The sequence below is a fragment of the Bombina bombina genome, chromosome 5, assembly GCF_027579735.1.
Source record: "Bombina bombina isolate aBomBom1 chromosome 5, aBomBom1.pri, whole genome shotgun sequence".
Taxonomy (NCBI): Eukaryota; Metazoa; Chordata; class Amphibia; order Anura; family Bombinatoridae; genus Bombina; species Bombina bombina.
Genome location: NC_069503.1, coordinates 307,625,313 through 307,697,401, shown reverse-complemented (window position 1 = coordinate 307,697,401; position 72,089 = coordinate 307,625,313). Strand labels below are relative to the sequence as shown.

At 36.4% G+C, this 72,089-nt stretch overlaps 1 protein-coding gene across 1 annotated transcript; it reads left to right on the top strand.

Annotated features, from left to right (window-relative positions):
- The first annotated feature begins 21,523 nt into the window (after positions 1 to 21,523).
- On the top strand, positions 21,524 to 56,115 carry TAC1 (tachykinin precursor 1). Its single transcript, XM_053712981.1, has 7 exons — positions 21,524 to 21,583; positions 21,786 to 22,027; positions 30,482 to 30,578; positions 31,645 to 31,668; positions 32,064 to 32,087; positions 35,277 to 35,330; positions 55,539 to 56,115. Exons 2-7 carry the CDS (start codon positions 21,917 to 21,919, stop codon positions 55,586 to 55,588), a joined length of 360 nt encoding a protein of 119 aa, XP_053568956.1. The 5' UTR covers positions 21,524 to 21,583; positions 21,786 to 21,916; the 3' UTR covers positions 55,589 to 56,115.
- The last annotated feature ends 15,974 nt before the right edge of the window (positions 56,116 to 72,089 follow it).

Sequence of the window (72,089 nt, the reverse complement as noted above, 5' to 3'; positions counted from 1 at the left end):
TTTGGCCTCTGTGACACTTCTCTTTCCTGGATTCACTCCTATCTTTCTCACAGGTCTTTTTCTGTGTCATTTGCCGGCGACTCCTCCTCTCCTATGCCTCTGTCTGTTGGAGTACCTCAAGGATCTGTTCTGGGTCCTCTACTCTTCTCCATTTATACTTCTCCACTTGGTAAACTTATCAACAGTTATGGCTTCAAATATCACCTCTATGCTGATGTCACCCAGATCTACCTCTCCACCCCTGCTCTCTCTCCCTCTGTCCTTTCTCATGTCAGCAACTGCTTATCTGGTATTTCTTCCTGTATGGCCTCTCACCACCTAAAGATTAACATGTCCAAGACTGAGCTCCTTCTTATCCCCCGCTCAAGCTCTACGCCGACTTCTGACTTCTCTATCCCTGTTGATGGCATCACCATTTCCCCATCGCCCCAAGTCTTCTGCCTCTGAGTCACACTTGACTCAAATCTATCCTTCGTCCCCCATATCCAATCACTTTCTACATCCTGCCGCAACCATCTACGCAATATTTCCAAAATTCGCCTTTTTCTGAGTGCTGACACCACAAAGCAAATAATCCCCTCCCTTATTATCTCCCGACTTGACTACTGCAATAACCTACTCGCTGGCCTTCCTCTTTCCCACCTCTCCCCCTTCAATCCATCCTAAATGCCTCTGCCAGGCTGATCCACCTTTCCCGTCGATCTGTATCTGCTGCACCTCTCTGCGAGTCCCTTCATTGGCTCCCTATTCACAGCAGAATTAAATTCAAAATTCTCACCCTTACATACAAAGCTCTCACCAACGCCACTCCCCTCTACCTATCCTCTCTAATACACAAGTATACTCTAGCCCGTCCACAAAGATCAAACAATGACCTGCTCCTTGCATCCCCAACTATCACCTCCTCTCATGCTAGACTGCAGGACTTCTGTCGTGCAGCACCTACCCTCTGGAACACTCTCCCCCGTGCTGTCCGGCTTTGCCCTAATCTGTCTTCCTTTAAATGTTCCCTAAAGACTTTTCTGTTCAGGGAAGCCTACCACACAACTCAATAATAAAATAATTTTACTTACCTAACATTTCCCTCATCTAACTCTGTATTAACATCTTTTCCAATCTTGCAGTCCTAACCTCCTGTTTCTCAACCTCCTACCCTTCTAGATTGTATGTTCCCACGGGAATAGGGCCCTCAATCCCTCCTGTATGTGTTTGTAAATTGTGTCCTGTCTCTTACAAGTCTTGTATTGTTTTATTTAAATGAATTGTATCCATGGACAGCGCTGCGGAATATGTTGGCTATTCATAAATAAAGTATAATAATAATAATTATAATAATAAATAGTCACCATTCACCCAATATGGTGAATTTTATAGCGGAATATACCCGCTGGCTTGTCATCACTGATACAAGATGTTACAATTAAGATACTTTTAACTGAGTCATCTAACTTACTTACGCAAAGGAAAACATAACACCAAAGGTCGATTTTCAAATTTAATCCAGTTGAGTAACTTCATATCATTGACAAATGACTCTTATTGCACAATTACCTATTAGACACAACTTGCTATCTTTCCCCTATTTAATAAATAACTGTTGCTCCTCATTTATCATTAGTTTTGTAAGATATCACCCTACAAGGCAATTTAAATCATCAGGGAGTAACATTTAATTTAATAAATATAGAAAATGAGGTATCATTATATTTTACGTATGCCCAGATATGCATTGCTTTTGGAAATAATCTGGTTTGTATTATTTTGTGTGATTTGTATTGGTTGTCTCCAAGGGGTCAATTTATCAAAGCGTCAATCTTAGTGCATTCTCCAGTGTCAATATGCTCGCCAGACATCGCTGACGTGGATCTGAATATGATCCCCTTATTTATCAAAAAAGCAGTCAAAAACATGCGCGTCAAGTACGGTGCGAAGAGTATCAGACTGGTGTTAACTAACAGTCATCGATGTCACGGTTATTCTGGTTTTTCCTAACTTTATTTATACCATTTCATTACTGTCTAAAGCTAATCTTTTATTTTTCAGCTGTTAATGTCCAAGAAATAGCTACATTTATACCTCAACAAACAATATCTCATAAAAAGTTATTTTTATATTTATTTGTTATACAAAACAATCTGTTATATGATACTTTCACATAAATTAATGTGTATTTCTATTTCTATGTCATGATATGCTTTTATCTCATTTTTTTTTTTTAATTATTATTAATGATAGAATTTGTACATATATCTTTGCACATACTTGTCTATATATATATATATATATATATATATATATATATATATATATGTGTGTGTGTGTGTGTGTTATGTCAGAAATCTTTTTCAAACATATTTACATGTCCCTAAATTCCTTTTTTCTAAACAATGTTGTCTTTCAAATCTCTGTGTTTATTTATACTACTATATGTATATATTGTAAATGTATTATTATTCTGAGCAGGAATAATTGCAAATATAACATGTAATCAGAATATCATATATATTTATTTGCAATCAATGGATATTTTTAAGAGCTGGGACAGTCTTCTCTCTGTACCTGTGTAACCCCTCCTGATTGCAATCTAGTTTTAAAAACCACCCCTTCACAGGTGTTATAAAATGGGCTGGCATATTAGATGACATTTCTTACTGAAAAAGACATTCAAGAGAAGGAAGACATACACTGAAAATAGCATGTTAGTAAAGAGGTGATTTTCATTTCTGCTGTATCTGAATCATGACAGTTTAATGTTAGGTGGGCTATCCCTTTGAGCTATCGGCTTAAGATTATATTGAATCAAACATCAATTCGAATTTTAAAATCATTGTCTAAAATATTACACTGTGTGTTCTAATGTCAGCATCAATGTTTATCCTTAATACTAATTTCACATATATATACTTTCAAAGTATAATACACAATGTAACAAATGGCACTTACAAGTTCTGATGAGTGATCAATGACACAAGTATCGAGCATTTTGATTTGTTAGTTATAGTTTAAAATGTATATTTGAATCTGATTGGCTAATGTCATAAATCATGTGTTTATGCAAATTCCAATCAAAGTGGTTGAAAAATTCACTAGTGTGTGGGTTGTTTAGGAGTTTGCAGCATAATTGGTGTGAAAAGTGTTGAGTCACAATTGGTGCGAAGTGGAGAGTGGGACTACTATTACATGGCTTAAACATGGTGCACATAGATTTTTAACCCCTTAAGGACCAGCGACGTACCCTGTATGTCGCTGGCCTTTTTTTGGGACTTGATTGGTTTATAGCGCGGTCTTGCAACCAGCGTTGAGACTGCTGTATTCCACAAAGCCTGCTGGAGGGATGGCATTAATAGTGTGTTCTTGCTAGACTTGTGCTATTATGTCCTAAAAAAAACCTTAACGACCTGTGACATACAGGGTACATTGTGGTCATTAAGGGGTTAACAAAAAATAAAAAAGGAAGTTAGCTATATTATGTTGTGTATTTCATTTTTATCTCTATATCTATTAGTGCGACAAGTTTGGGGCAAAACTTTTCAACAAATTTGTAGAAATATTGTCCCCTTGCATTGCAATGAGAGACAAATTTTTAGCATAATCCATAAGTAGTAATGTATTTCTCATTTTTATCCCTATATCTACTAGTACACCAAATGTGGAGCAATAATATTGTTCGATTTTTAAAGGGTATACAATTTTAATAGAGTTTCTAATTTACTTTTATTATGTAATATACTTCATTCTCTTGCAGCAACATAAGCTTTCTGTGTTTTCAGACTCCCATTGAGTTGTATGGCATCCGTGACCTCAAGGGTGGCGGATTGAGAACTAGGTACGCTGCGTTGGAATAGACGCGAGCGTCCCTGTTAAATGTTTGATAAATTGGGAAAAGTGTCAAATAGAGTGGAATGTGAATTTGAAACATCTATTATGACTCAAGCATTGAACTGCGTCGGATTGAGATCACTGGATCGTATTTTACGTCACAAATTTCAACATTTGACTTCTCGACGCTTTGACGCTTTCAAGCAATTACAGCATATTTTCAGTTGATAAATAGACCCCCAACTATGTTAAACAGGGGAATATATGCAATTAATATGTTCTACTTCATCTCACTGTATGCTCGTTATGCTCACGTGTGATTTAGTTTTAAAAACATTTATTTGTATGCAACAATCCATGGTCATGCTGATTTACGGAGATTGTCACTTTCCAAAATACCTCAATAAAAACTTTTGATTTAAAAAAAATATATATATATATATATATATATATATATATATATATATATATATATATTCTCCTTTCTTATGTTCCCACATTTTCTATAGATACTGTAGGTAAATTGGCCTCCATTCTAGCATGGACTCTTGTCTTGTCCACAATCAGTGGGTCATAAAAAAAACCAGAAATGCATAGAGTAGCATAATACTACACTTCCTTCCTTTTATAGAATAAAGCTTATGGGAGGCAATGGGTTAAAGGGATATGTAATCCAAAATTTCTCTTTCATTATTCAGATAGAGCATGCAACTTTAAACAACTTTCTAATTTACTTCTATTAATTTTTCTTCATTCTCTAGGTATCTATTGTTGAAAAGCAGGGACGTAAGCTCTGGAGCCGGCCCATTTCTGGAGCACTATAGAGCAGCAATTTTGGCAAGAATGTTATTCATTTACAAGAGCACTAGAGGGCAGCACTAGTTCCTGCCATGTAGTGCTTCAGATGACTACCTATGTATCTCTTTAACACAGAATATCATTGGAAATAAGCAAATTTGATAATATAAATGGAAACTTTTTTTTAAATTGTATTCTCTGTCTGAATCACAAAATAAGATTTTTGGGTTTCATATCCCTTTAATAAAAGCTAAATTATTATTTATTATTGTAAAACATAACTTCCATCTAGCAGATTAACACATTTGAGCATTTACCAGCTGTATCCCTCAGGGCCAGTAAGTGTGAAACTAGAAAAAAGCACCAAAGATGCTCAGTACATCAATAAAACCATCTGTTTGTGTCTTTATATTGAACAAAAATTTCATCTCATTCACATCAAATCTCTGTTTTTCATAAATAAAGGTGCACAGAGAAGGTTGTACCGTGTAAGATAGAGTTGATAAAAGCATAACGTATTACTTTATATTGCATCTGATGTGACAGTAATACCATTAATGGCTAACTGAAAAGAAAAGAAAAAGTACAAACTTTGAGGATATTCCCACACCATTTTAAGGCAAAAAAACCCCTATGCCCCAGGAAGGGATCACATTGTCCTAAATGATTGTACTTTTTCCCTTTTTTATTGCTCATTAAAGATATTACAATTACTTTGCTTTTTTGCTTTATTACAAGACATGTTGTACTTTCATCAATAAAGAAAACACTGTGAAACTTGCCTAGCACAAGTTCTGGCCCATTGTAATCAAATTCATAATGACATAATATGATAAACTTTCCTTAGGCCTAGATTTAGAGTTCGGCGGTAGCCGTCAAAACCAGCGTTAGAGGCTCCTAACGCTGGTTTTGGCCGCCCGCTGGTATTTGGAGTCAGTGATTAAAGGGTCTAACGCTCACTTTACAGCCGCGACTTTTCCATACCGCAGATCCCCCTACGCCATTTGCGTAGCCTATCTTTTCAATGGGATCTTTCTAACGCTGGTATTTAGAGTCGTTTCTGCAGTGAGCGTTAGAGCTCTAACGACAAGATTCCAGCCGACTGAAAAAAGCAGGAGTTAAGAGCTTTCTGGCTAACGCCGGTTCATAAAGCTCTTAACTACTGTACCCTAAACTACACTAACACCCATAAACTACCTATGTACCCCTAAACCGAGGTCCCCCCACATCGCCGCCACTCGATTAAAATTTTTAACCCCTAATCTGCCGACCGCCACCTACGTTATACTTATGTACCCCTAATCTGCTGCCCCTAACCCCGCCGACCCCTATATTATATTTATTAACCCCTAACTTGCCCCACACAACGTCGCCGCAAGCTACTTAAAATAATTAACCCCTAATCTTCCGACCGCAAATCGCCGCCACCTACGTTATCCCTATGTACCCCTAATCTTCTGCCCCTAACATCGCCGACCCCTATGTTATATTTATTAACCCCTAATCTGCCCCCCACAACGTCGCCGACACCTACCTACACTTATTAACCCCTAATCTGCCGAGCGGACCTGAGCGCTACTATAATAAAGTTATTAACCCCTAATCCGCCTCACTAACCCTATCATAAATAGTATTAACCCCTAATCTGCCCTCCCTAACATCGCCGACACCTACCTTCAATTATTAACCCCTAATCTGCCGACCGGAGCTCACCGCTATTCTAATAAATGTATTAACCCCTAAAGCTAAGTCTAACCCTAACACTAACACCCCCCTAAGTTAAATATAATTTTTATCTAACGAAATAAATTAACTCTTATTAAATAAATGATTCCTATTTAAAGCTAAATACTTACCTGTAAAATAAATCCTAATATAGCTACAATATAAATTACATTTATATTATAGCTATTTTAGGATTAATATTTATTTTACAGGTAACTTTGTATTTATTTTAACCAGGTACAATAGCTATTAAATAGTTAAGAACTATTTAATAGTTACCTAGTTAAAATAATTACAAATTTACCTGTAAAATAAATCCTAACCTAAGATATAATTAAACCTAACACTACCCTATCAATAAAATAATTAAATAAACTACCTACAATTACCTACAATTAACCTAACACTACACTATCAATAAATTAATTAAACACAATTGCTACAAATAAATACAATTAAATAAACTATCTAAAGTACAAAAAATAAAAAAGAACTAAGTTACAGAAAATAAAAAAATATTTACAAACATAAGAAAAATATTACAACAATTTTAAACTAATTACACCTACTCTAAGCCCCCTAATAAAATAACAAAGACCCCCAAAATAAAAAATTCCCTACCCTATTCTAAAATACAAAAATTACAAGCTCTTTTACCTTACCAGCCCTGAACAGGGCCCTTTGCGGGGCATGCCCCAAGAATTTCAGCTCTTTTGCCTGTAAAAAAAAACATACAATACCCCCCCCCAACATTACAACCCACCACCCACATACCCCTAATCTAACCCAAACCCCCCTTAAATAAACCTAACACTAAGCCCCTGATGATCTTCCTACCTTGTCTTCACCATGCCAGGTTCACCGATCCGTCCTGGCTCCAAGATCTTCATCCAACCCAAGCGGGGGTTGGCGATCCATAATCCGGTGCTCCAAAGTCTTCCTCCTATCCGGCAAGAAGAGGACATCCGGACCGGCAAACATCTTCTCCAAGCGGCATCTTCTATGTTCTTCCATCCGATGACGACCGGCTCCATCTTGAAGACCTCCAGCGCGGATCCATCCTCTTCTTCCGACGACTAGACGACGAATGACGGTTCCTTTAAGGGACGTCATCCAAGATGGCGTCCCTCGAATTCCGATTGGCTGATAGGATTCTATCAGCCAATCGGAATTAAGGTAGGAATTTTCTGATTGGCTGATGGAATCAGCCAATCAGAATCAAGTTCAATCCGATTGGCTGATCCAATCAGCCAATCAGATTGAGCTCGCATTGTATTGGCTGATCGGAACAGCCAATAGAATGCGAGCTCAATCTGATTGGCTGATTGGATCAGCCAATCGGATTGAACTTGATTCTGATTGGCTGATTCCATCAGCCAATCAGAAAATTCCTACCTTAATTCCGATTGGCTGATAGAATCCTATCAGCCAATCGGAATTCGAGGGACGCCATCTTGGATGACGTCCCTTAAAGGAACCGTCATTCGTCGTCTAGTCGTCGGAAGAAGAGGATGGATCCGCGCTGGAGGTCTTCAAGATGGAGCCGGTCGTCATCGGATGGAAGAACATAGAAGATGCCGCTTGGAGAAGATGTTTGCCGGTCCGGATGTCCTCTTCTTGCCGGATAGGAGGAAGACTTTGGAGCACCGGATTATGGATCGCCAACCCCCGCTTGGGTTGGATGAAGATCTTGGAGCCAGGACGGATCGGTGAACCTGGCATGGTGAAGACAAGGTAGGAAGATCATCAGGGGCTTAGTGTTAGGTTTATTTAAGGGGGGTTTGGGTTAGATTAGGGGTATGTGGGTGGTGATTTGTAATGTTGGGGGGGGGGGTATTGTATGTTTTCTTTTACAGGCAAAAGAGCTGAACTTCTTGGGGCATGCCCCGCAAAGGGCCCTGTTCAGGGCTGGTAAGGTAAAAGAGCTTGTAACTTTTTAAATTTAGAATAGGGTAGGGAATTTTTTATTTTGGGGGTCTTTGTTATTTTATTAGGGGGCTTAGAGTAGGTGTAATTAGTTTAAAATTGTTGTAATATTTTTCTTATGTTTGTAAATATTTTTTTATTTTCTGTAACTTAGTTCTTTTATTTTTTGTACTTTAGATAGTTTATTTAATTGTATTTATTTGTAGCAATTGTGTTTAATTAATTTATTGATAGTGTAGTGTTAGGTTAATTGTAGGTAATTGTAGGTAGTTTATTTAATTATTTTATTGATAGGGTAGTGTTAGGTTTAATTATATCTTAGGTTAGGATTTATTTTACAGGTAAATTTGTAATTATTTTAACTAGGTAACTATTAAATAGTTCTTAACTATTTAATAGCTATTGTACCTGGTTAAAATAAATACAAAGTTACCTGTAAAATAAATATTAATCCTAAAATAGCTATAATATAAATGTAATTTATATTGTAGCTATATTAGGATTTATTTTACAGGTAAGTATTTAGCTTTAAATAGGAATCATTTATTTAATAAGAGTTAATTTATTTCGTTAGATAAAAATTATATTTAACTTAGGGGGGTGTTAGTGTTAGGGTTAGACTTAGCTTTAGGGGTTAATACATTTATTAGAATAGCGGTGAGCTCCGGTCGGCAGATTAGGGGTTAATAATTGAAGGTAGGTGTCGGCGATGTTAGGGAGGGCAGATTAGGGGTTAATACTATTTATGATAGGGTTAGTGAGGCGGATTAGGGGTTAATAACTTTATTATAGTAGCGCTCAGGTCCGCTCGGCAGATTAGGGGTTAATAAGTGTAGGTAGGTGTCGGCGACGTTGTGGGGGGCAGATTAGGGGTTAATAAATATAACATAGGGGTCGGCGATGTTAGGGCAGCAGATTAGGGGTACATAGGGATAACGTAGGTGGCGGCGGTTTACGGAGCGGCAGATTAGGGGTTAAAAGTGTAATGCAGGGGTCAGCGATAGCGGGGGCGGCAGATTAGGGGTTAATAAGTGTAAGGTTAGGGGTGTTTAGACTCGGGGTACATGTTAGAGTGTTAGGTGCAGACGTAGGAAGTGTTTCCCCATAGGAAACAATGGGGCTGCGTTAGGAGCTGAACGCTGCTTTTTTGCAGGTGTTAGGTTTTTTTTCAGCTCAAACAGCCCCATTGTTTCCTATGGGAGAATCGTGCACGAGCACGTTTTTGAGGCCGGCCGCGTCCGTAAGCAACTCTGGTATCGAGAGTTGTATTTGCGGTAAAAATGCTCTACGCTCCTTTTTTGGAGCCTAACGCAGCATTTGTTTGAACTCTCGATACCAGAGTTAAATTTATGGTGCGGCCAGAAAAAAACCCGCGGAGCGTTAACAGCCCTTTTACCGCCGAACTCTAAATCTAGCCGTTAGTGTTTTATATCCAGTGCTGAGCTATTCATTAGGCACAGTGTTCATTGCCCATGTTACATTAAGCAGCTCACAAAAAATGTTTTATTTCTTTTAAATCAGAAATAAAAACATCTTTTCAAGAGAATGGCTTATTTTTTTCTCCCATCCGAAATACGAAATCTAAATAGAATATAATTTATTGATTAATTTACCTCTTTAAGTCCTGACATTATTCTCCAGTTGGGGTGTTTGTTCTCCCACAGTCTGTGGTGTGTCTCAGCCTCCCTCCCTGCTTGCATTTGCCAGTAACACTACCTGTCATATCAGCCTCCTTCGGTGCTTGCATTTGTCAGTGACATTGGGGCCGAATTATCAAGCTCCAAATGGAGCTTGATAAATCGAAAGCCTTCAGGCTCGCCAGAAACAATAGTTATGAAGCAGCGGTCTAAAGACCACTGCTTCATAACTTGTCTGCTGCCTCTGAGGCTGCAGTCTTCAATCTGCCCGATCCTATATGATCGGGCTGATTGACACCCTCTGCTAGCAGCCGATTGGCCGTGAATCTGCAGGGGGCGGCATTGTAAAAGCAGTTCACTGTATCATGTCCGCTCACACTTTGCTAAATTGGCCCCATTGCCTGTTATATCAGCCTCCCTCTGTGCTTGCAATTGTCAGTGACACTGCCTGTCATATCAGACTCCCTCCATGCTTGCATCTGTCAATTACACTGAACTTCATCTCAGCTTCTCTCCCTGTTTATATTTGTTAGTGACACTGTCTGTCATCCCTGCCTCCCTCCCTGCTTGTATTTGGCAGTAACACTGCCTTTCATGCCCACCTCACTACCTGCTTTTCATCTGTTAGGGACACTGGCTGTCATCCTTGCCTCCCTCCCTGCTTACATTTGGCAGTGACACTGCTCATCGTCCCAGCCTCCCTCCCTGCTTACATTTGTCAGTGACACTGCCTGTCATCCCTGCCTCCCTACCTGCTTACATTTGTCAGGGACAGTGCCTGTCATCCCTGCCTCCCTACCTGCTTACATTTGTCAGTGACACTGCCTGTCATCTCTGCCTCCCCTCCCTGCTTACATTTGTCAGTGACACTGCCTGTCATACCTGCTTCCCTCTCTGCTTACATTTGTAAGTGACACTGCCTGTCATCCCTGCCTCCCTCCCTGCTTACATTTGTCAGTTACACTGTCTGTCATCCTTGCCTCCCTCCCTGCTTATGTTTGTCAATGACACTGCCTGTCATCCTTGCCTCCCTCCCTGCTTACGTTTGTCAGTGACACTGCTTGTCGTCTATGCTTCCCTCCCTGCTTACATTTATCAGTGACACTGCCTGTCATCCCTGCTTCCCTCCCTGCTTACATTTGTCAGTGACACTGCTTGTCATCCCTGCTTCCCTCTCTGCATACATTTGTCAGTTACACTGCCTGTCATCCCTGCCTCCCACCCTGCTTACATTTGTCAGTGACACTGCCTGTCATCCTTGCCTCCCTCCCTGCTTACATTTATCAGTGACACTGCCTGTCATCCTTGCCTCCCTCCCTGCTTACATTTATCAGTGACACTGCCTGTCATCCCTGCCTCCCACTCTGCTTACATTTGTCAGTGACACTGCCTGTCATCCTTGCCTCCCTCCCTACTTACGTTTGTCAGTGACACTGCTTGTCGTCTCTGCTTCCCTCCCTGCTTACATTTATCAGTGACACTGTCTGTCATCCCTGCTTCCCTCCCTGCTTACATTTGTCAGTGACATTGCTTGTCATCCCTGCTTCCCTCTCTGCATACATTTGTCAGTTACACTGCCTGTCATCCTTGCCTCCCTCTCTGCTTACATTTGTCAGTGACACTGCCTGTCATCCTTGCCTCCCTCCCTACTTACGTTTGTCAGTGACACTGCTTGTCGTCTCTGCTTCCCTCCCTGCTTACATTTATCAGTGACACTGTCTGTCATCCCTGCTTCCCTCCCTGCTTACATTTGTCAGTGACATTGCTTGTCATCCCTGCCTCCCACCCTGCTTACATTTGTCAGTGACACTGCCTGTCATCCTTGCCTCCCTCCCTGCTTACATTTATCAGTGACACTGCCTGTCATCCTTGCCTCCCTCCCTGCTTACATTTATCAGAGACACTGCCTGTCATCCCTGCCTCCCACTCTGCTTACATTTGTCAGTGACACTGCCTGTTATCCCTGCTTCCCTCCCTGCTTATATTTGGCTTTTTACACTGCTTGTCATCCCTGCCTCCCTTCCTGCTTACATTTGTCAGTTACACTGCCTGTCATCCCTGCCTCCCACCCTGCTTACATTTGTCAGTGACACTGCCTGTCATCTGTGCCTCCCTCCCTGCTTACATTTATCAGTGACACTGCCTGTCATCCTTGCCTCACTCCCTGCTTACATTTATCAGTGACACTGCCTGTCATCCCTGCCTCCCACCCTGCTTACATTTGTCAGTGACACTGCCTGTCATCTGTGCCTCCCTCCCTGCTTACATTTATCAGTGACACTGCCTGTCATCCTTGCCTCACTCCCTGCTTACATTTATCAGTGACACTGCCTGTCATCCCTGCCTCCCACCCTGCTTACATTTGTCAGTGACACTGCCTGTCATCTGTGCCTCCCTCCCTGCTTACATTTATCAGTGACACTGCCTGTCATCCTTGCCTCCCTCCCTGCTTACATTTATCAGTGACACTGCCTGTCATCCCTGCCTCCCACTCTGCTTATATTTGTCAGTGACACTGCCTGTTATCCCTGCTTCCCTCCCTGTTTATATTTGGCTTTTTACACTGCTTGTCGTCCCTGCCTCCCTTCCTGCTTACATTTGTCAGTGACACTGCCTGTCATCCCTGCCTCCCACCCTGCTTACATTTGTCAGTGACACTGCCTGTCATCTGTGCCTCCCTCCCTGCTTACATTTATCAGTGACACTGCCTGTCATCCTTGCCTCACTCCCTGCTTACATTTATCAGTGACACTGCCTGTCATCCCTGCCTCCCACCCTGCTTACATTTGTCAGTGACACTGCCTGTCATCTGTGCCTCCCTCCCTGCTTACATTTATCAGTGACACTGCCTGTCATCCTTGCCTCACTCCCTGCTTACATTTATCAGTGACACTGCCTGTCATCCCTGCCTCCCACCCTGCTTACATTTGTCAGTGACACTGCCTGTCATCTGTGCCTCCCTCCCTGCTTACATTTATCAGTGACACTGCCTGTCATCCTTGCCTCCCTCCCTGCTTACATTTATCAGTGACACTGCCTGTCATCCCTGCCTCCCACTCTGCTTATATTTGTCAGTGACACTGCCTGTTATCCCTGCTTCCCTCCCTGTTTATATTTGGCTTTTTACACTGCTTGTCGTCCCTGCCTCCCTTCCTGCTTACATTTGTCAGTGACACTGCCTGTCATCCCTGCCTCCCTCCCTGCTTACATTTGTCATTGACACTGCTTGTCATTTTATAACAGTGGTGTCAGAGCGCATATCACCAAAGGCTAGGCCTCAGATCATAGAATGAGGTTCATGGTTGGGGTGCACAAATAAGAGGCAAGCCATTACTCAGTTAGGTCCGATGCCCCCTGGCATCACTTTTAACGATGCCAATGCTTGGTAATAGGTGCCAACTGAATGATGGCGAATAGTGAGCCCACTTAGCATGAGTGCAGTTTACTTCTTCCAACTTTATAGCATAAAAACAAATATAAGTTAGTCAATATTATGCTCATTCTTATACCAGCACAGAATAATTTGTTAATTAATATAGGGGTCCACAAAAGTCATACTGCAGCCCTGGTTAGACACTAACTCTAATGCAATCTCTTACTTCTGGCTTTCTATTCTAAATCTAATATACCTTGTTTTTTTTTTTAAATACTTCATATTCTGTAAAGTAATCAAAAGCTACATCATTCAGATATCAACAGCCCCCTGAACATTTCGGGAAAACTTTGTACAAAATGCAAATTTGATTCAATTTGGAAATTGAAAAGATGATAAAGAAAGATATAAACACAAAAAAATAATTGTCTATTAATTATACATGAAAACATTTAGGATAATTTAGTTAATAGAAGAGATTAAGTTCTACTACATTTGATTTTAAATGGAGATTTTGTTTTGTGTGGGGTACAATCAAAAACATTTTTTTTAAATTTTCTATTAATAGACTTATATTGTATTATTACCCCTTTAAGAAAGATAATAGAGACCGCAGTACTAGTCTTAAAATGTTTGACATGGTAAAAGTATGATAACATCAATATTTGCATAACATATATGTTGCTCTACATTATATAACTGAATTGTATACCTTTGTTTTTTTAATATTTGAAAATTAAAAAGGGACATTCAAGTTACCCTTAAAAAAATAAAAAATTAAACTTTACTGCACATAATAAAATATTTTATGAATTACATTTGTTGTAATAGTGCCCCTTTAACTGGGATAGCTTCACAAGTTACTTATGTACAGCTGTCAGGAGTGATGGACCAGCAGAATAAGGCTGAATGGCCTTGTCAGTTTGAGAGAGAGGCTGCGCAGCTTCAAGAGTAGTTGCATTTTTTTCGTGTATTGATTCGTTTTTTGGTGATCAACAGCCATTATCGGTAGTTAACGGTGCCATTATGGGGAAATGGAGCTTGAATATGATGGGAGTTATCAAGCTCGGCTGTGTTTGCCACAGTAAGAATGTGATTGTTTTGATAAAAAAAAATATAAATAAAATAAATGCTGATGCTTTTTTTCAATATCAAACAATAGGCAAGTGCATTCGGCAGTTTTTTTAGCTGCAGATTGTGGAAGAAGGCAGCCGCTCATGCCATTCAGCTTTTTCAGATCCAGATTTCTTCTTGTGAAAGTGCAACACACCAGGCCGGGTTTACAGCCCAGGTGCCTGTAGGCAACCCCCAGTGTGCCGGCGACCTTAACTAAGCTGGCTGCTGGCAGTGAAATAACATCATTCAGCGTGTTTGGTGGCCATTTTTTAAGGCCACAGCAAACATTGCAAACAAAGATGGCTGCTGTGCAAGCACATTGCTGTTATTTCACTGCCGGCGGCCATTTTAGGTCTCCGGCTGACTGATATTTATAATAGATAAGGACAGACGCCCCTCTATGGAGCAAAATCCAGATATGCGTGTGTTGCACTTTCACAAGAAGAAATCCAGGCTCTATATAGAGCTGAATGCTATGAGTGCCTTCCTTCTCCCACATTCACCACCTAACAAACTTCCTATCAAACAGGAGTTTTGAAAGGGTTGGAAAGGAGGCCATAGTTTTATGCCAGCAATAGTGCGATAATAAAATGTTCTAAAATATAAGAGCTTTTTCCCTTTGATGCTCCTTCAAAGAGAGAGGCTACTTGAAAATGTGTATTGTTTAAAAAGATAGATAATCATTTTATTACCCATTCCTTAGTTTTGCATAACCAATACTGTTATATTAATATACTTCTTACCTCTGTTGTTTCCTTGTATCTAAGCCTCTGCAGACTACCCTTTATCTCAGTGCTTTTTACAAACTTGCATTTTAGCCAATTAGTGCTGGTTCTGCATAACTCCAGGGGGATGAGCACAATGTTATCTATATTTCAACACTGAACTAGCACTGTCTGGCTGTGAAAAGGCAATAAAATACTCTGAGATAAGAGGTGGCCTGCAGGGGCTTAGAAATAAGCAGCAATTTAGAAGTGTAGAAGTTATTAAGGTTCAGACCAATGTAGGCAATAAGGAATAAACACAATGTATTATTTTAAATCACTAATAGCAGATGTTTTAAATTGACGTTACATAATTCATTATGCAAATTTCTCTTTCTAATTTTTATTTGTGTATTGCCTCAGACATAAGGAAGAGAGGAGGAAAACCTGTATTTTAGCATAGAATGGTAATCTACTAAAAGTTATTACTATATACAGGTGGCCCTCGTTTTACAACGGTTCAATTTACACCATTTCAGAATAACAAACTTTTTTTCCAGTCATGTTACTGCTATTGAAAAGCATTGAGAAGCAGTGCATTTATTAAAATAGCCAGTAGGGGGAGCTGTCCACTTGTGTTGCAGCAAAGCCAAGCAAGCTGAAATTAATCAGTTTAACCAGACCTGAGCTATCGAGCAGATTTCAAAGGAACAAGATCTTCCTGTCTATAAATCAGTCCAGATTGGAATGCATAGAAAGAACTGTTTGCAGAAAAATGCAAGTGAAGTCTGTGGTGTGTGATTATTGTATTAGGTTTATAATGCTGTTTAGCAAATGTTTTGTTCATTTAACTTAGTTTAATTATATATTCTGTATTGTGTGATTATTTTATTAGGTTTATAATGCTGTTTAGCATTTAAAGTCTTCATTTCAAAGCTTTAAAAATAATGTATTAGGTGTTACTTATGACAATTTTGAGAGGGGCCTGGAACCTATCTCCCTCACTTCCCATTGACTTACATTATAAACTAGGTTTCAATTTACAACGGTTTAAATTTACAACCATTCCTTCTGGAACCTAACCCCGGCGTAAACTGAGGGCTACCTGTACTGAAATATTCTCGGGGGGTTCAATCTGGGAAAGTTGTCTATATATCTGTGTCACAAACACTACATGCGTGCATGAGTATTGAATGAGAGTTCATGTGGCTTACCTTAGTATACTCGGGAAACCACATGAAAAGTTATTAGAAAAGTGTGATACGTTTTTTTAAATTGCCTTTTTCTACAAAAGAAAGTATACGGCAAAAACTATTCTTGTCAAATGTGAAATTCAACTTACTATTTCAAATTTGAATTGTTTTTTTTTTTTACATTTTCCAAGCTGTTGAAATTTTTATGACAATAGGGGCACACAAATCAAATATGAAACTGTCAGTTCCAGATATCTAGGGCAGTATATTTTTGATTAAAGGGACAACTGGGTACAACTACAATAGGATTGTTACAACTTATCATGCTATAGATTCCCTTCCTGTATCTGCAGCTCTGATTGAAGCTGTTGTCTTATTTTAACTCATTACAGAATCTAGCTGGTAAAGCTTTCCACCATCTTGTAGCAATAGTATTGTTGCATCCTGTAATAAAAGCTGTGCACTTTCACAGATCTGCGATGTAACCAACTTTTTGACAGCTGTCGCTTCAGTTTAGCTCACATAATAGAGCGCAGAAGCATTACATTTTTGCACTTTCAAAAGTTACATAATAAATATAAGCTTCAAGATGGCGGCACTCAGTGTGGAGATGCAGAGCTTCACTAACTAATATTTGAAAGGGGTTAACATAATAGAATTACTTTGAAGACACCTGCAACTGTAGTGTAGTTGTAATCAGCAGTTTAATGCCCCTTTAACGGCTTCTTCACTGTTTCTAGGGCTTCTGTAAAATAACAAGGTTAAAAATGGCTCACTCTTGTGCCAAAAGTGAAGCCCACATGATGCAAACTAGCCAATCAGCAGTTTTTTACACAGACATTAAACTCTAAATAAATGCTAAATAAAATGATGCATTCAAAGAAAATATTAGTCTAAGATTAACATGTAGATGCATTTTTATTGCTTCATTAGCTATTTAAATATTGACAAAATAAGTGCAAAGTTTTAGTTTCTGTATAACAATGGGAGCTGCCATTTTGTAACATAGGTTACCTTCTCTGCTGTGACCAATTAGGGACAGTTATAAATAGGTCACTAGAGTGTGCAGCCAATCGCTGAGTGGAATATAACAGTGTTCGGCACTTCCATTTATATCAGGAACAGAAAATCTCACAATTTCAGAATGGAATTACAGAAAAAGGGGAAAAAAAATAATGAACGTATATTGCAGAGTATAATGTGTATATGTATATATATGTATATATATATATATATATATATATATATATATATATATATATATATGTATATATACACACACACACGCACAATTTATAATTTTATATTACCATCTCAAAGTGTTTAATGAACCTTTAACTTGTATCTCCCTTTAAAGGGAGAGTAAAGTCAAAATTAAACTTATATGGATTAGATAGAGCACATAATTTTATACAACTTTCCAGTTTACTTCGGTTATCAATTTTGTTTAATTCTCTTGGCATCCATTGTTAAAGAGTAATCCTAAGGTTGCTCAGGAGCGTGCACATGGCACGCCATCTGGCAGAAGTGTTTGCAATGTTGTTTATAGCAATGTTATACATAGTTACAAACACTGTTGTCATAGACTGCTTTAGCTATGTGCAGGGCCTGACATCAGGATGTGAATAGGGTGACTCCTGTCAGGGGCCCAGTGGGCTAGGGGGGCCCAATGAGGCAAGCACAACTATTATTTAAACATTTTTTTTTTTTTTACATTTTGGCAGCCACCGGAGGGCGCTACAGCAGAGTGCTATTGAGCATGGGGAAATATCATTACAAAGAGTAAAGCATTAGCATTTGAGAGGATTTCTGAGTGTGCACTAAACCACTATGCACAGTGTGAGACAGACTTGGCACTTCAGTTTGAACAGTGTGTGCCTGACAGCAGATCACTTTCATTTGCAGAGGAGGTAGGACTTAGTAAATGATTTTTTATTTATTTGTGCAATTTCAGATTGTTAATTCAGTGTGGTAGTTGTATGGTGGGAAATCAAATTATAAAGGTAAAAGAATAAGATTTAGATTTCCAATATAGGGATCCTTATTAGTTTAATTCCACCTTAATTTGCACAGTGCCAGATAATACACATTTGTCTATATAAGTTGTATGGTGGGGCCAGGGGTCCATAAAAACATATTTTTTAGCAATATGCAGCAGTTTATTTATGATTATTTGACAATGCTGTAGAAATTATTTACAGATAGCCCTCAGTTTACGCCGGGGTTAGGTTACAGAAGGAATGGTTGTAAATCAAAACCGTTGTAAATTGAAACACAGTTTATAATGTAAGTGAATGGGAAGTGAGGGAGATAGGTTCCAGGCCCCTCTCAAAATTGTCATAAGCAACACCTAATACATTATTTTTAAAGCTTTGAAATTAAGACTTTAAATGCTAAACAGCATTATAAACCTAATAAAATAATCACACAACACAGAATATATAATTAAACTAAGTTAAATGAACAAAAACATTTGTTAAACAGCATTATAAACCTAATAAAATAATCACACAACACAGACTTCACTTGCATTTTTCTGCAAACAGTTCTTTCTATGCATTCCAATCTGGACTGATCTATAGACAGGAAGATCTTGTTCCTTTGAAATCTGCTCGATAGCTCAGGTCTGGTTAAACTGATTAATTTCAGCTTGCTTGGCTTTGCTGCAACACAAGTGGACAGCTCCACCTATTGGCTATTTTAATAAATGAACCGCTTCTCATTGCTTTTCAATAGCAGTCACATGACTGAAAAAAAAGGTTGTTATTCTGAAACGGTGTAAATTGAACCGTTGTTAAACGAGGGCCACCTGTATTTAAAACCATGCAGAAATGTTTGCTCCTCAATACACAAATGGTAGGTGCCCTTTTGGCAGATATGATTTTGTTAATTTATATAAATATATTTTAATTACATTCCAGTTTACTGCCCCTTTATGCAAAGACTTTCCAGATGCCAGGAGGCATTTTATCTACGATTTTTATGTCTGCATAAAATGTTGTACTCTCAGGCTAAGATTGCTCAATGTTTTAAATGAGTCAGGTTAACTTAAACACTGATCAGTTTACAATACAGCTGACTTAATTTTGAAATACATACAAACAAGCCTAAATCCTGCATTTAACCAGATCTAATGGTATGAGACTGAGTACCACAGCTTATTGTTCCACCAAGACCATATAGAGTACAGTATTTTCAACATCCATAAGTACAGCTGACCAATTTGAAGTGATTCTCTTGGTTGGGAAAATGGGGGGGAACCCCAAACATATGTCAACCTTTCAAAAGTACTTTTCTTCATCTACCCCTTCTGACAGATCAATAATGTACAATTTTGAATTCACATAAGTATTTTTGTTTGCTCATTTACAAATATGATTCTTTAAAAAGTGATCTCTTAATTTCTGCTATTTTTTTTATCATGCATGTCACACACTGTTGATTTAGGGGATGGCGATCTGAAGACATTTTACCGCCTGTGAGTGTTTCTGTGGGTGTCTGTGTTAATGTCTTTGTGCTTTTGCTGGTGCCTCTATGAGTGTGTATGTATTTCTTTTCTGTGGGTCTCTCTGTTAGGTTTTATGTGTCTGTCTTTGTGCATTTTCTGTGGATGTCTCTGTGAGGGTGTGTTTGTCTTTGTGTGTTTTCTGTGGGTGTCTCTGTGTATGTGTGTGTCTTTGTATGTTTTCTGTGGGTGTCTCTGTGTGTGTGTGTGTGTGTGTCTGTGTGTTTTCTGTGGTTGGGTGTGTCTTTGTGTGTTTTCTGTGGGTGTCTGTGTGTGTGTATGTCTTTGTGTGTTTCCTGAGGCTGTCTCTCTGGGTGTTTCCTTGGGTGTATATGCAAGTTTGTGTTTGAGTTTGTGTGTGTCCATTGTCTGTTCCTTTTTAGGACATTTTGACCTTACTACTGAGTTCTGTGTTTGTGTGTTACTACCTTCACAACATTTCCAAGTTTGACTACACTTAAGAATAAAGTGCATATATGTTTTAGTCACTTGGTCGACAATTGCACATGTCAAAGTAAGGGGCCCCAAAATTTATAGTGGCGGCCCTGGCTATGTGCACACTCCTAAGCTCCTATCAGCCTACCTAGGTTTACTCTAAACAAAGGATATCAAGAGAACAAAACAAATTTGATAATAGAAGTAAAATGGAAAGTTGCTAAAATGTGCATGCTCTATCTGAATCACTAAAGTTTAATTTTTACTTTACTGTCCCTTTAATTTAATAATTTTATTCAATTTGCAAGAAATTGTGGTAATAGTATGTTTTCATACCTCCATTTATAAACTTGCTTTTTTAATAAATAGCATTTTTCAGTGCAATCATGAACATAATTTAATGTGATTTAACACTCCAAGTTAACCCCTTAGAAAGCACTGACAATGATATAAGCAGCAAGTGAATAATTGAACAAAAAAAGTGCAAACCTGGGGTTTGTTGCAGATTTTGTACTTACTTTAGAAAGAAAAAAACCCCACTTGTTAAGTCTATGGGTAAAATGTATATTATATTTTTTAAATCCCCGACTATATTTGTAAAAGCAAAATATTGTATTCGTTTTTCTTTAACTCATTGTAATAATGGGGGTGATTCATTAAAATCCATTAAATTGTTATTAACTCATCTGTTGTGGGTGTATTTTCCATTGATGTTGGACGGATATTTTGTTTGAATGATATGAACATTCCCTAATGGACCCTCAATGAACCTACATTATTGCAACGTAGCATCACTCCTCTATACATTCAAATAGGCTGCAATTAGAAAGAATACATCTTAAATTGGGATTCTAAGGTATCATCCACAGCATATATCTACTGATTCATATTGTTTAAATGTTTTAGTAATAAGTTTGCATCACAAAATGTGTAATGGAATTAAATGACTTCCTCTGCCTATACTTTTTTTTGGTAAATGTCTCTACGCCATATATCTAATCACTGACATCAGCAGATCACCTCCAAGGGACATGCCATTAGATTGATTTATCAGATGAAAAGGGGGGGGGGGCGGGAAGGGTCAAAGGAAGTCACAGGGAAGCCTCCAAATAATGTCATTGAATATTGATAAGAAATTCTGCTGGGGATATACGTCACAAAGTTCCGTGCTTCATATGGTAAATAGAATGAATGCAGTAATTAGATTTAGGAACACGAAGCTCCCTTAGACCTGCCCATCTGCACTTATATATAGAGAGGAGCTCTCCAGAGTGTATTCAGAGAGATACAGTATTGGCTTTCACACTTGCTGGGTGTTTGAGGCAATAAGAGCAGTTTCCATCTGTAGTACAGTAAGTGCACACAGCATGTGCTTCACAGCTCAGACGCTGCTGGTTTACTATAGAAGTTTATATGCTGATAAAACAGAGCTGCTTACTTCATTTATGTTGCAGCAAGTGCAGATACTAAGTTGATTCTTGTATTTTAGATCATTATTTCTGTGCACTTGATAAAATATGTTAATTGCCTTTTTTTTTTTTTTTTCTATTGCAGAGTTTGAAACTGTAAAACCCGGGTTGCTTTATGCACATAGCTTCCCTGAGAGTTCAGTGTTTCCTGCTTCCCACCTGTCACTGTAGCAGGTCTGTCTGTTTATCGTAGTTCGTTATACAATACCAGGTACCATGAAAATCCTTGTAGCTTTTGCTGTGATTCTCCTGGTTTCAGCACAAATCTTTGCAGCGGAAGTGGGTTTCAATGATGATATTGACTGGCCATATAGTGACCAAATGCAGGTGAGTTTGTGTCTGCTTGTTTGTTGTTGTTTTTTCTGATCCAAAATATAGATAATATGTTTACTTCTTTTTTGTTTTTGTTATTTACATTTTATCTTAAAATGGTAATAAATCAGCCATCAGTCTTGAATTTTTTATTTGATGCATTTCCATTGGGGTTGTTAGTCTGAATAAAGTGTACATTGTTATTTTGTTTATATTAAATTGATTCCACTACAAAAGAATAATAGAAAATCATTTGTAAACTGCATGCTATTTGTTATCAAGTACACAGGTGCAGCTGTCTAAATCAGAACAAAGCAGACTGACACTGCTCCACTTCATCTGCCATTTGCCATATTTTCTGTAATTGGTTATTAAGTTTCACATTGCTAGATGTCATAGCAGTTATAGTGCTAAATTATACTTCTGTACATTATAGGGTTTACTAGCAAGCAACATATTCACATTTGTTAGTAACTGAGAAATACAAGACATGTGTTAATTTATAAACATAACTTTTTAATGTATGTGTGTGTGTGTATATATATATATATATATATATATATATATATACTATATGCATAATGATAAGGCTGCTGCAGATGTTCCTGTTTTTAAATTTATGTAGAAAACAAAATTCATATATTATATTCTTATGCTTTACATTTGGAACATTTAGCTGCTTAACTAATCAAATACAATGCTCTTAAAAATTTGTGTACACACACACACACACACATCTCTCTCTTTATATATACTGTATATATATATATATATATATATTACTAGTGATTAAAAAATGGTGAAAAAGAAAGAAATATTTCCGTGTTAACATCAGTGTGTGAGTTTATGTACTGTTTTTTTCTACTTAGTTTATATATATATATATATATATATATATATATATATACCGTTTTCCCGCAGTGTGTGTGTGTGTATATATATATAGGCACACATCAGACAAGAGCACAGACACGCACTGTTTCTACACTGCTTCTTAGCACATTTTGCATATTTATTACATTATTATAGTGATACTCTCAAAGCATAAATAATATTAATAATAATAGTACATAACATACATTAAAACTGATAATAATACATATAATATATAAATATAAAATATATAGAAATTGAATTAATAAAATCATGTTACAAAGTTTTAGTACATTCTATATAAATAACAATGAAACATTGCCTTTGTGTTTTATATACAAATAACCAGTATTTAAACCATAAACACAAGAGCAGTATTATTATATTATTACTGCTGAGGAATTAAGTATCACTGTTTCCAATATGCCACGCTTTAGCAGTTGACTGTTGACAATGACCAGAGATTATTGTAAGAACCATGAGTGTGCATTTAGAAAGGAACTAGTGTTTTTTTCATAATTACCAAATTATTTCAGCAGACATCAATATTTCAGATATTTGATTGAAATGCATATATCCAACAAGTCACAGGAAAATCTACATTCTCCTTAACTTCAGTCTTCTCCACATTGCATTGTGGATATAAAACAAGCAAAAGTAGCTATTAAACTTACCTACAAGTCTCTCAAGTGAGGCTTGGATTCAAACGAGCTTAGGTTATTCATGATTATTCTAAAGCATTCTTTTTCATGCACCTGTCACAAGATTATTTATTTACTAATATCTGATTGGCGTACTATGCTTTTAAAAAGATTTACAGTTATTTAAGCAGACTTCATGCATATTTAATGACAACATTTCAGTGACAAAAATATCAATGCAAAGCATTATTCTTATGTAACAGCATATTTTTTTTTATCCCATGTTATAAGTGTTACACTTTGATTAATATACCACAAAAGGATTGTAGGGTCCCATTTTTTATCAAATGTACAAAAACTACAAAAAAATGCTTTGCAGAATGGAAATTGTTCCTTAAAATTAACATGGTAGTAATATCTTTTGTAAGGACAAACTATGCAAAATCATGTTGAAATTAATGGTTTCGGTCATAAATACAAAATGAATCATTTGAAGTTTTCCTATACCATGTGTACAATTGCTTGGTTTATACTAAATAGTTAAATAGTGTAAGGATTTATTACAAATAAACAGTAAAATATGCATACGATTAAAGTAATTTTTTTAAAGGATGTGTTATAATGTGGGCACTACCACTTAATAGACTATATCTATGTTAGCTACATTCTTGCAAATTTAAGAGAACATTCTCTAGTGTAATATGTACTATACTGATAGCTATGCTGCTTACTAATATCCCTATGTAACTGAAATAGACCTCCAAGAGAAAATTGTCCTAATGTGACATCTTAGTTTAGTATTCTTAATTGATTTTGGAGGGACTTTTTTTAGTTTGAATAAAGTATATAAAAAAAAATAATTGCTTATTAAGTAAAGTCCTTAGTGTTCAATATTTTAGTTTGGTACCTTTTCTAAATGTTAAGTCATTTTATAGTTTTTAATCTCGGTTATTTCAATATTCTATTGACTAATATGTTTTTAAAAGCATTTAATTATTTTTATTAGTATTTCCGCTATAATTAAATGTAATTACAATACATTTAGTCCTATTCTAAGTTTGCCAGTTGGTAATCTTGTAAAATTTGGCTGATGATTACGTTGCTTTGCTAAGAATTTCTTTAAGCAAAGTTAATGATTTCATTGCAAGATTAATTAACTCTGCCTTATTTGATAGCTCTGAGATACTTCAAGAAAAAACTGCTGTTGCATACAGTATTTGCTTCATTATTTGTAACTAGTGCATGAAATAATCAGTTCATTATAAATCAACTACATGTAAATACAATGCTCATTTTATTATGCATTTATGCACACAATACTTGAGCCATATTTGATATGATTCATCTACTTTAATTTGTCTATAAATGATCCTGCTGTTCACTGAATACACAGTATTTGCCTTTTTGCAGTTGGTTTAACTATAAGCTTTCCATTAAATAAGGTTTTTCACTCAGTATAGCTAAATTCCTATTCTGTACATAACATGAGACTAAACAGTAAACTTTATATAATCCCATTTTCATAATTGCTTATATCACCATTCCATTTTTATATGCGATTTTTATGTTTTTACCCAATAGCATATTCATTCATGCATGCTAAATAATTAATATACACTATATCTATTTATCTATCTATTATCTATCTATCTATAGCCTCAGTACTCTTTATATATATATATATATATATATATATATATATATATATATATATATGTGTGTGTGTGTGTGCATGTATATGTATATATATATATATATATATATATGTGTGTGTGTGCATGTATATGTATATATATATATATACATATACATGTGTGTGCAAGTATATGTATAACAGTTTTTATTGAGCAACAAGCATATGAACGTTTTCGGGCATCCGCCCGTCCTCAGATACCAGAAAACATTCATATGCTTGTTGCACAGTAAAAACTGTTATTTACAACACCGGAGAGTGCTTGCCTTTGTGAAACTTTTTATATACTAAGTTGGTAGGCATCCCGGGGGGCTTATCTGCTGTGTGTGCTGGGTTCTCCTGGACTGTTATATATATATATTTACATGAATGTTATGAATAACATTTATTTAGTATAATGTAAAATTCAGTTATTTCAGTGCTCTTCATTTTTGGAGAAATTTAGCATATTTTACATTTAGTCTTATTAAAGGCAGAAGAGATCATGGGAAATATTGCTTTGTCACTTTACACAACCAGTTTTTTCAAATTATTTTCATTTTAAATTGGCATTTTTTTTATTCCACGTAGAATAATTCATCTACTAGAAAAATGACATGCTACCTCATGGCCACAAAGTCACCTTTGGATGAAATCTGTAATTATGTTAAAGAGTCAGATATGTCACCATTGACATAACTATTTATCTGTGCTTTAAATATTCCAATCCAACTATTGATAAATTGCATTCACAAGATTCAGGTAATTGGTTTGCAACAGTAAATCAATTCAGACCTATGACCTGTTACATAGACTTAAAGTGAAGGTCAATTTTATCTAAATGCAATACACCCATAGAAACCTTAACATCAACGTATTACAGTCGCTAACTTTATATTTCAAAAAAATTAGTCATTTTCAAATAAAACAAATAAATATAATACCTCCGTTATCGATATTTGCCCCTCCCCTACCACACTTCCTTATTTTTCTTTAGTGACGTAGCTATCGTTCCTACAAGTTCCCTACGCTCGTGCACAACAACCTTTTTGAAATGCGCATGCGTATTTTTCACTGTGTAGCGCATGCGTTTCCTTTTCAACTGTTACGCAATACTGTTAGTCACTCACTCGCTCGTATCCAAAATAATGAGAGAGCGGACTACGCGTGCGTGCTTCATGCACGAGCATGACGGTGATGACGCTCACATTTTTTATACGCATAAGCATAATTGTTTAATGACGCTATAGAAAAGGGGCAGGACGCCACGGGGGTAAAAAATAGATTGGATAGAACATATTAAAAAACTGTCAATCAATTACGGCAATATGGCGGGCGGATAATACAAGTGACACAGATGCGATTTAAAAAATACAACTTTTATTATTAGTTATAAAGAATTTGATGACTTAACATCATACTTAATTTAGCTAATCTTGCTAAAACTGTTAACCACTAAGCCAGACTTGACCTTCACTTTAAGTAACATCAGACATACATTCTTAATGTATTTGTACTTGTCTATATTATACTGCCAGACTCAGTTTTATTTATGGTTTATGCCATGCTATTTATTCATACCTTTATGTTTTGATTTCTTTCATATTTTACTTACTCTATTACTCCATCTCCGAGATGCACACATGAATCAATTACTTGAGCATCCCAGCTTTAACTCACATTTGATCAATCTCATCTCATTTGTATCTAATAGTATTACGGATTCCCAGCAATATGTTTTACCTGTTTAAACTTATGTGCATCTGTTGTAATCAAGAATTACTTTCAGAACTCCCTAGAGTTTTAAATTTAATTTAACTTAATAGATACATCTTTTCTTTTTCTTTTTTTGATGGAGCCATTGAAGGTTATCTTGAAGAGTAAATGCTCAACATTATGGTGTTTTAGAAAAGAGGCAGGAAACAATTTAATATAGGAATGTTTTGAAATGTTAGTCCTTATTACATTTCTATGGAAACAGTTATAACATTGTATAATATCTAAAATCCATACTGTATTCCATTTAATTATCCTAGTAATAAAGGGTATATGTCAAGGCTGGTACCAATACTACCTAAGCAGTAAACATTTCAACATTTCTGTATTGTTATGGTAAATTATTGAGCATTGTGTCATGTATCCTTGAGTTTAGCTCTTTGATGGTTGATGAGTTGTTTTTTTAACTAATGAAGATGATGGTCTGGTTTCTATGATATATTATAAACATTTTGGAGCCTATGGATTCATTCAGAGATGCTATATTTTTTTTCTCTAGTTCTGTATTATTGGTCAACTTCCATGTGCTTTTGAAGGAATAACTGGTATATTTGTAAATTCCATATACTAAACTTGTCTTATAACCAAAATAGACAATGCTATTTAAGCCTTTAAAGCATTCCTGATACATTTATTTTAAGAAAGAGAATGTCACATAGGTTGTGTCACATAAGCTGTCCAAGTTCATTGAAATGAATGGACATATCTAAACAATTGTTTGGTAATAGTTTCACAGAAATCTTAAATAAGAGCTAAAACACTCTTCAACAAGAATTATTCTGGAAAACTGCTAAAATGCCAAAATGTTTTAACTAACAAATCATTAATGTTATACACATATTGCAGCTAAAACTTACATTATTATTCGTCATTTTATGTCATACTTGGTCCTGTATTTGCATCAGGCCTAGCCAGGAAGAAAATGTTGTTAAATTAAATACTAAAGGGGCCATACAGCTTAAAATACCCCCCTCAAATATTTATTTAAAGGGACAGTAAACACCAGAATTTTTGTTGTTTAAAAAGATAGATAATCCCTTTATTACCTATTCACCAATTTTGCATAACCAACACAGTTATAATAATATACTTTTTACCTCTGTGATTACCTTGTATCTATGCCTCTGTAAACTGCCCCCTTATTTCAGTTCTTTTGACAGACTTGCATTTTTAGCCAATCAGTGCTTACTCTTAGGAGCTTCACGTGCCGGAGCTCAATGTTATCTATATGAAACACATGAACTAACGCTGTCAAAATGCTTATCGATTAGAGGCAGTCTTCAAGGTCTAAGAAATTAGCACATGAACCTCCTAGATTTAGCTTTCAACTAAGAATACCAAGGGAACAAAGCAAAATTGGTAATAAAAGTAAAGTGGAAAGTTGTTTAAAATTACATGCCCTATTTAAATCATGAAAGATTTTTTTGTGACTTTACTGTCCCTTTAACTAAATGTAACTGCAATGTACATTCATTATTTATTTTGTCTGCCTTTTCTGTATTTTATTTTTTAATATTTTACAAATATTGTATGTCATGTTATATAGCATGCTGGATTTTACTTCATCCAGGTAAATGAACACAGTAATCCTTTAGATTAATAGAGGCTATCATTTGCAACTGGTTTTTGATTGGAACAAATTAGATGGCTTCTATTTGGTCTGCTCTGAAATAAATAATCTTTCACATTTTGACTACAAAATGACTTTCAAATAATTTATTTTGTATTTGAATTGCTTTGATTAGTACAGAAAATCATTTGCATCAAGATTGGCTGCAAAGGAGATTCTTCTCAAGAGTTTTGTCCTTGGTCTGCTCTGAAATAACAAATCTTTCAAATTTTGACTACAAAGTGATTTGTAAATAATTTATTTTGTATGTAGATGTTTTACAATGCACTGCCTACATTCTGATGTATACCAAGAGAAAAAACCTTTCCAGTTTACTTATATTATATAATTTGCTTAATTAGATACTAGAAGTAAATTGGACAGTTGTTTAACATGACATGCTATATCTGAATCATGAAAATGTCATTTTGATTTTGACTTTACTGTCCCTTTGGTTTGTATCTGATGAGTGACACATGAGTGGCATCATTGGAAATCATGTGGACTATCAAATAAAAAGCTTAAAAGCCAGCACACTTTATTTTCAGCATGTTATTGTGTTTGCAGTCATATGAAATATCTATGGATTCATACCTCTATCTCATGTGTATGAATCTTTGCATACCCCCCGATCATCCCACATCCTACAGGATATGCAACAGGCTTGAAAGTATGGCTCACACCTGGCCTGCATCTCCTCCGTGCCCCGGTTTTAAGGCGGTGAATGAGCAGGTTCTGGGATGGATGGGAGGTTAAATTTAATAAATTACCTCAAAAACTACTTTTACATAAATTTGGTTAGCCAATGAGAAAGGCATATATGTGCAGCCACCAATCACCAGTAACCCCCAATGAGTATATTGTTGCTTCTGAGCCTACCTAGATATTATTTTCAACAAAGGATACCAAGATAACAAAGCAAATTAAACAATAGAAGTAAATAAAAAAATTGTTAAAAATAGTATACTCTATCTGAATCATGAAATAAAATGTTTGGGTTTCATGTCCCTTTAATATAATTTTAAAGGGCATTACAAAATATATATTAGATTCATTATAAAGTTTACTTTTTCATTGTGAAATAATATGATCCTTCTTTGGTCCCTCCCATCTCCAGTCTGAAGTGAAGAAAGGTACTTATGGGACTGCACTCTCTATGAACTCTTTGAAAAGGGACATACATAGTGACATTCATAGAGGAATTATCCTTATCATTTTTTTTTGTTTTACCCAGACCAGTGCCACTGCTGTGTCTGAGATTTAAATTCTACATTAACAATGTAAAAAATGTAAATGCATCTGTTGGGAAATGTATTGGTATATGTTATAGCAGGGAAAATAGCCTTAGCAAAAAATACTTTTATGTATAGTGATGACATCATAAATTGGGTTATGCCCATACCACTGATACATCCAGGGAGATCCCCTCCCACCACACAGTAGTCTTTTTGTTGAATTTTAGACCAGGATAGACCAACAGTTTGGCATTTAAAATGTATGTGTTTGCAATCTCTATTAATATGTTTTTTTTCTTTACTCATAAATTGATAAAAAAAAGCTAAATTACTTAATTTTTCTTTATATGGATTTAAATTTCATTTTGTCCCCATGATTTACATTTTTAAAACACAAAAGGGGTAATAGTGAAATAAAAAAAATATTATCAATTTTGGTAAAAGGTCTGTATTTGTTTAAATGTCACAAATTACAAAATGCAGTTGTTTATTCTACAATAATAAACTATTAATAAATATTATTGACTGTTAAAATATCTAATATTTACTTGATTTTACCTTCACACTTTAGAACTTTAAACTTTTGTGTTAGTCTATTTTGTTCATTTCACATACCTACATATATTTTAACAGCCTTGTGTTTATATTATGTTTACATTTTAGGATGAATTGCAAGGACCAATGTTTGAAAACTTTTTACAAAGAATTGCTAGGAAACCTAGGCCTGATCAGTTCTATGGCCTAATGGGAAAACGTAATGGTAAGGATGCAACAGTTTAATTTTGCTTTCTACTATAGTTTTCTTATAGAAAAAAATATTTTGATATATGTCAGTGTAAGGTGCAGGCTTAATTAATTAATTATTTAATTAATTAATATATTTATTTATTTTTAGAATATCCATATGTATATCCTGTACCTTAAATACATAATTTCTTCATTTGTTCATACTATTCCCTTTGAAAGATTATTTAATTTATGTACTACTTATCTTGTATAAAAATACTTTCAGAAATTACTTCTGAACCTTCTACATTTTATTTTGATATTCCTATTTTTTTGTTGTTGAAAATTTATGTTCTTCTGAATTAAACTACCCTCCTCTCTTTCTTATTTCCACTAAGATCCACTTTTTCGTCTGCTTATACTATTTGCTAAATAAGCAGACATCATGTGCTTAGCGACCTTTATCAATTCTGGAATAATAAGTCTTTATTTTTGCTTAATTTGCAATTTGCAGAACTTTATCTTCATACATTCTGCATCTGCATAGAATTGTATATCATAATGACATTATTTGGAATAATATTTTAATTAATAAAGATATAAAATGGAAATGGATTTTCTATACACTTTTTTTTATATTCTTATGCATGTGCATATGTGCATGCACACATATATAAACAATATAAACACACAGAGGTACACAGACACTTCCATGTCCATTCGCATAGATAAACACACACACACACACACACACTGTGAATTAATGAAATATGTGAAAGCGATTTTAGAGTATTTTAGTGCTCTTGCTAATTTACAAAAAAAAAAAAAAAAAAGATATTTAAAAAAATAAAATCCCTGCACATTTTGTGGACTACACAAAATATGTTTTTACCCTTCATTCTTGGTAACAGCATGTACGGGTTGCTTAGCAGTTTTCCCTTTTTAATAAACTAAATAAATATGCAGTCAAGTAGCCGTGTTGGTCATAAAGATAAAGCATATATTCAGTGCCACTCTCTTTTTTCAATTCCACTTTTCCTGTTGACAGTGCTTTAGATACCATATCTATTGTAAATAGAAATACTTTTTTTTTCTTCTAGGATTTGGTCAAATTTCTCGCAAAAGTAAGTAAGAAATCTGCATTGGTAATGTTGCTTTTGGGCAAAGCTGTGCCATTTCAATGTTTTCATTATTGCATTATAAGTATTACAGATTGCATTACATACATTCTCAGTATGGTACTAGGAGATGTATATATTAGCTGTGAAATAAAATCATATTTCCTTTTTAATCTTTTATCTTTTTATTCTTATGCTAATACTTAAAATCTGGTGCCAATCCTTTCACAATTCATTATATTTTAATTTCCAATTAAAGAATTTCATCTAATTTGTTTATAATTTTAGTTTATGTTATTTATTTTATTAATATATCATTTTGTTTTATAATTTTATAATTAAACCCATTTAAATTTAAGAATATTTTGAGTGGGCATTTTATTTTTGTTTTCTTTTTCTAGGATTTGGTCAGATATCTCGCAGACGTAAGTTTAAATATATTTCTAGGCATATAAATGAAAAACAATGACCATTTGTCATCCAAACTAAAAGAAGGGTTTATGCTTAAAGGGATGTAAATATGGACAAATATTTGAATTACCTCCAGATTATTTGCTTTTTTTGTTTTTCATAAATTAAATCTTAAATAAATTTTCTACATGATAAGGGTTTAGCACTTTCTAAATTTCTGTACTGTCCAGGAGTGGACCTACTCAGCAGAGGGCCCTGGTTCAACTTTTGTTGAGCCCCCAAAATGTAACTCAGTAATAAGCAATAGCAATAATATACATGCTTCTCCGTATAATATTTTTGATGATATATAGATAGACAACCCGCACTAATAAAAGGCTTGCCTGCATCAGGAAGGTACACATTATGCACACATCTATGTATAGAGTGCCTGCAATGCCCCCCCCCCCCAGCACTTGGGCCCTGGTGCCACTGCACCTGCTGTGCCAATGGTAGTACCACACATGGTTAAATTAATTTGTAAGCCACCTAGTCCCACTGCACTAATAACATTTTTGGCAGATATTCTATTCTGGAGCATCACTAAGGCAGTAAACTAAATGATAGAATGTGATCCAGAGTACATAACAGTTTGCAACACTATTTTATTATTGTTATTTTTAGTTTGTTTACTTTAATTCACTGAAGGCCTTATAACTATTGTCTTTATGTGCAATTACATTCTGTATAACGCCTTAAAATGTAGGGAATTTTAGACAGCGGCCGTACATAGGGAATAAAAAGAGGAGGAGCCAATGTGTGTTGCATAGAATCTGATTAGGTACAGTCAGGTTTTCTTTGCAAAGTAGCAAACCCTGAGTTATTGCTTACTATATTTATTGTTTGTGAATGGCTCAACTCCTGAATCTGAGTGAGCACCAGCCTTGTAGTATCTAAAAATTGCATGTTTTTATGCAATTTAGTATTTTGTCTGTAGTTAAATCCTTAAGTGAACCTTAGTTGTATGATTAAATCTGTCTTCACTGGAAAATGATATAAAAAACAAACAAAACCCTAAAAATATAAGTGCAGACAGTGGACATTCTATTACTTAGAGCAGAGATGGGGGGCCTTGGCTCCTGATGTTTCAGAACTACAATACCCATGGGAAATGTAGTTCTGAAACATCTGGAGGACCAAGAATGTTCCCCATCTCTGACTTGGAGGATATAGTCAATTCTTCTTGACTAAACTAATATATTTTTCTGAACTTTGGGTTCAGTGGATATTCACCCTTTTTTCATAAGTATGACATCTTTTTTGAATCAGGGACATTAAAGGGACACTGAACCCACATTTTTTCTTTCGTGATTCAGATAGAGCATGCAATGTTAAGCAACTTTCTAATTTACTCCTATTATCACATTTTCTTCATTCTCTTGGTATCTTTATTTGAAAAGCAAGAACATACGTTTAGATGCCGGCCCATTTTTGGTGAACAACCTGGGTTGTTCTTGCTGATTGGAGGATTCATTTAACTGACCAATAAACAAGTGCTATCCATGGTTCTGAACTAAAAAAATAGCTTATATGCCTTCTTTTTCAAATAAAGATAGCAAGAGAATGAAGAAAAAATTATAATAGGAGTAAATTAGAAAGTTGCTTAAAATTGCATGCTCTATCTGAATCATGAAAGAAAAGAAAAATTGGGTTCAGTGTCCCTTTAAGGGTCTGGTAAATGTATAGATTTAGCTTTTGAAGAAAAAGAGACAGTTTCAGCACTTGTAAACTTTGCAATGTTTACATTTACCATATAATATCTAGAAGGTAGAGTGACCCCTTAGTTAAAAGAGGAGATTGGTCATGGGCAAGTGGGTGTAATATATTTATTTTTAGGCTGAGATAACCCAAGGTAAAATGAATTCCTCAACTAAAGACATATTCTTTGTTTCCTGAAGTAAATGGTCTCATGGTTATATATATATTTGGGCCTTATGTAGAGTTGCAGTGCCAGATACCTTCCACCCTTTCATTTTACTCATAACATGGTGGCTAAAAGATTACAAAACGGCCTTTTTCACACTGTTCAAGTGATATCCAAAGTGACACGTGATTGTTCAGTAGAAAGAGGACATTGTCTTCACGCCAATTAAGGATAATACAGCCCTCTAAGTTACAGGTCATCATAGTTAACGGCTACTTCCTATCTTTGTCCTTTCTTTCTCTCTTTGTGGCTATTCATGAGTGCACCTATGCTTTTGACTATTATGTTAGAATGTTTTTTCTCAGAATACAGCAGAAAACTTACATAATTAGATGGGGATAACAGCAGTAAAACATATGCATTAACCAAGACAACATGGGTAATTTTTCAGTGAACAAAATGTTGAAACATACAGATAGTTGTGTGATGTAATAAATTTTTGTTTTAAAAAAAAGGTCTAGAAAGAGGCCAAACACACACACTTGTTTAATCATCTTCAATTATTTACTTTAAGGACCAAGATTTTGTCTTGCTTTTGCTATATGCATCACTAAATCAGAAAGAATCACACATTAGTGTGAAAGCTAAGCTGTAGGTATAATTTAATTTCTTTCTACACAACAATGTCCACACTTGCAGTCGCCTCATACTTTTAAAAATAATTTATTTCATACATAAAAATCTGAGTAACAAAATAAAGCATAACGAAAGTCATTCAGATTAATACGATAAAAACAAGCTGTATAAGGTTAATGTTTCATAATGGAGGAAGTGGATACCAGAACAACATGCAAAGTGCAATTAAAGAAAATGTGAGTGGGTGAAAATAATATTGTTTTAGTGGATTATATAACCTTCACCACAAACATGTTCATGAAAAAGTGCTAATGTACTAATGGAAATGTGCAATAGACTTCTATGGAACACTAGGGTTTTTCCCTGGGGAGATATATTGACTGACACAACAAAGGAAGCTTCTACTGCAATCATTTCACACAAATGTGAAGCAGTATAGAAGACAGTTAGAATAATGTTTAGAAAATCTCAGAAGCATTTTAGTCTAAAATATATGTGTAGATATCATATCAAAGCATTGGTGATTAGATTTAAATTCTGTTATATGATAACAAGTGATTTTACTACAGTCAGATAACGAACATATCCTTTAGTGCAATTGGATGACAAATGAGTTGATGTTAAAATGTTTTAAAATACTATCATTAAATGTATATTCTTTCAGGGTATAAACCTGATTCCTTTTATGGACTCATGGGCAAAAGATCTTTATATTCTGGTATGTATTTCCCATTTGTTATACTGTTAGGAAATGTTGATATTAATGATCACAAAGATAGGTTTCAGGCACATGAATACTGATATCTAGTAAGCATCTATTTTTTCCAATTGTTGGTGAAAAAGGGGTTAACATTAGAGTGTTTTATGTAGTCTCTATGTTATGAAAATAATTTTTATAGTTTTACCATTCTATATACAAGCATATTTAAATGGACATGACACATTTAATTTCTATTATCAACTTTGCGTCACTCTCTTCAGTCTCCTTTTTTGAAGCATCTCGTAAGCCAATGTTAAGAGGTATATATGTGCAGTCACCAATCAGCGTCTAGCTTCCAGTAGTGCATTATTGCTGCCCCTGAGCCTACTTAGGTATGCTTTTCAACAAAGGATTCCAAGAGAAAAAAATAAATTATATACAAGATATGCAATGTAAATCTGTTTAAAATTACATGCTCTGCCTGAATCATGAAAGTTAAAGGGACATGCCACCCACATTTTTTCTTTTATGATTTAGAAAGAGAATGCAATTTTAAACATCTTTCTAATTTACTTATATTATCTAATTTGTTTTATTCTCTTGATATTCTTTGATGAAAAGCATATCTAGATATTCTCACTAGCTGCTGATTGGTTGCTGCACATAGAAGCCTCGTGTGATTGGCTCACCATGTGCATTGCTTTTTCTTCAACTAATTATATTTTAAAAATGAAGCAGAATAAATAATGGAAGTAAATTGTAATGTTGTTTAAATTTCTATTCGCTATCTGAATCATGAAAGAAAGATTTTGGGTTTAGTGGCCCTTTAATTTTGACTTCAGTATCCCTTTAAAACTTCCCCATACATATACAGATATTTTTAATTTAATAGTATTTTTTTAAAGAACAACCTTTTTAGATAAAAATAATATGATACAATTATAGAATGATGCATTTCTGAATTACTTATGATAAGCAACTACAAGTCATATTTTATCATGTCCCTTATTAAAGCCAGTAAACTGGGTCAGTAGATAAAGGTCTACTTCAAAGGCAATAAATATTGCAATCGCTTTTTAATATAACGGTGCATGAAGCACGTCCATTACCGTAATTTTCAAGGTTAATCTGTTTTCCATCCACATGGACAAGTGCTAAGTAAGTTTCAATATTACTTTTCTTATTTCATGACAGTAAGACTCCCAAAAAAACTGTTTTACTATTGATTTTGTATCCCCATCTTAATTTGTCCTACATTTTTATTCACAGTAACACAAAGCAACTACAAAATATAAAACTTAACATCAAAACCTTAAAGGGATATAAAACCTAATTTTCTTTTATTCATGATTAAGATAGAACATACAGTTTTAAACAGCTTTCCAATTGACTTCTATTATCAAATTTTCTTTGTTTTTTCTTGTTATCCTTTGTTGAAAAACAGGAGTGTGCACGTGTCTGCCACAGTTTTGCAAGAATATTATATATTAGCAAGAGCACTAGATGGCAATACTATTTCCTGTTATGTAGCACTCCAGGCATGTGCATGCTTCTTATCTAGATATATCTTCAGCAAAAAGTAACAAGAAAACAAAGCAAATTTGATAAAAAAAAGTAAATAGTAAACTTTTTTTTAAAATTGTATGCTCTGTCTGAATTATGAAATACATTTTTTGTGTTTCATGTCCCTTTAAGATCTGATATGGTTCTTTAGCAATGTGATTAGACATTAATGTTGCCTAAAATATCCAATTTATTATCAGTGATCATAGCATTTGGCAAATATCTTTATTTAAACAAGCATATTAAAAAAATATTCATTTGGTTCAGAAAGTCTTAGTCCTTGTAGCAATGTTTAGATAAAGTTAAGAAAACTACACGGAGAAACAGGTGGTTCAGTTGAATTAAATATAGAAACATAGGGCTAGATTCATAGACATCTACAAAATGGCCTCATCATTAAGGCAAGTCTAAATTTAAAATGAATTGAGGTTCACTTTACCTGTCTTTTCTAGCTGATCACCAGTGGGTGTTTTTTCCTTTAGCATATGTAGGGCTCAATTACAAGGTGAGTGCAATCTATAGGGCAGGGTGTGTTACCTCACCATCGCACTAAGAATAACACACAATCTGGTATTGTAAGTGAATAGTTAAAATTGTAAGTGTTGTCCTCGAGCCCAATCCAAAATACAGCTCTAAAATTTAGCGCTTGGGAGACCTGTTGTAAATCATTAATATTTATAGTATAGCACAGAACTACATGGAGAACTCCACTACTAGCGCACCATCATCTGAGTGTACTATCGGCTTAGTGTTCCAGGGTTATCTGAAGTCTATAATGTGAGTGATTTAATGCACCCGAGCTATCTGACATAAAGATGTTCATACTCAAGTGGTAAAAAATAACTTTAGACTTATAATATGATCACAAAAATAGAAAGTGAAAAGTGAGAAAATGGTAAACCCCTATCCTGATATATTTATGCCATCTCAGGCAACCGGGACTTAAACACAAGACACTCACCCTCCCAAGTTCGTCCGTATTCCGTAGCCGTCAGAGGTGTACCAGTATGCACCGAAGGTTTGGAGATTCTTAGCCAAATAGATCGTACCAACAGAGTCCCAAGAGCACTAGCAAATAAAACATAGGTTTATTAAATCCATTAAAATCTGAAAAACAAGCTCATGGGTCGATAGTGCAAACATGAAATAAGAGCAAGTGAGCGTGGCACCAATGGCTTACATGTTTTGTCGGAAAGCCGTAATCATAGCCTGTGGTACTACACACATGTGTACAGTTTTAAAAGGGTAACAATGTATCTAATAGGCTGAAAAACCTAATGGATTTCACAAAAGACACACCCACTTCAACTATCACTTATGTGTGAAAATTAACCCTTAGGGCTACAGAAGGGAAAGAGACAGATAAAACAAAATATATATATATATATATATATATATACAAACAGACCACCTAGTTAGCTGTGTACTAAACGTACCTGGTATTAAAATATTACATTGTATTGTGTTATGTTGCCTTCCCTTGCATTGTATTATACTATATTGTATGGTATACAAATCTGAGAATATGATTACGTCATAGAAGGCTTGTAGGACAGAATAGACATAACATGTATACATAGTAATGCAAAAAACACAAACCTTAACAAAAACAAGGTGTAACAATAATAAAGTGTATTATTAGCTATAATAAATAGCAGCATAGAAAATTGTCATTTATATATATTATGTGTAAAATACCAATATTTGTATATACAAAGAACAGTGCTGCTATGTATTATATTATAATAAAGATGAAGCATATTAGCTATAGAGCAAGTTAACACGTCAATATATTATCTAGGTGTAAGGAGGGGATGGAAGTATATAAACACATAAATGTGAAGAGATAAGTCAGCGAAGACATAGCTAAGGGCTAAAGGATAACTCATATAGTTACATTCCTCTTCATATGCATATTTGTGTTAATGTTTGTCATTTATAGCTATTGGTAATGTGACAAGGATATGAACAAAATTACTCCCAATAGTTTACAAGGTCAAATCTCGAGTTAAGACCCTGGGGAAGTCTGGTTCTTAGATGAAAAATCCAATATATTTCGCATTTGACCAAAATCTTCTCAATGTTACCACCCCTGTGGGGAACCCTTGCTTTTTCAATAGCTATCCATCTGAAGAAATTGAGGCAGCTATTATGTTTAGTTGCAAAATGTTGCACCAAAGGGGTGGTAGCAGTACCTCTGGTCAGTGTAGATATATGTTCCCTCACTCGGGAATTAACATCCCTTGAGGTAAGTCCAACGTATTGGAGACTACAGAGGGTACAGGTGACAAGGTAGATAATATTTGTGCTGGTACAATTGAGGCATGATTGTATAGGATAGACTTGGCCAGTTACTGAGGCTCTGAATTCTGTAGTAATCTGTGCATAATCACAGGGCTTACATTTCTTGTGGCCACATCTATACATACCCAGATGTCTAAGCCAAGAGCTAGAGTGTTGCATGCTCTGTCTTAATTGAGTTGGGGACAGAATAGAGGCAAGGGTAGCACATTTTTTGTATGAGCATCCGATTCCCTCCCTGACTGTACCCTTGAGTTTGTCGTCAGCAGCCAAAAGTGGGAAGTGTTTTTTCACAATAATACAGATTTCTGAATATTGTGCACTAAAATTAGTCACAAAATGAATACCCATAAAATCTTTGATAGTATTTTTATGCTTGTCTTGCAGCATTGATTCTCTGGAAATACAGTCTACTTGATGTTTAGCTTGTTTGATGTGACTTTAGTAGAATATCTCTGTTTTAATCTATTCTCGAGCAACTCTGCCTCCTGCATGTAGTCCTCTTGTCTGCTGCAATTTCTCTTTATTCTCATAAATTGGCCTTTGGCCACAGCATATGAGGTATTTTTTGGGTGACAGCTTGAGGCATACAGGAGTGTGTTGCCCGAGATAGGTTTGCGGTAAACTTTGGTAGAAATAGACCCATCTGGGTTACCTGTTACTGTTAGATCAAGATAGTCAATGCTAGTAGGATCAGAGATGAAGGTAAAGCAGATATTCAGCTCATTTTGGTTTAGCCAAAGTACAAATTTGGCTATCTCATCAGGGGGACCAGACCATATACACAGCAGGTCATCAATATATCTTTTGTAAAAATATATGTGACCTGTAGAGATTACTATCTCCATAAATGCTCTCTGTTTCCCAACTGCCAAGATACAAATTAGCATATGAGGGGGCAAATTTTTCCCCCATGGCAGTACCGCATTTCTGAAGATAACAACTTCCTTCAAAACAGAAGAAATTATGTGTAAGGAGGAACTCTAGCACACGAATAACGAAGGACTGAAATTCTACTGTGTATTGCGTGTATTGACCAAGAAAGAATTTAACCGCCAAAATGCCTTTTGAGTGGGGTATGGAAGAGTATAGGGAAACAACATCTATTGTAACCCAGACAAAATTTCCCCCCATTTTAGCTCAGCCCAAAGATTGATGATATGCTTTGTATCCCTAGTATGGGAGGGTAAAATATTAACTAAAGGCTGTAATATGGCATCAAGCCATAACGAAAGTCTTTCAAGGAGTGAATCTACCCCACTGACAGTAGGGCGACCCTTAATATCTGTAAGGGATTTGCGAACCTTTGGAAAAGGTGGAACATGGGGATCTTGGGGTACTGCACATTTAAAAATGAAGCTGTCTGTTCATTTAGAAACCCATGTTCAGCACCATCATCCAAAATTTCCATAAGTTGTCTCTTGAACCTAGTCGTGGGATTTGTGGTCAATACTGAATAGTCATGATGATTGTGGAGTTGGCGTAAAGCTTCTGCCACATAATCTGATCGATTCATAATGACAATGGTGCCACCCTTATCGACCGGGCATATGACAATATTGGTATTTAGTTGTAAATGCCTCATTGCCTCTTTTAGTCTTTTAGGCAAATTTTGGGTAAAGCTACCAAGATTGTCATTGAGAACCTGGAGGTCCTTTTCAACTCTAGTGTGAAACGTCTCTGTAATTTGACCCCTGCTATGAATAGGATAAAAAGTTGATTTTTCCTTAAAGGTGGCACCAGTATTTATAGGGCCTGGATCATGACAAAATTCAGAATATAAATGTTGGAGACTAATGACATCATATGCCTCAGAAAAGGACTGTGTTCCGGATATACTGGATGCTATAGTGCTTGTCGGAAGTACTTGCTCAGAGAAATTAGAGGTAAAATACTTTTTTTAGGGTAATATTCCTAATAAGACGATTAACGTCTATCATTGTTTGAAAATAAATCAAACTTAGCCATAGGAGCAAAGCCTAAGCCTAGTCTTAGCAGTTCAAGCTGATCCTGACAACTGTGAAGATGACAAATTTATAACAGTATCTATTTGTATTTTGTCTGTATGCGGTTCCCTCTCAGTTGATACCTTTCTTGATTCCCTGTGTTGACTGTTGCTGGGCCGCCTATGCCCTGAGGTATGTGGCCCAAGAGAAAAACCTGATCAAGAGTAGATTGATCACAAACATTGGTATGTTGCTTTGTGTATGTATCTATTGAATTTAACGATGTATCTGTAGGAACATATTTAGAGGTGTAAGTCCCTGTTTGTTGTTTCTCTTTAGGATTTGCCCCTAATGAAAGGCCCATGGCATTGGTAGTTACTGAAGATGGTGTTTTTAATATACTCGTCTGTTGATTTGTCATGGTATTTGTGCGTGTAAGAGTTCCTATTTCCTCTTCATTGGCTGATTGGTTCTCATCTGATGACCTATCTGATCTATCAGTGTCACTATCTGTAAAAGTAACAGATTTGGATTATTTATTATGATTTCTACGATTACCCCTATGTTTCTTAGACTTAGGTGTGTTGCGTCTATATTCATTGCATTGTTTCTTACTCCATATGTAAACCAAATCTTTTTTGATAATCTTGGCCAAAAGCAAAATATATTGGATTTTTTTTATCTAAGAACCAGACTTCTCCAGGGTCTTAACTCGAGATTTGACCTTATAAACTATTGGGAGTAATTTTTTTCATATCCTTCTCACATTACCAATAGATATAAATGACAAACATTAACACAAATATGCATATGAAGAGGAATGTAACTATATGAGTTATCCTTTAGCCCTTAGCTATGTCTTCATTGACTTATCTCTTCACATTTATGTGTTTATATACTTCTATCCCCTCCTTACACCTAGCTAATATATTGACGTGGTAACTTGCTCTATAGCTAATATGCTTCATCTTTATTATAATATAATACATAGCAGCACTGTTCTTTGTATATACAAATATTGGTATTTTACACATAATATATATAAATGACAATTTTCTATGCTGCTATTTATTATAGCTAATAATACACTTTATTATTGTTACACCTTGTTTTTGTTAAGGTTTGTGTTTTTTGCATTACTATGTATACATGTTATGTCTATTCTGTCTTACAAGCCTTCTATGATGTAATCATATTCTCAGATTTGTATACCATACAATATAGTATAATACAATGCAAGGGAAGATAAGATAACACAATACAATGTAATGTTTTAATACCAGGTACGTTTAGTACACAGCAAACTAGGTGGTCTGTTTGTATATATATATATATATTGTTTCATCTGTCTCTTTCCCTTCTGTAGCCCTAAGGGTTAATTTTCACACATAAGTGATAGTTGAAGTGGGTGTGTCTTTTGTGAAATCCACTAGGTTTTTCAGCCTATTAGATACATTGTTACCCTTTTAAAACTGTACACATGTGTGTAGTACCACAGGCTATGATTACGGCTTTCTGCCGAAATATGTAAGCCATTGGTGCCACGCTCACTTGCTCTTATTTTATGTTTGCACTGTCGACCCATGAGCTTGTTTTTGCTCAGATTTTAATGGATTTAATAAACCTACATTTTATTTGCTAGTGCTCTTGGGACTCTACATTTCTTTTTGTTGTGCCACAAAAATAGAAACCCTATTGATTGCGCTCAAGCAATGTTTACGCACAATAGCACTAATATTTTTGTTGCCTAGCCCATAGTTGTATAAATAGGCCAGAACATGAGATCTCACACAGCAGACGTGAACCAGTAGCAATGTGGAAAAACAATAAATACAACGGCAACAGTTTTGCAAAAGGAGTTCTAAAAATATGTGTAATTTTTAAATATTCACGTCTGTTTGGTTATGTTAAAGTGGCCTTGCTGAATAGAAAAAAAATTGGTTGCAGTAATCTCACAGGTGTGAAAAATGGTTGACCATGTGGGTTCTGGGGTATTCTGGAACATCCTGGATTAGTAGTCTGGATTTTTCACCTAAACCATGACTCAGCATACGGATCGCCCTAGTGAAGTATCTTGCGGCTGTCTCTTTTTTAACTTTTCATTTATTTTTCTTGAACTTTTTTCTTTTGTACAATGCTTATGCTAGAGTGGACTGTTTTTGTAGAGGGTGTTTTTTTTTTTTTTACATTTTTAATTTTTTGTTTTGGAATATTTTAAAAACATTGTTGTAATGCTGGTGTCCTTAAGAGTAGAAGAGTGGAAGTCATTCTATGCCGAGGGAAGTAAACATTTTTAAGATAGAAACAGCTCAATGGAGTTGATCTTGCTGCTGGTTGCTTTGATGATTGGTGGAATCTTTATGTATTTCACAGTATTAAAGTGGCAAAGTTGCTGTGCATTTTTTCAAAGAGATATAAGTTTCAAGAACGAGTTTTACATGAATTAAGGCCATAAATATTAATGGTAGAGAAGAAGAAACAGAAGACCCATCAGGTCCCCCACATTTCCATTTGAACTGTAAATATAATTATTTTTCAGGCTAGCCTTATGCTAATCCAAGGTATTCTTTAATTACCTTACGGTTTTTGTTTCACTTGAAGCCTTTTATATGAATCAAGTACCCTTTTTGTACACGGGTGTTTAAACACATTATTCCAGAACTTCATATTCTCCAATTTGAGATAATTACCCCTTTGCTTTGGCACTGATTTTTTTTTTCTTTAAACATTTATTGAACCAATGATTAAACACCTGCGCTCAAGTAAGCAGATATGTTCTTGCCTTTGGCATCAATTATTTCAATCAGCAGTTTGTGGATTGTTCTCACAGGGATTTATCTTACACATTTTTTTTATAAAGAGACATTTTTAAACTGATTTGTAGATCATCATTGTTGGTTTGTTTAACTTTGGGTACAAAACTTTAGTCTAACAGTATCTGTATGTTTTAAAATATGAATATAATATTATTTGATAAATAATAAATTATTGCTTTATACATCAATCTATTATAATGTTGAGCTATCAATTAAAAAATATTTTCTTCTAGATTATAAATACAAAACATTATGGGGTTGATCACTTTTGTTTAGAAATTTACCATTAAAGTCTAGTGGATTTTTGTAGATAAATAATTTTATATGTTTTTCTAAAGGTTTGTGATCAGCTGTTATATGTTATAATTGTGGATGCATTATTTGAGAAAACTGTATTTCCCACACAGGCACTTAAAGTATCCATATTCCCTAAGGTAGCAAGTTGTGGCAAGTGCAGTTATTTGTTGAATTATAAGGAAGGTCAACCTTGTGATAATTACTGAAGATTTGTTAAATCACTATCCCAATCCACTCCATATTTAAACTCTATAGGGTTGAAATTTTAAGCACTGATAAGATGTATTTCCATGTTTATTAAGTTCCAAACCTATGTGAAGCCATCTGTTACTGGCCAATTGGAACCAATATAAACAATTATAAGTGAAGTAAGAGAGTTGATTTTGTGACCTTTAAATTGTCTTTGACATAACATCTCTGTAGACATCATTAGGAGCTTTTGGGGTTTATTATAATTAATTAGTAGAAGTGTGTAAAATGCTTTAGCCTAACTTTCAGGTTTTAATCGTCAGATCCATTCCAGTCTATTTAAAAATCATTACATGGTTTTTAGGGTGGTTTTGCATTGCTTAAAAACCCTCAATCATTTGCATTGAGGGAATTCAACAGTAGAATTCCAATCCACAAGAAATCATATTTTTCTTAAAGCAAATCATGTTTTAAACTTTGAAACTTGTACATAAAATAAATGCAAACAATATAATGTTTATTTATGCAACTAAGTGGTTGGTCATTTTAAATATAATCCATTTGTTAACTATTGATGACAGTTCCAGCACACAATAAATTGGTAGCAATGGATGGGTCATGGGTGAACCATGGAGTTAGCCTGGGTGGCATAGAGCCATAACTGATCCATCGTCAGAGTCCAGTGGTATTACTGTGTAGTTAGGGGTGTGACTGGGCCATAGAACCGCCACTAGAATTTAAGCATATTTGACCTTGGAATGCAATATAATAACAAGATAAATAATTCAATACCAGAGGTTTTAGAGAGGTAATTATTTATGGAAATCTTGTATTTAACTCTAATTCCCTGTTACTCCACAATTTTGTTATATTAGCCTTATGCAGATCAGAGGTATTCTTGAATTCTTTTACAACCTGTATTGGAATTCTTTTTGATCAATCCACCACCATTATTTTATAGATGTGCTTATGTTACCCTTTAACTTGAGATAATTCATAGTGGCCCAACCAGTTATTATACAGGTATCATGGCTACAAGTTTGTAATCTTGGCAGTGCCAATTCAATAATACCCATTGTTTACCAGTAGCTATTATGGCATGGATTCCAATCATTTAGGAAATTCACAAAGAAATATTGTAAAACAGCTTGTACATTTTTTTTGTAGTAGATTTTAAATTACTTTCTCTTAATTAATGAAACTAACAAACCAGGTTGCTTTACAATATTTTCAGAAGTCCAGTATTTTCCAGGTAAACAGATAAGAAAAGTAAAAAAAAAAATGGGGCTAAAACAAAAAGTAAAGAATGTCAAGTAATTAATTCAATACAATATTGTGATTACTATCTAATATGTTTAAATGCAAAGAAAAAAAAATAGGACATGTGTGCCATTTATAAGTTGATATCATTTTAATAAATTTTATAATACACGTTTTATACTTCAAAACACTTAATTGCTATTATAAATGAACCTTTAAATTTTAAATTTTGGGCTACATTACGAGTGGAGCACAATTTAGCACTCCCGCTTGAGCGTAAACTACTCAAGATAGAGGCTTTTTTGACGTGTAGGGTTGTGCTCGTATTAGAAATTGAAAAAGTTTTCATGCAACTGTAAATACGACATGCGCAAAAAAAATATTGCGACCACATTAACTTCTCCAATAGGCTTCAATGGAGCACGAAAAAAGAAAATGAACACCTATTCTCGCACACTGATTCGACCGGGTATATTCAAAAGCACTAAACCCCAGAAATATGCATTTACAATAAATAATACATTATCCTGAAAGTGAAGAATATTTGAATAAAATATATACAGTAAATATACAGTTAAACACACAAATACACACACACACACATATATATATGCAATTTTTTCCAATCATTTTTATCCGACAGTGTTATTATGAGTGTAACTGTAGTTTTAGATGTATTTTTGATGTTTTTTGTGGAACTTTTTTATCCAGCGTAACAGTTAACCAGAGCTCTGAAGTTTACGCGTTTACTTTCAACTTGTAACACGTGTGCTATTTCAATTGCGCGCAAAGAGCCGCAATATACGCCTTATCCCTTGCGCCACTTGTAATCTAGCCTTTAGTTTGTGTACATTTTTCATTGTTGTGACTTTCTTACGCTTTAAAAAAGTATTTTTTTAAAAAGCATGGGCAAAGAAATACCAGGACAACTGTGTAGTATTAAATAGTGCTGTTACATTTTTTCCCATGCAAGGCATCAAGGACTATAAGTGAATCTGAGACTTGTGCTTCCATATTAAAAAGAACATTAGGGGTTAATCAGGTTATTTACAACTTAGCAAGAATCTTCAAATGTATTTTTCTTTTTTCTCAATAACTTAAACTATAAAATCAGTACTATTGTTACATTAGATAAAGCTTAAAATACCAGTAACAGCCTTCTAAAAATTAAGCCATTACATGGAACATTATCGTAAAATTTAAAGTAAAAAACCTTGCAAAATATCGGCTAGATTTAGAGTTTTGTCGGTAAGGACCCGCGTAGCTAACGCCGGCTTTTTTCTGGCCGCACCATAAAAATAACTCTGGTATTGAGAGTCCACATAAAGGCTGCGTTAGGCTCCAAAAAAGGAGCGTAGAGCATATTTAACGCAGCTTCAACTCTCGATACCAGAGTTGCTTACGCAAGCGGCCAGCCTCAAAAACGTGCTCGTGCACGATTCCCCCATAGGAAACAATGGGGCTGTTTGAGCTGAAAAAAAACCTAACACCTGCAAAAAAGCCGCGTTCAGCTCCTAACGCAGCCCCATTGTTTGCTATGAGTAAACACTTCCTACGTCTGCAACTAACACCCTAACATGTACCCCGAGTCTAAACACCCCTAACCTTACACTTATTAACCCCTAATCTGCCGCCCCCGCTATCGCTGACCCCTGCATATTATTTTTAACTCCTAATCTGCCGCTCCGTAAACCGCCGCTACTTACATTATCCTTATGTACCCCTAATCTGCTGCCCCTAACACCGCCGACCCCTATATTATATTTATTAACCCCTAATCTGCCGCCCACAACGTCGCCCCCACCTGCCTACACTTATTAACCTCTAATCTGCCAAGCGGACCGCACCGCTACTATAATAAAGTTATTAACCCCTAATCCGCCTCACTAACCCTATCATAAATAGTATTAACCCCTAATCTGCCCTCCCTAACATCGCCGACACCTAACTTCAATTATTAACCCCTAATCTGCCGACCGGAGCTCACCGCTATTCTAATAAATGGATTAACCCCTAAAGCTAAGTCTAACCCTAACACTAACACCCCCCTAAATTAAATATAATTTTAATCTAACGAAATTAATTAACTCTTATTAAATAAATTATTCCTATTTAAAGCTAAATACTTACCTGTAAAATAAATCCTAATATAGCTACAATATAAATTATAATTACATTGTAGCTATTTTAGGATTAATATTTATTTTACAGGCAACTTTGTAACTTTGTCGGCAGATTAGGGGTTAATGTTTGAAGTTAGGTGTCGGCGATGTTAGGGAGGGCAGATTAGGGGTATACTATTTATTATAGGGTTAGTGATGCGGATTAGGGGTTAATAACTTTATTATAGTAGCGGTGCAGTCCGGTCGGCAGATTAGGGGTCAATAAGTGTAGGCAGGTGGAGGCGACGTTGTGGGGGGCAGATTAGGGGTTAATAAATATAATATAGGGGTCGGCGGTGTTAGGGGCAGCAGATTAGGGGTACATACGTATAATGTAGGTGGCGGCGCTTTGCGGTAGGCAGATTAGGGGTTAATTATTGTAGGTAGTTGGCGGCGACGTTGTGGGGGCAGATTAGGGGTTAATAAATATAATACAGGGGTCGGCGGTGTTAGGAGCAGCAGATTAGGGGTACATAAGTATAACGTAGGTGGCGGTCGGCAGATTAGGGGTTAAAAAAATTTAATCGAGTGGCGGCGATGTGGGGGGACCTCGGTTTAGGGGTACATAGGTAGTTTATGGGTGTTAGTGTACTTTAGAGTACAGTAGTTAAGAGCTATATGAACCGGCGTTAGCCCAGAAAGCTCTTAACTACTGACTTTTTTCCTGCGGCTGGAGTTTTGTCGTTAGAATTCTAACGCTCACTTCAGACACGACTCTAAATACCGGAGTTAGAAAGATCCCATTGAAAAGATAGGATACGCAAATGACGTAAGGGGATCTGCGGTATGGAAAAGTCGCGGCTGAAAAGTGAGCGTTAGACCCTTTTTTGAGTGACTCCAAATACCGGAGTTAGCCTAAAACCAGCGTTAGGAGCCTCTAACGCTGGTTTTCACGGCTAACGCCAAACTCCAAATCTAGGCCTATGTTTTTAAATTCATCTGCTTCAATATGAAACATGAACATTTAATGCCACAGATATGTGCTCTGATTCCTTAGGGGTTTCAAATTGATAATTACTGATTTTACTCTAAACATTTTGCTAACAATGACAGTTTTTAAATATTTAAAACATTTATTTTGTATGTAGATCTTTTGCAATTCGGTACTTAAACGCTAATATTTATTATGTATATGTAAAAAAGGTTAATGTCGCCTTTACACTTTGAGCTTGCAGTCACAAATTAATAAAAAAAAACTGCAACTAGATCTCCCAACTGTCCTGCAGTATTGTGGGTGATATGGCCTACTTTCCACCCATACATTGTAGGTGTCCTGGTTTTCAGAGACTACCCTCAGCTACACCCATGACACACTCTGCCCCACTCAAAAAATGCCCCGGTCACCCCCATAAAAGTTTTGGCACACCCATGACTATGCCTCTCCAGTTGTGGTTCCGCCCACAAGCCATCAAAGATATCCCGGAAAGTCTCTGAGAAATTGTGGGAGGTATGCTATAACAGGAGTATTTACCTAGATCATTGAAAATGTAGTATATTTATTCTGTGTTTTGTATAAGTAATCCTGTGACCTCATATATATTAAAGTAACATAATGGTTGAATCCCTTTAAAAATTCAGTAATTATTTCTAAAAATAACACAACCTGCTAATATGGTAGTAAGGTGTGTGCATGAGCATCCCTCGATGTGCACATGCATGAATGTTCCTTGGCAGTTGTGGTATGCAGAGTGTAAGATGCATATGCATATATATCTGGTCGGTTTGTGGTGGTGTCTGGGTGGTCCATGGGTGGGCTAAGAGAAATCCGCCAAATCAGGACGTTTTAATGGCAAATAGCAAGCACAGGTATCAGTAAAACAGTGCTAACTCTTTAAACAAAGCATTTTTGTAAGTTGGTTTAGATGTAAAAATGCTTCTAAACTGTATTGCATTTCATATTTGACCATTATTTAAATATTTTATTAGTTTTGTGAGTCATACTGGTATCCATTACTCACCAACACCTGGACAGATTTATTGTGAATGAAAGCACAGGAATCCATACTTAAAAGGATGTTAAAAGCACCTCTTTCTTTTGTGAAAAACTAGTCATTGTCCCACAATCCATAGAGAGGCCATAAAGCAAAATCTGTAACCTGCAAATGTTGAAAATGAAATAGCTGATGTAGGCAATTTGTAACATTTTAAACACCTAAGTTACAAATAGACATTTATTTTTGACCTCTAGGGAGGGACAAAATACAATTTTTTAAACATAATTTGAGGTGTTAAATATCCATTTAAGTAATGTATTGATTTACAGGTCTATTTTTATGAAAGGAGCATACACTCAGTAAGCACAGCTGTATGTTATTGAAAATCACTAAAGGGACATGAAACCCAAATTTTAAATCGCTTTCCAAGTTACTTCTGTTATCTAATTTTCTTCGTTCTCTTAATATGCTTTGTTGAAAAGCATATCTAATAGGCTCAGTAGCTGCTGATTGGTGGCTGCACATAGATGCCTCATTTGATTGATTCACCAATGTACATTGCTATTTCTTCAACAAAGGATATCTGAAGAATGAAGCAAATTAAATAATAGGAGTAAATTGCTATGTTGTTTAAAGTTGTATTCTCTATCTGAATCGTGAAAGAAACATTTTTGGTTTGATGTCACTTTAAGCATTAACAAAAGTCTGCAGTATTTGGTTAACATGTTTTCGGTAGTTTTATGAAGATATTATTAAGCTTAAATGTCAGTATAACAAATGTGTAATTATATACAATATTCTTAAGTATACATTTTATTATACTAGGATGACCTCCCACCAACAATTGGATTAAAGCATTTAATAAATGTATTAGTTATAGTGAAGCATAAGAAAATATTTGTGTGTATGACTAAGGAGTGTTAGAAAAATAATGAAATAAAACATTGGATAATAAAGTGAACATATATTATTATATGTGTATTTGTATAGTAGTTGGTTTATTGATATGTTTTTTAGTACCTACCTAAGATTATTATTTAAAAAACTTTTTTTTTTCTCCTAGCCTCACTGATTGGTCTATTTAGTGTTATTTTTTTAATGTCTTTTTTAAATCAACCTCCGCCTCCTTATTCATTTAATCTATGCATTTTATCCCTTATAAATCCTCCAACACATTTTCCATGTTCTCTACATTATTAACATTATCCTTACTGTATGAGATTGTTTAATGCTACCTGTAATACTTCATTCATAATCCACACATTCATGTGAGTTTGTTTGATGACGTATAAAGAAGATTGTTTATTCCAGTGATATTAAACAGTATGGGATAGTAATTTAAATTGGTTAATTATGTGGAGTTAAAAAAATTGCAATTTACATTCATTATTTATTTTATTCTCTTTTCCTAAAATTTAACTCTGAGAGTGATTTGTTTTCTAAATTCCACTAAGATTCTATAAAGCAATGTGCACCACCAAGTTTTCTGTTTATCTCTCTCTCTCCTGCTGAAAGCCGTTGGGGACAGATGTAAAATAGACAATAAAACTAATTATTTAACAGGGTTTCCACATCGCATTCTCTTTTATTGTCTGTTTTATGTATGTCCCTAATTGTCCTCAGCAGAAGAAATTAGATGAGGAAAACTTAAAGGGACAGTAAACCTAAAATATAATGTTATATAATTCTGCACATAGTGCAGAATTATATAACATTATATTAGTGCTATCGTTATAAAACTTAATATTCCCTTTTAATTTTTTATAAATATGACAGTTTCTCAGACCCGCTCTCTGTACTCGGCTGAGCGGGTCTGTTTTTATTCCACAGCGCATCCGGACAGCTGTATAGTAACAGCCCGGCCCGACCGGGCCATAACACTAAGTGCAGCTCACTCCTGCTCTGTCTGACAGCAGGAGCGAGCTGCACTTAGTGTTATGGTGCGGTCGGGCTGGGCTGTGACTATACAGCTGACCCGATGCGCTGTGGAATAAAAACAGACCCGCTCAGCCGAATACAGAGAGCGGGTCTGAGAAACTGTCATATTTATAAAAAATTAAAAGGAAATATTAAGTTTTATAATGATAGCACTAATATAATGTTATATAATTCTGCACTATGTGCAGAATTATATAACATTATATTTTAGGTTTACTGACACTTTAAGTTTGAATATGGTGGTGCCCATTACTTTATAAAAGCTAAAGTACTTTACAGAAACTAAACCTTTACACTTATATATTCAATATTTAAACAACAAACATAATTGTGAAAAATGCACCTACATATTATTTTAAGGCTAATCTTTGCTTTGAATATATCATTATGTCTAGCACGTATTTACTGTTTTATATCACTTTAAAAAATAATTTTATTGACATTCTTGTGTTTTGTTAATACCTTTGTTTTTCTCATACCAGAGAGCTCCTAAATCGAGCAATTTAACCAAAGACTGGCTACTGGGATTATTTATCAAGTTAATATAAAGTATTTTCTTCTATGCTGGTTTATTACTATTTATCAAACAAATATTAAAGGGACAGTCTACTCCAGAATTTTTATTGTTTTAAAAGATAGATAATCCCTTTATTACTCATTTCCCAGTTTTGCATAACCAACACAGTTATAATAATATACTTTTAACCTCTGTGATTATCTTGTATCTAAGCCTCTGCAAACTGCCCCTTTTTCAGTTCTTTTGACAGACTTGCAGTCTAGCCAATCAGTGCCAGCTCCCAGATTACTTCACGTGCACGAGCACAGTGTTATCTATATGAAATATGTGAACTAACACCCTCTAGTGGTGAAACACTGTTAAAATGCAATCTGAAAGAGGTGGGCTTCAAGGTCTAAGAAATTAGTATATGAACCTCCTAGGTTTAGCTTTCAACTAAGAATACCAAGAGAACAAAGCAAAATTGGTGATAAAAGTAAATTGGAAAATTGTTTAAAATTACATGCTCTGTCTGAATCATGAAAGTTTATTTTGGCCTAGACTGTCCCTTTAAAGAGGAATTACACTGAAAATGGAAATATTTTGATATGAGTAGTAAAAAAAATGTATTGTACTTTCAATGTATTCATACTGTATCTATTTTGCCAAACTTTGCTGTAATTTAGGTCCGAAAATTGTTTCCCTTTGCCCGCAGATTGTCTGTGGGGCACCCTGCAGGATCCAGAATCCTGACCCTCCTTTATTCTGTAAATTTATTGCTTGATCAGTGAAGGAGTTTATTTGCTTATGTCCCCAATTGGCTACTGCACAGGAGATAAGATATGCTTAACCAAGAGGCTCTCTGTGTATGAACCTGGATTGCAAAATAATGACAATTTTTAAAGAAAATTACAGTTTTTATTCTTTATAAATATTTTTTTTTGTTTTTAAGGAGCTCTTAATTTTTTACAATTTACTTAGCTACCTTCCATGAGAGCTTATAGAAACTGCCGATTGCTCCTGTCTATTTTTTACTTTCCTTTATCCTATACCTTTTTAAGATATCTCGAAAAAAAGGGTAAATTGAATATTACAAAATTAACACAGTGACAGATAAGACAGCCTTATTTTGTGTGCTGCTTTCTCACCCCACTTGACAAAACATAGGAGTATGGTGTCTACCCTGTAAAGTAGGAATCAAAAATTATATTTTACATAATGAAATAACATTTATTGTTAAACAAAATGCAGTAGCTTTTCTTTCTCAATATAAATTGATGCAATTAAGCATTTATCCATTCAGTCATTAGGCCTAATACTCAGTGATATTCTGCCTAAAAAAATCTCCAAATTCATTTTTCCCTTTGCCTATATTTATAACTGATATCATATGCTAAATGTGCCTGTTAAACTATACTCTTCTTCTTGTAGAATGATTATTATAAATAATTTGGAACAATCTGCCCTTTCAACAAAGCAAACTCTAGAAATACATAAATGCTATGACAGTGGCTTTTGCTACAACATGGGAAGAACATTATTACTTAATTAAAGAAAATATACATGTTGTTTTATTAACAGTCCAGATTTTGTTAAGGCACATCTGTTCATAAACATGGCTATTTGAAAGGGTTATTCTGTGCTAAAATTACTTCCTCTAATTGGTTTGAGCATGCCATTTTGCATCACTGACCCTAGATAACTATGGCTTATCTTAGTTCATTTCAGCCTTTACATAGCTGTTACAATGTCTGCAAAAAAGCTTGAACCATTTAAACAAGACTTTGAAAGGTCGTTTTGGGGTCCCCTTGATATCAACGGGAGCCAAAAAACAATGCTTTGTGCTTAGTTAAGTTTATTAACAACTTTCAGCTTCCCATATGCTGATATTAACTGACATTAAAGGGTTATAAAGCCCTTTACAACTAACATTACAAAATGGTAGGCAATAGAATAAACCCTTAAAGGTAGATATAAGCAACTCTACAAAGTGTGGTTTCCCAAAACCCACACTAAAAGATATTAAATATACAAGATTAGAGTGCGCTAAACAGCTCTACCTATAGCCTAATTTACACTATTTTATAAATAAATAAAAGGTGTAAAATAATTTAATTTTGTATTTACACCTTTTAATAACATTACAAAATGTAAAGCATTTGTAAAACATTTAACATGCACTTATTAAACAAAATTATATGAATCTTTAAGAATTATGTGTAATAGGTACCTTTTAACTATAAAAAGAATTTATATCCTGAAATATTATATATTAAAGTAATAAAGAGTTAATAATTATACATATAATATACTGTTTCAAACCATGAAAAAATATATATTGACTTAACATAGAAGCCTGACATTGATGTAAATATAAATTTTACATGTATTTACATGTCTACTGTAGCTGAATCTATCACAGATGAAGGCTACAACCACCAAGTGATTTTTCATACCATCAGGTTAGAGTTGCTAAGCAACATACAGGTACTTTGTGAATTTTACTCCAATAACAATTTGCTGAAAATATCTAATAGCACCTAAGAAAATTTGTTGTGCACCTTTAAAATGAAATAATAAAACATATAAACTAACAAGTTGCTGAAACAATTTACACCTAATAACATTCGTTGAGCACTTTTAAAATGGTATAAGAAAATGTCAACCTACTGTAAAATGGAAGCTGAAAACACCAAGAATTTGTGTCTCAGTTTTTGCATCAGCAAAGTAAACAAGCCCATATTTAGCCTGGGTCAATAATTAAAAATGACATTATCTTATTAATTAGATCATGCATTTTTTTTAGAATTTCCTTTTAAGAACATACTCTATTAATGGTTCATTAGAACCACTAATATTTTCTTAATTTCAACCCGTTTACTGTAATTGGTACTTACAGCCAGGCAGCTAACCTAAGTAGAAAGCCAGTTATTCAAAAAGAACTTAATGATTATTACACCTGGTTAATCTGTAGGACAAACAACTGTGGAACAACACTAAAACATAAGAGACAGCTGTTATAATTGATATACAGCGCACATGTCTTCTTCCCATGACTATGTTCAATCAAGTGGGAAAAAGCGGTTCAGTTATTCTATGAAGTTGGTCCAGTAAAGTTTTAAGAGCTACTGAATGCATTAGTCGATCAGTTCCAAAGAATACCATGTTTGCATTAGCTTTCATGGAAAATGTGGATGGACTTGTGGGATTTGTGGTGTCTATGCAATAATATTTAAAAATAGATTGCTAAAAAGCCACTTTATGTATTTATTAAAAAAAATGTTATTGTAATTTTGTTTTATAGAAAAGCTTTATTTCTTTTAGGGTCTTCAGAACGGAACTCACTACATAATTATGAAAGAAGACGCAAATGAGAGCTCCCCTGTGCAATTTGTTAACCTTCATTAATTTAAACTGAATTTGAAGTGTAATATATAACATCCAGTAAAATACTTATTTATTTTAAGATTTATTGTTTTAGCTTCTATATTCAATAAAGTTATTATTTTTAATAGTGTGGCAATGATACTTGTTACCTAAATGTGCTGTGATTCTACAATACGAGTCTCCATAAAAAAAAAAAAAAAAAAAAAGGTTGAATACAACTAAGCACATCCAATGATTCACATAAATATGAAAAAAAACCTTGTTCTTTGATTAGGATATTCTGAAAAGTTCTGGAGTGTATCTTTTTTTCATACTCATAGCAGAAATCGATCAACCTGCAGTTAATTGATGCAATTTGTTTTCATGTTATAAAGCCTTGTATTTTTGTTATAAAAATTTAACTAGAATCATTGTAGCATGTTTTTTTTATGTGAATCCAAAGTCTTCATTTCACAATCTAGATTTTTCTGAGAGTGGCACTTTGAATAAAAAAAAAATATTAAATTTTGCAACATTTCTGTGTCAGTAGAATGTTTATTATAAAATAACCCACAGAGTCTAGCATGATGGTAAACATAATATGAATCTATGTAAAATGAATTGTCCTGAAATGCCTTCTCCAATTGAGGGCCTTCATGTTAAGTAAAATGATTATACTTCTTGACTCTTAATCTATATTCTGTATCATTCATTCTATATAATGTATAATAGCCAATGAGAAACTGTTCCGTGCCTATGGTCTAAATGTGCTAAGTAGATTGACCCTTGTCTGCTTTCTGCTTCTTACCCTCTCCATCACCTCTGAGTTCGTGTATACAAATCAACCCACACCCAGCTTAGTGCATGGGGGCCTATGTCTAATGTACAAGCTTATTTTAGGGAGATATTGATTGGCAATTAAAAACTTTGTCAATGGCCTCAATGTACTAAGCAGCACATGCAGCTTTTGAGCCCTTGTAGGAAAGGTTCGCATATGCAAGGCTGCATTCCGCAATTTAAGAAGTTTTTTACCCGCTCCGCCACCTCTAACCTAATTTGGCAGATATAAATCACCCAGCAACTAGCTTAGTACATTGGGGCCTATGTCTTATGTACAGGCTAATTTTAGGGAAATATTTATATGTGGGCTGGCTGAACATATTAGTAGTATCTTTCTAGGCAAAAGTAGTTGAAAAAATAGATTATAAATCTTTGCCTAGTAGCAATTGTTTCTAATAGTTTATCATACACTACCTTAAAATAACATATGCACGCCATGTTTAGTTAGTAGGTCATGGTTAGAAGGTTTATGTTTATTATTCTTGCAGTTAATATTTTTAATATATGTATTGAAAAAAAATATATTTTTTTTTAATGTTTTTATTAATGAGTAGTCATGCATACAGAAATATAATGATATTACCAAAAATGAAGCAATGGCAATAACACGAAACTGTTCATACTCATTCAACTTACACTGTTATTGTTATCTGACTATGATACTGACAAAAATAATATAACCAAAGGTATAATCAAGCCTACACATTAACCCAAATAAACAGCAGTAAATGAGCCAAAAAGATGCTCTATTGTTGTTTAGGAATTTAAAAGAAATGCAGGTCTTAATGGTACAGCATAAATAGGCAGTGTAGGGCACAATTGGGCCTGGAGCAAAGCTAAGGGTTAAAGCTGAAGGGAGAGATAGGAGAAGAGGGCTGGCTAGGGAGGTTAGTTGCAACAATGTTGCATGCAAGGGAGGGGCCCACTACTCACCTTAAAAGTGGGGTCATCAGCTTCCTGGCCCTCTTCTTCCTGGAATCCGGTGCAGACGAGTTCTTTCTGTTATTGTTCAGGGTGATTTTTAATTTCTGTGAACAATGCAGCGATCCAGACGATCAAAACTCCCTCCACAGCGCTTCCACGAGTTGGTGTTTGAGAAACCTGGATCAGACAGACAGAAAAAACAGATAAGTGCACTAGATAGTATTGAAGAATTTGATGATATAATACCACCTACACAGTACACTAAAAGGCTAGGCCTTGTGCTTAAAAAACACAGATTAGTTACACAGTTAGTAGGTTGGATATTCATGCAACTAGTGATGGAGATAATTCAGCCTATGTATCAGCTGCAATGGCTAGGCCTGATGTGACATCGGCCTGTCTCCATACTCAGGAACAATTGCCCTCACTGCAAATAGATGGCCATGAGGGTGATTTGGGGGTTGAATTGCATGGTTCTACTACTAGGCCTCAAGCCTTAGGTACTCCATCGGGCAGGCCACATGCACAGGCTGTGGCCTATTCGGAGGGCATGGCCTCCCCAACTTCCAGGCCTATTTCTGATAGCCCCCCAGCCATAAGCAATCATGATATGGCGCCCTCATACATGGCCCACGTGGCAACCCCAGGCCCTTCCACCTATTCGGGCCCTCAAACAGTTTCTTCTCTGGCCCCTCTGGTAGGCCATGACTTGCCCCCAGGCCCCGGTTTGGCTTTCGCTTCCCCCTCAGGCCGCATGGCTCAATTAGGCCGCATGTCGGAAACCAGGGCCTGTTTTGGGCCTTCAGTCCGGCCTGGGCGACTTAACTGGTTCACATATCCCCGTTTTGGGGCCTTTAATCCGGCCTGTGCCTGGGCGATGTAGCGGTCTCAAATGTTCCCCCATCCAGCCCTTCTATGCTGTCCTCCGCACACCATCCGGTACCTTGTCTGCCCTTATTTGCTGCCCCCAGCCATCCGGTAATCTTACCTGAATCGGCGGTCTCAGTGATGCCGGTGTCGGGTCCTCCAAGCCAGGCCGCAGGTCCTCCAAGCCGGGTAGTAAGTGCGCAACCGGAAGTTCCGGTCACGCGCCCCTCCATTTCCGGTTCCGGTTTCGTCGGCCACAGCAGCATCGGGAGTCCAAGGGAGCGGCCGCATCCTCATCAGCTCCCGGAAGGTGAGCACCAGCAGAGGATGTCGGTCGGGGGAGGGTTAATAGGCCGCAAGGGAGTGCAAGTGCGGCGGCAGCGGGCATCTTCATGGGTCATTAGCAGGTTGGCGGCAGTAGGTAGAGGGCACCATGATGCCGGAAGATGCCTTATAATTACCGCAGGGTTCACCAGAGGCTTTAACACAAGGAGAGGTGTTACCGCTAGGGGTAATAGATTAACTCATTTGGGTAGAGGAATTCTATCAAGCGCTAACGCGCTAGGACAAGAGATAGGCAGTCAGTTAGGTGGGCAAATAAGTGCTATGGAATCACGCCAGATGCACGCCCAGGCTCCAGGACAATACAATGTCGCGCTTGAACACGCCAAAGGGCAGATGCACACAGATAACAGGACAGCTCATACTCAATTTAGCGCAGCATCACATACAACCAGTAGCTGCACGAATCCTCAAAGTATGAATGTACAATCTGTGTCAAATGCAGGTATTGCAGGTATGAATGCACAATCTGTTTCACACACTAGGATTTCAGGCATGAATGTGCAATCTGTTTCTAAGGCAGGTAGGTCAGCTATGAATGTGCAATCTGTTCCAAATAGAGGTCTGTCGGCTATGAATGTGGCAACATCCCAATTGCAAGTTGGTGGTGTCAATGCAGTGCATGGAACATTGGGTCATGATGCGGTTGGGAAACATAACATACAGAGTTCAGCTGGGGGAGGTGGTGTGTCAAGGAGGGTTTCTAGTGTTGCGAATGCCAGCATGAGTGACCAGAATGCATCAGGCTTGGGGTCTACTAACCCTCCCTTTACCGGTGTCCGTAGTGCTCGCGATCTCTTCTCTTTGTTGCAGACCGCAGCGCAGATGGAACCGCAACAGGTTGATATGCCTTCGGCTTCGTCTACTTCTACTTCAGCGAATCCTCCTGAACAGGCGGGTTCATCGTTACAGCGAGGAGCGTCTACCGACTCCAATCAACGGGAAGATGCTTCAAGGCCTGATCCTTCTGCTTCAGGTCCGGAGTCTCAGGACAATGCAGTTGCCGTCCCCGGTAAGTCCTCCACATTTACACATGACCGACATGACCTGGTTGACTCATCCCTTTCAGACTCTGAATGTGACAGCGACACCTCATTGGGGCTGAGGGGTAGGGGTCAGAAGCGCATGTTTGCAATGCTTAAGAAAATGTGGCAGGTAATACAGTCAGGTTCAGTTGGGAACATAGCACAGACGCAGCTGGCGATAGCTCCACCCGATTCCATGCAGGACAGCACTTCCCCAGCGGACCTACGTCCACCAATTAATTTCGTTTCGGACAGGAAAGTCGCCTTGCATGGCGATTCCTTACCATCGTACACCCCCTCTTTGCACGGTCATTTGAAACCAAAGACCGTTAAAAAGATACAGCAGGGCAAATATGTTAACATATTTGAATTATCTGCTGAGGCATGTAGACAGAGGGAGAAAAGTGCCGATGGCACTGGACCTAAAAGGTTCAAACGTCCTGAAACATTTGAGGAGTGGTTAATCTGTTTCAGAGTTTTTCACTTCTTGTTACTTAGAGAAATACCCTGGCCAGTGTCATGCCATTCTTAAATACACTGACAATATACACTGGATCCAGAGGAAGTTTGGTGATGGGGCATGGAGAGAGTACGATGCAGAATTCAGGTAGAAGATGGCTGGTAATCCAGTGCTCACCTTCGATACCACTGACACGCATCTTTGGCAGCGCCTTGGCTCTCATGGGTCCTCCTCCTCCTCCACCTCCTCTGGCAATCAGTCCTTTCCTGCTTCCAAAGCGAAGCGCAGGGGAGGTACCTGCTGGGCATTTCAAGATAGCAAATGCGACAGAGGTAACTCATGTGCATTCAGGCACGTGTGCAGATACTGTGCCAGGTCACACGCTGGGAGCGAATGTGCCAGAAAAAAGGATTCTGCGTCCGGTAGAGCACAGAACAAGTTTTTTCCAAGGCTTTACTGAAGGTTTTTCATATACCAGTGATAAAAGCCATTAAGGGCTCTAGATGCTATCGTAACCTCAAATCAGCTTACCAATACCCAGCGGTCGTTAGGGACAAGCTGAATAAGGAAATCACAATGGGCCGCGTAGTGGGTCCTTTTCCTTCCCCCCCCCCCCTTTTTGCCGATTAGGGTCATTTCACCATTAGGTGTGGTACCTAAGAAGGAATTGGCCAAATTCCGTCTAATTCAGCACCTTTCCCACCCCAGAGGCTATTCGGTCAACGATGCCATTGACCCAGAGCTTAGCTCAGTGCGATATCAATCTTTTGATAGCGCACTGGAATTGGTGCGGGGGGCTGGTGCGGGTGCCTTGTTGGCGAAATTGGATATTGAATCCGCCTTTCGCCTGTTGCCCTTGCACCCTTCATCATTTTATTTGATGGGTTGCAAGTTTCAAAAGGGGTTTTATGTGGATAGGTGCTTGCCCATGGGCTGTGCGATCTCTTGCGCATTATCTGAAACCTTCAGTACATTCTTGCACTGGGTTTTGGCCCAGCAGGCGGCATCACGTTCCTGGGTATCGAAATCGATACCATAGACAAACTTTGCGGGCTGCCTTCTGGTAAAGTCCAGGACATGCTTGAGGCGGTTGAAGCGGCGTTTCCATGGTAACCATTACACTTAGGCAGTTACAGTCATTGCTCGGCCTTCTTCATTTTGCAGGCAGAGTTATCCCCATGGGGAGAGTCTTCAATCGGAGATTGGAGGCTAAGCTAAAGGGCAAACTCAGACCTTCTGAAAAAATTTTGGTTTCTGAAGGTATGAGAGCTGATCTGCGAATCTGGAAGGCTTTTCTTCAGCATTTCAATGGGATTCGATTATGGCGATCCGAACCCATTTCCAGTCAGTTGTTGCACTTATTTACCGATGCCGCAGGTTCAAAGGGTTATGGAGCATATTTCAAGGGGGAATGGAGTGCAGGTCCTTGGCCGCTAGACTGGTCAGCCTGGGGCCTAACACGTAACCTTACCCTCTTGGAGCTCTTCCCTATAGTTTTGGCTATCGAGCTGTGGGGCAACAAATTCGCAAACAGGACTGTTAACTTCTGGACAGATAATCTCAGTGTCGTCCACGCGGTGAATGGTCTTTCGGCCACATCTGCGGCTGTAGTTTATTTATTGAGACATCTGGTGTTACGCTGTCTCAAACTTAATATCCAGTTTCAAGCACGTCATGTCTCGGGGGTCAATAATGTCTTAGCAGACGCGCTATCCAGGCTTGATTGGGTGACGTTTCTCTGTCCCGGATATCCTTGCTCCCTCTAGTGCAGGCGTCACTTTTCCCCCAACACATGGCGCTCCTACGTCAGACTTTGGCACGAATGGGAAGAGTTTTGCCGACGTCAGAATGTGGAGGCTGCTGAGGCGTCTCAGGACACGCTTTGTGACTGGCTCGTGAGTCTTTGGCGCGTGGGCGCTCGGCAGGGAGCTGTTCATTCTCGGTTAGCGGCATTATCATTCTTTTACCATACACTCGCTTTGCCGGATCCAGCTAACTCAAAATTTGTGCGTCAGGTTGTTAAAGGTTGGGGCACGCTGCAACCACAACAAAAGGACTCTAGGGAGCCTATCACGCACGACCGGCTCGAACGGCTGGTGGACGCTTTGCCGCACATCTGCTCGACTCATTACGAGTTTTTATTATTCAGGGCTGCATTTGCACTAGCCTATTCGGCAGTGCTACAAATAAGCGAGCTCGTAGCGCCTTCTAAGTCCAGCACAGACAAAGGTCTACAATTTGGCCATGTCAGAGCCGGAACGGATTTACTGTTAGTTTATTTGCCGTGATCAAAGACTGATCAAGACGGCAAAGGTGCATGGATACGTATATCCCAGTCCGATGGTCACTGCTGCCCTGTGAGGGCAGTGAACCAGTTTCTAGAGCATAGGCCAGCGGAACAGGGCCCCCTGTTAATTCACGCTAATGGGACTTCACTCTCGTTCCAGTTTCGTAGAATACTAGCTAGGGCTGCTGCCCATGCAGGCTTAAATGTGTCTAAAATAGCTCCCCATTCGTTTCGCATAGGGGCAGCTACTAATGCTGCTTTGAAGGGTTCTTCAGTAGAAGCCATCTGCCGTCTGGGTAGATGGCGTTCTAATAAGTTTAAGGGTTATATTCGACCGGTTGTTGAATAATGTGTTTAGTTTCTAATCCAAGGTTGTTGATTAGTGTTATTTCAGTTGCTAATCCCATGTGTCTTTGCAGGACCTGTCAGCGGCGCCAAGAGGATCTGGATCGTGGGGCACTCCTATGTGCATTGGGCCTCCATCCGTAGTTCCGCCCTTCCGGGGGGACAGAATTTGGGCTTTCCTTTCACCCTAGATTCAATTAGATGGTTAGGGGAGAGAGGGATGTGTTGGCCCGCGCTTTCATCGCGTATTCCGGAGGCCCTAGTACACTGGGGTAAACCTCATGTTATAATTCTCCATATAGGGGGCAATGATTTGGGCGCCATTCCGATCTTGGAGCTAATCAAGATCATGCAGGCGGATATCGCTTGGATCAGGGCTCGGATTCCGAATGTGTTGGTCGGTTGGTCCAACATAGTTCCCAGGCTGGAATGGCATCACATGTCTAGCCACAGCGCTGCTTACTAGGTCAGGAAGAAGATAAATTCCTCAGTTGCTAGAACCGTCATGGGTAATGGGGGATTCGTAGTTAAACACGAATCCCTTACAGCCGACAAGGTCCATTGTTATAGAATGGATAGGGTTCATTTAGAGACAGTTGCCCTAGATATTTTTATAAAGGACATTCGTAAGGCCATATTAACCCTCCTTTAAGTCCGGTTGGGTTGTGTTTGTCTTTTATTGGTTGGCGGCACAGTTATCATCTCAATGCTATCTGGTGGCGGGAGGTAACGGCCCTGTTGCCTTGGAAAGGGTGAACGGGGGGAGTGATGACCAGTCTAAAAGTGAGAGGGGTGGATAGCCTCAAGTGCATGTGAGGTGCCCCTCCTTCCCCTTGCGGGTGGGTCACGTGATCTCATTAACCCCTTAGTAGCAATTTTACTATGAGCAGAGGTCCCACTCTGCTGCAGTTTCCGTTTGGGCCGTTTACCTTCTGCAGTGCTGGGTTGTCATTATAGCATTCGTTCAGCCGCCATCATAACCTTGTTGGTTTCCATGGTTACTTATTTAATTAATAAATGTTTAACCTGTGACGGTTAAAAATTTTACCCACAAAAAGTTGTTGTGTTTTTATTATAGAGTTAAGTTGTTATATGTACCCTTCTACGGCTAGCGACCGATAAGCATTTAATCCCTTAAGGCAGTGTAGGGCACAATTGGGCCTGGAGCAAAGCTAAGGGTTAAAGCTGAAGGGAGAGATAGGAGAAGAGGGCTGGCTAGGGAGGTTAGTTGCAACAATGTTGCATGCAAGGGAGGGGCCCACTACTCACCTTAAAAGTGGGGTCATCAGCTTCCTGGCCCTCTTCTTCCTGGAATCCGGTGCAGACGAGTTCTTTCCCCTCCCTCCCTTCCCTATTACAAGATGGCTTCCAAATTTATTTTATTGTGCTAGGCGCTAAGAATGCCTTCTCAGGCTAACTTAGTAACCACATAGTCAATTGAGCATTTCCAAATTTAAATTTTCCCCCTAGTTGGCGACGGGTATGCCTATTCAGGCTAACTTTGTCAGCCTCTTTAGTTATTGGGCGTCTACCATATCCAGTCTACCTGGCTTTTGGCTGCTGAGTAGCGGATCCCCTTTTCTAGGGGGTAGTCCCTATTTTATACCCTCTCGGCGGGAGGTAACGGCCCTGTTGCCTTGGAAAGGGTGAACGGGGGGAGTGATGACCAGTCTAAAAGTGAGAGGGGTGGATAGCCTCAAGTGCATGTGAGGTGCCCCTCCTTCCCCTTGCGGGTGGGTCACGTGATCTCATTAACCCCTTAGCAGCAATTTTACTATGAGCAGAGGTCCCGCTCTGCTGCAGTTTCCGTTTGGGCCGTTTACCTTCTGCAGTGCTGGGTTGTCATTATAGCATTCGTTCAGCCGCCATCATAACCTTGTTGGTTTCCATGGTTACTTATTTAATTAATAAATGTTTAACCTGTGACGGTTAAAAATTTTACCCACAAAAAGTTGTTGTGTTTTTATTATAGAGTTAAGTTGTTATATGTACCCTTCTACGGCTAGCGACCGATAAGCATTTAATCCCTTAAAAGATCAATACTACTTCCATTTCTTGTTAAAAAAATAAATAAAATTTGTTCACCTCAGGATGAACAAAACAAAACTGACTATAAAAGCAACCTGCCTGCCCCTATCTGAATAAATATATTAGAACAATGCGATTATAGCTTCTCCTGCAATAATAAGTCTACATTAACAATACATGTCAATATCACTTAGGAAAATAAGCACCATAAAAATAGAGGGGACACAAATTAAGGTTTAGTAAAATTCTTGCAATTGACACATAGGACTAAAGAAGATATTTGTGGCCTTGTGATCACAAACTCATAGAGCGAAATCACACAAAATATTTTTCTCAAACATTGGTGTGTCCGGTCCACGGCGTCATCCATAACTTGTGGGAATATCCTCCTCCCCAACAGGAAATGGCAAAGAGCACAGCAAAAGCCGTCCACACAGTCCCTCCCAGGCTCCGCCCACCCCAGTCATTCTCTTTGCCTGCTGAACAAGCAGCATCTCCACGGAGATGGTGAAGAGTATGTGGTGTTTAGTTGCAGTTTTTTATTCTACTATCAAGAGTTTGTTATTTTAAAATAGTGCTGGTATGTACTATTTACTCTGAAACAGAAAAAGATGAAGAGTTCTGTTTGTGAGAGGAATATGATTTTAGCAGCAGTAACTAAAATCGTTTGCTGTTTCCACATAGGACTGTTGAGATGATATAAATTCAGTTGGGGGAAACAGTTGGCAGACTTTTCTGCTTAAGGTATGACTAGACATATTTCTAACAAGACTGTGTAATGCTGGAAGGCTGTCATTTTCCCCATCATGGGGACCGGTAAGCCATTTTCTTAGTCTCAAACAGAATAAAGGGCTTAATATGGGCTATAAAACTGGTAACCTATAAGCAAAAAAGAAGACAGATGCGCCACATGGCCAAATATTGTATGATCCACAGAGTTTGACTATCAGATTGTATTAAGTTAAACTCACAATCTAGGAAGCACTCCAAGTAGTGCAATGGGAGCAGTCTGGGATCTATAACAGTCACCCAGCAGACCGACCTCTCAAGCTGAAGGTGGATAATCTGTAGTAAAACACAAGGGGACACAAAGGTGCCTATATGGCCTAGTACTGTCTTATACCAGGAGCATTGGTGTGTATGGTAAGAAATATACTCACAAGATATAAAGCATCTCCATTGATGCTAATCAGACAGGAAGGGATCAATATAGTCACCCAACAGACTGTAACAAGGCTTCCACAGGAGGCAAACCGCATAGGTCCCGTGCACCAAGTGAAGATCCAAATAAAACACAGTAGCAAGTGTTTGAGATAAAAAAGTATTAAACTTTACTGACAAAAATTAAAATACAGCGACGCGTTTCTCAGTCACAGACTGTTTCCTCAGGCATAATAAAATGATTTCCAAACACTTGCTACATATACCTAACCAAACCAATTAACATAATTGATATCACTTGTGGTAGGTGTGATCTATGACATCATAGGTATCCTAGTTACAAATCTGTTTTGACAACATGGGTAAACCCAATTTGTATGTTATATATTATACATGAAAATAATAATAGATACACATTATAACAAATAATGCTCAAAACAATTCGAAATAAATTCAAACAATTGCATATAACAACGATTTGCATGTCTTTTGTATATATGTGGAAAACAAATATTCATCTTAGCATGTAGTAAATAGTTCAATCAAATCTAAAATCCATTTGTATACCAAGTCTAGGCTAAACATATGTATATTAAATACCTTAGTTGTTTCTATTAGGTTTCTTATTTAGCTATTTCTTCTTATAATGCTGCTCATTCATATGATGCCCCATTCAAATCTCTAACTGCTACTATTTATTTTTTCCATTCATTAGAATCGTGTAATATTTAGCATACAAGTTTCCAATGCTCATACCTTATAGTTTCATAATCAAGCCTGTTCCTACTGATGGTAATATCATATCAATCCAAAATCTTTGAGTTATTTTTAAACGGATCACTTACTTTGTGTAGTTACAAATCATTAGATTTTCTGAATGGCGTGCATCTAGCTCTAGTGCGCATGTCAGTGGTGTAACCATGTGAACCATATGACTCATTCGGCTCCACGTTAAGCGTAAGTAAGGAGCTGGACCTAATAGGACTATGTGACTCAATATAATAATCGGCTGTATTCCAGCCACTCGCATTGATACAAGTACAATAAGAGTCACGAATATAGTCACTATCAAAGAAGATAGAGACTAAAAGAATGCACTTGGATAGCACTTCTGTTCCATGAAAATAACATTGAGACTCATATGGACCTTAAACAACCACTGCAGGTCAAGGGTTGAGAGAAAATATTAATATAACTTTTATTAACTTAACGTTTACTAAAAAAGTGTACTATGTGAGTGTGTGTATTTTTTAAAAACACATAGCAACTTTGCTCATAATAAAAGTGGCTTGTAATATTGGGTGAATAAATTTCTTTGGACTTGGAATATTCTTCTCGGGTATATATATTTTTAGTTGGTAATATCCATTTATCAAGTAACGAGTTGGCTTGTGTTCTTTAATATTGTACACCACTTAGGGATTCAAAAACTCCACATGCCATCAAAAGTGTATCATATTAAGCAACCTTATGAATAATATAACTGTATGATTTTTAACTGTGTGATACACAGGTATTTGTTATTAATAAAAGTTTGTTGTTTACTGTTCCAATTTATCATTCAATGGGGTAACAGTATCACTTGAGATATTTTGTTCTCAGTTTACACATGTATTGTGTGCTTAGGACACTTGATGCAGCAAACTTTTTGCTTATTTTTGATTAATGTATGGCATGTAAAGGTGCTTGGTGTACTTTTGACACAAGTTGTTTCAAAGATTTTTTCAAGTTTGTGTTATTCAATTTTTTAATCAAAAAAAAAATATTAATTTTTTGGTTCTACTTCCATTACTCAAACAACCATAAAGATATGTTAACTACATTAGATTGTATAGTATTTTAGATATATCTATATAAAATTTGTATTATCCTAACTGAGTTTTGGCACTGTTAGTATTAGCGTCTGCTTTCAGTGATCTAATACGGTTAACACCAGATTTTTAAATACTATAATTTTGTTAACATTCAGTAATGAGCGGTTAGCAGTGTTAGCGTTATAATGTTAACATATACTATGCCAGTAGCATTTGCGCCTTGTTTGCCGCTGTAGTTTTTAGTTCTAGAAGTATACTTATTTAGGTAAATATATTGACAGTCTTATGCAATAGTTATCGGTTACAGCTATTATGCTGTTCAGATATAGCATGCTCTTTAATCACGCTACTGAAAGATTTGTATTGTCCTAGCTATGTTTTGACACTGAAAGTATTGACGTCTGCTTCCAGTGATCTTATACGGTTAACAACATATTCTTAAATAATATAATTTTGTTAACATTCAGTTATGCGCGGTTAGCAGTGTTAGCGTTATAATGTTAGCATATAATGTGCCAGTAGCATTTGCGCCTGGCTTGCCGCTGTAATTTTTAGTTGTAGACGTATACTTATTTAGGTATATATATTTTGGCGGTCTTGTGCAATAGTTAACAGTTACAGCTCTTATGCTGTTCAGATATAGCACGCTCTTTAATCTCGTTACTGAAAACTGTATTCGTATTCCTTAAAGTTGGAATCTAGTCCAAATTGCCACTGTCTAAGTAAATTTATTTAAGTTAGCTATGTCATTAAAAAAAGGCTAAACAGGGTATTAACAGCTACCCTTCCCTAACATGTTTCGCCGATAGCGTTTCGGCTTTTTCAAAGGTGACGCGCGCCGGCGAAACATGTTAGGGAAGGGTAGCTGTTAATACCCTGTTTAGCCTTTTTTTAATGGCATAGCTAACTTAAATAAATTTACTTAGACAGTGGCAATTTGGACTAGATTCCAACTTTAAGGAATACGAATACAGTTTTCAGTAACGAGATTAAAGAGCGTGCTATATCTGAACAGCATAAGAGCTGTAACTGTTAACTATTGCACAAGACCGCCAAAATATATATACCTAAATAAGTATACGTCTACAACTAAAAATTACAGCGGCAAGCCAGGCGCAAATGCTACTGGCACATTATATGCTAACATTATAACGCTAACACTGCTAACCGCGCATAACTGAATGTTAACAAAATTATATTATTTAAGAATATGTTGTTAACCGTATAAGATCACTGGAAGCAGACGTCAATACTTTCAGTGTCAAAACATAGCTAGGACAATACAAATCTTTCAGTAGCGTGATTAAAGAGCGTGCTATATCTGAACAGCATAATAGCTGTAACCGATAACTATTGCATAAGACTGTCAATATATTTACCTAAATAAGTATACTTCTAGAACTAAAAACTACAGCGGCAAACAAGGCGCAAATGCTACTGGCATAGTATATGTTAACATTATAACGCTAACACTGCTAACCGCTCATTACTGAATGTTAACAAAATTATAGTATTTAAAAATCTGGTGTTAACCGTATTAGATCACTGAAAGCAGACGCTAATACTAACAGTGCCAAAACTCAGTTAGGATAATACAAATTTTATATAGATATATCTAAAATACTATACAATCTAATGTAGTTAACATATCTTTATGGTTGTTTGAGTAATGGAAGTAGAACCAAAAAATTAATATTTTTTTTTTGATTAAAAAATTGAATAACACAAACTTGAAAAAATCTTTGAAACAACTTGTGTCAAAAGTACACCAAGCACCTTTACATGCCATACATTAATCAAAAATAAGCAAAAAGTTTGCTGCATCAAGTGTCCTAAGCACACAATACATGTGTAAACTGAGAACAAAATATCTCAAGTGATACTGTTACCCCATTGAATGATAAATTGGAACAGTAAACAACAAACTTTTATTAATAACAAATACCTGTGTATCACACAGTTAAAAATCATACAGTTATATTATTCATAAGGTTGCTTAATATGATACACTTTTGATGGCATGTGGAGTTTTTGAATCCCTAAGTGGTGTACAATATTAAAGAACACAAGCCAACTCGTTACTTGATAAATGGATATTACCAACTAAAAATATATATACCCGAGAAGAATATTCCAAGTCCAAAGAAATTTATTCACCCAATATTACAAGCCACTTTTATTATGAGCAAAGTTGCTATGTGTTTTTAAAAAATACACACACTCACACAGTACACTTTTTTAGTAAACGTTAAGTTAATAAAAGTTATGTTTTAATATTTTCTCTCAACCCTTGACCTGCAGTGGTTGTTTAAGGTCCATATGAGTCTCAATGTTATTTTCATGGAACAGAAGTGCTATCCAAGTGCATTCTTTTAGTCTCTATCTTCTTTGATAGTGACTATATTCGTGACTAGTGTTGTTTTATGCACAAGCACTCAAGCTCATTGGGTATATAAATATATACCTATTAATTAAATACAGACATTTAAGCAATACACACAGGTATATGCAATTCAGGTACATAAATTTTACACCATTGGTAACTAACCTGAATTTGTTGTGTATATATTGAATCAAAAAATAGAGCGTTCCTTCTCATCAGTGTAGTGCTTTCGCTATTTTGTACTAAAACAAGTACAATAAGGCCTATTCAGTTACTTACATTTATTTTGTTACAAAGTGCTATTAGAGTTTCTAAGTTGCATGCAACTAGCGCTAATGCGCATGTCAGTAATGTAACCATAGGAACCGTATGACTCATTCGCTACGCGCAAGTGAGGAGCTGTAGTCTGATATGTCTGTGTATCTTTTTGGCTCAATGTGATGATTAGCTATGTTCCAGCCACTAGTGTTATTAAGAGTACAATAAGACCTATTTAGCATGGTACTAGATATAATGAGATGCTATTAACTAATATGATAGTAATATCCTTAACTATACATAGCTAGTGTCTGTGTTCCATCTCAGAGAGTTAGTATGTCTAATTATTTAGTAAATGGTACTAAAACGATAACGTCTTAAAATAAAAATCTACCTATATTAAGTGAACCTAGAATTATGGTCTACCAGTGGTTATCTATACTAAGTGAACAGTGAGCTGTGTGTTTTTATTCATTAATATAATTTACATTATATGCAATAGTGACACGATACTGAATATAAATTGTGTGAAAGTTATTAAGTAAACTTGTTAGCATATAAAGAGCTATTCCCTAATTGGAAACTAAACTAAATCTTCCATAAGTGTGTGTCTATTATATTTTTAATATATTTTTAAGGGACCAATAACCTAAATGACTTAATGTCCAAAATTTATATGTGATTTGTCTAGTATTGATAGTGACCATAATGTGTATTTTACTATATAGTGATGATGAAGTGATAGAACATTGATTATAATAAAATAAAATGTGAATGTGTGTAAATGAGATACAAATAATATATAGGGTCCCCTATAGTGATAATGAGACTATTAATTATATGTAATCAGCTAGACCCCTGATTGGAGCATATGCTCCTATCATATCTCAGCGTGATCTCTCAGATAACTGTGTGTAGATCACAATGGATTATATAATGTGTAAACATATAGCTGGTTAAAGTCAGGACAACTGAGAGGCTATAAAAACTATATCTATGTGGGAAGGGAGCTGATGGTGGTTGGGAGTCTCTATTCTGTTAATAGCTGTAACAGCTAAATGCAATCTAGCATTGTATGAGGTATGAGAGAAGACCCTCAGTATCCTAGGATATAACTTGATGATAAGGTATCCACAAATAGTATCATATTATGCCAGGGGGTATCAATAGATGGAAAGTAATAGTTCCTGTATGTGATGTCAAATCCCCTTCATCACATATCAAAGGCAGCCAAATCTACACATTCATTTAGACCATCTGGTACTAAAGAATGTAATTTATGTATCCAGTATGTCTCTCTACGGCGTAAGTTGAGGAGAGGGTTATGACTATTTCTGGAGATTTGTTCAATAGGTAATACAGATAATGTTTTCGCACTTCCTTTGTGTGAAAAGGCACAATGTCTAGATAGACTGTGTTTGAGATATTTTCTCTTGACATTATAGAGATGTTTATTCCAACGTTTCCTGATGGTCCGGCTTGTGCGCCCTACATATTGAACCCCACAAAGGCAATTCACTAAATAAACTACATAAGTAGATTCACAAGATAATCTCTTGATAATTTTAAATTGTTCCCCTGTTTGGTGTGAAGAAAATGTCGTAGTGCCACTTTTAATGCATTTACGCTTCATGCATTTATAGACTCCACTTTGGGGGATAAAGTTACCTAAGAAAGTCCTGTTTAAGCCTAAGTGATGATTAGTACCCATAATCTTGTCTCTCACTATCTTGCTGGGGGCCAGTTTATTTTTAAGTGTAGGCGCCCTTCTGTAG

What these genes read in the sequence shown, in the direction of transcription:
- TAC1 (XM_053712981.1), top strand. Translation starts at nt 21,917, where the DNA reads ATGAAAATCCTTGTAGCTTTTGCTGTGATTCTCCTGGTTTCAGCACAA. An exon ending in CCTAATGGGAAAACGTAATG is followed by an intron (nt 30,579 to 31,644) that starts GTAAGGATGCAA and finishes TTTTTCTTCTAG; the next exon opens with GATTTGGTCAAATTTCTCGC. An exon ending in TGGTCAGATATCTCGCAGAC is followed by an intron (nt 32,088 to 35,276) that starts GTAAGTTTAAAT and finishes ATATTCTTTCAG; the next exon opens with GGTATAAACCTGATTCCTTT.